Here is a 72089-nt window from a genome sequence, read left to right as displayed (position 1 = left end):
CTGGCCCAGGATTTGTTCTTAATGTGCAAGCATGTAGACCTGGGAAAACAACATGGTGCCATGGAGAGCAAAGGAAAGGAACACCTTGTCTGTCTCTTCACTTTCACCATTTGTGAACTGGGTGGTGTTTTTGATTTTATAAAGAAAAACAAAGTTAGTACAGCAAGGTCAAGCCAGGCTGGGGATGTAGTTCCGTTGGAAGAGTGCTTCCCTGGCATGCTTAAGGCTCTGGGCCGAGCTGAAGGCTGAGTCTCAATGCTGCATAAGTGACAACTGCATAGTGTACATAAAGTGATGATTGCATGGCGGTGACAACTGCAGCCCCAATACTCTGAGAATGGAGTAGGAAGATCACATTTTAGACTAGCATCCAGGTCCCGCCTTCAGTTCCTACCATGGCTTTCCTGATGACAGACTACAAGCTGTAAAATAGAATAACCCCCCTCTTCCCCATATTGCTTTTGTATTTTGGTATTTTATCACAGCAATAGAACCCAGAAGACAGATATTGGAACCAGAGGTGGAGTACTGTTGTGACAGACCCGACTGTGGGTTTTCAGGAGGATTATGGAAGAATTCTGGAACTTTGGCTAAAAAAGCCATTGAGTGTTCAGAGCTCGATGCGTTATAGATAATAAAAGATAATGCTGAGAGCTATGCAGATGATGGAGACCTGGCTCATGGACTTTCAGAGGGAAGTTTGAGAGCCACTTAAAGACTCTGTCAGGGCTGTTTGATATTTTGAGCTTTAAGAACCTGGGGTTCTGGGTCAGTATCACTGAGGCGAAATCTTCTGGGAAAGGTTTCCTCGGGTCAGCACACAGAAACCACGATCCAGAGGGGCCAAGACTGTGCCTTGTGCTGGCAGCCAAACTTATATATATATATATATATATTTTTTTTTCTCCCAAGTACTGACTTTGAGGCTGAGGCTTGGTACCATGAAAAGCCATTGGCAAGGGTTCTGGCACCACATGGCAAGGTCAGACTCACTTAAGAGAGCTCAAGAGAAGCTATTGGTGAAGGTACAGCCTAGTGGCAGAGACCCAGCATTTTGGAGATGCCAGGACCATAGGATGATCACCAAGGACATCATTACCTGTGGAGTGGAGCTGATCTGAGCCTAGGAGGCAAGCTGTATGTAGATGGTAGAGCCAGAGAAGTGCTATGCCGAGGCTCTTTGGAGCCCAGACTATCATGAATGGGTCCCAGATGCTAAGGGCTGGGCTCTTCCCACTGCTGGACTCTAGTTTTGCTTTAATTTGATTGTGATTGTGCCCTGGGTCTTCTCTCTTGAAATAAGAAAGTATTTAACTTTTTTTTTTTTTTTTTTTAATTCTACAGGATTCCACAGTTTGACTTGGGAATTTTATAGAGATTTTAGAATCTTACAGACTTTGGAGATTTTAGAGGAAGTTTTAGATTTGAAAGAGACTTTGAATTTTTTTTTAAGGCTGAACTTTTAAAGCATTTGAATGTTTAAAGACTGTGGAACTTTTAAGGTTATTTATGTTGTGATATTAATATTATATTAATTGTGATATTAATATTAACGTGAGATCTTGGAGATGAACAAGCAAAGAAAGGTTATGGCTTGACTGTGGCATGTTTGAGTTGTCCAGGGTTCCATTGTGCTGGCTCGTCGTATGCCAACTTGACATAAGCTAGAGTCATTTTAGAAAAGGGAATTTCATTTGATAAAATGCCTCCACCAGATTGGCCTGCCGAGAAGACGGCGATGCATTTTCTTGGTTGATGATTGATGTGGAAGGGACCAGCTCATTGTGGAGGTCGCCATCCCTCGAATGGTTGTCCTGGGAGCTATGAGAAAGCAGACTGAGCAAGCCATGAGGAGCAAGCTGGTTAGCAATGTTCCTCCATGTCTGCATCAGTTCCTGCCTCCAGATTCCTGCCCTGACTTCCTGGACGATAGACTACCATTGTAAGATTAAAACCCTTTCCTCCTTTTTTGGTCATGGTGTTTTATCGTAGCCATGGAAACCTAATTAGCATACAGCCTAAAGCGGAGTCTACTCATCTGACCTTTTCTATATCTAACCTCTGATCTTTTCAGACTGCCTCTTACTTCCTTATGTTCCCCACAAGTTCATAAGGTTTTTTTCTACTTCTCCACCCCACCCCCACTTGCCCATCAACAGGCCTGGGGAGCACTAAAGGGGAGGAGTCATTCACCCACACAGTTAGAAAGAGATGGATTCCCTGCAAATGTGCTCTGGGTTCGCTGTGAGTAGAAAGCATGCAAGAACGTGTGACCTCTCCCTGACTCTCCTTCCTGTGAGCTATAAAATGAACACAACCCGCTGGAGTGCACCAGTGGCAGCCACAGGGAGCCCCGGTACCAAGGCAGGTAGCCCTTCCTAGTTCTTACGCTTTCTCTTGTCAGGATGGCTTTCCTCACCCCACCATGGTCCACTGTTGGGTAATTCTTTTGTAATAGATACCATGGGTCACGTGTTGGAGAGTACAAAGCACATGCACGGTTGAGACCTGAAAGAGTGGAGAGAGATAAAGTTACTTCCAAAGGGATGCCCTCCATGAACAAAGGAAGTGTGGGGATTTTATTTATAGAGGTGGAGCCCATTCCTGAGCAGGCACCGTGATTTAGGAAGGAAAGATGGGTGAGGCACTGTGGTACACACCCCTAATCGCAGCCCTGTAAAAGGAAATGAAGATAGTCCTCTGCAACACAGTGAGGTCAAGGCCAGTTCAAACTGACCTCTCAGCCCCTACACACACCCTAAAGGAGGGGGTAGCAGATACATTTTTGGGCATGCTTAGCTTAAGTTTAGGGAGTATGCGGTGGGGGTGTTTGAACAGTTAATGGGGATGGAAGTGCTCTGATCACACATCATAAAAACACATCATTTGAAGATGTGTTTACTAAATGTTCATGCATCACTTATCTTCTAAAGTGTTCCCTGAAATGTATGGGGACCTTGGTCCTTCTCCCTTCCAGTCTCCTCTGCAAAGGCATGAGCTGGCCTCTTAGTGTGTCCATCTCCCCTGAGAGTGTGGGTGGCTATAAAGCACCCTCTGCACAGATAACCACTACCTGCAGATGCTGCCACATATAGAAAGGAGAGGCTCTTTGCACGTAGGGTTAGAGATCCTGAGATAGGAAGCCTACCCCAGATTATCTGAATGGGCCCTAGCTGTATTTGTAGGTCCTGTTACAAGAGGCCCTTTGACCTAAGCAGAAACTGTGGCTTGCAGCCAAGGGATATACAGCCACCAGAGGCTGGATAACAAGGGAGCACATGTTATCACTCTGATTATTCCACCTAGATATGCTGATTTCAGATGTCTGCTCTCCAGAACTCTGACAGAATAAATGTATGTGTTTTTACACCACCCAGTTTGTCCTAATGTGTTCCGGGAGCCACAAATCAGCAAGTAACCTCAGTAGATTCATTTCCACGTATTCATTTGACACACATTTACTAGGGGCCAGGCACTGTGATAGGTGCTGACACATAGCAACAAACAGGGCTGAAATTCAGTCCCATGGCCATCTGAAGGATGTGCTCTGTAGACCTACAGGGGAGGTGGAGAACAAAATGGTCAAACCTCATACACCAGAAGTTATTCCTGTACAAACCATGCACAGTCATACTCATTGTGGCAAGATCTACCTGAGGAAAGCAAAGCTATCCAGAGGCCAGTTACACCCAGGCAGCAATGGTCAGGCTGTGGTGTCTGGTAGGGAAAGCAGAGCTCAGAGCATTTCCCTGCAGGCTCCCACACACAGTTACAGGTATGCCCTGCAGAAAACAGTCTTGAGAAAACTCCAAGCAGGCTTCCCAATGGGATTCGTACTAAGAGAGGCTTTTTTTCACATTACCTCAAGAGACCAGTCATTCGTAATTCACAACCAGCTTCAGGGTGAAGTCATGACTCTGGCGACGCCTTGCTCAGATGAGTTAAAACATGTTGCAGCTGGAGGCACACACATCAGGCAAACACTGTGCCTCTCATATGCCAATTGGTCACCTCAGGCGGGCAGTGACCTCATGAAACCCCGAGTGATGTATTTCAGAACAGGTCATCCTGAAGCTTGGTAAGTTCCTAACATTAACCTGGCATTAGAAGACACTTGAGTCTGCAAAATATCTGTTGGTCCTGGGCACAGAACGCTTAGTGCCTGAATCACCCAAGACATTGGGTGGGGCACGTGGTGGGTGTGGGTACAGTGGACTCAAGCATTCTCCCCTCCCCCACTCATCCCATAACCCTGTATACCCCAGCTTCCAAGATATTAGCTTCTTAGAGGCTAAACCATGCTCCTCTTTTGAGGAATAATACACACACACACACACACACACACACACACACACACGAGGGATAAAGACATCCTGTTTGGGGCTCAGTGTTTCACGGACTCCCTCTCTGTATAATGTCTGGTTGGGGCCTCAAAATTTGGCACTATCTATGAAGCTTCTCTGATGAGGGCTTACTGTAGGATCTGGTCTCAGGTGACCTAAGCAGTGTCAGGTATGGGCCCATCTCATGGGGTGGGCCTTACGTCAAATCAGATATTAGTTGGTTACTTCTACAAGCTTTGTGCCACTACTGTTCTGGCACACCTTGCAGGCAAGACAGATGTCGTAGACCAAAGGGTTTGTTGTCAGGTTGGGGTTTACATTTCTATTTTGGTAGCATTTAGAGTACCTTCCTGTGTCAACATGTAAGTGTGAAGGCACCAACTCAACTTCTCCATGTTCAATGAGTTGTATAGGTGTTGTCTTCAGCATTGGGGTCTTGTGGTCAGTTTGTGAAGGCTTAGATTGTTTGAGGGTTCCTGTGGGACTCTTTTGGCCAGCAACTCAATTAGATGTAAACTGATCCCAGTACTGGAAGCTTGATTTGGTGACAAGAGATGTCCAGTAGGGACTCTGTCCCTCCCATCATTTTTTGCAGTTTCATTTAGATCACTTTCATATGTGTATATATTTTAGGAAGCTTCTACTGTATTAGGTTTGCATATCACCCCACAAATGACCCTTAGCTTTAACTGTCTCTTCCCATATTCCCTCCCTCATCCCCTTCTCCCTCTCCTCTTGATCCTCCCATTCTAGCTCCTATCCATCCATAATGTCCATTTCATTCCCCTTTCCTAACAAGCTCTATCTGCACTGTCCGTCCATAGCGCATTACTCTATACCTAACTTCTGAGGTTCTACAGCTTGTAGCTCTGTTATCACCGATGTAACAGCTAACATCCACATGTAAGCAGATGCATACCATATTTGTCTTTCTGAGCTGAAATATCCTACCCACTCAGGATAATTTTTTTTCTGCTTCCATCCATTTTCTAGTGAATTTTATGATTTTACTTTTCTTAATGACTAATACTACACTGTATGAATTTGTCACATTTTCTTTATTCATTCTTCTGTTGAGGGACATCAAAGTTGTTTCCAATTTCTGGCTATTGTGAATAGAGCAGCAATGGATATGGCCAAGCTAGTGTCTCTGATGATAAAGCATCCTTTGGGTATATGCCCAAGAGTGCTATTGCTGAATCTTGAGGTAGATCAATCCTCATGTCCTGAGGAACCAGCACACCGACTTCCATAGTGACTGTATAAGTTTGCACTCCTACCAGGAATGCATGAGTGCTCCTCTAACTCCACATCCTCACCAGCGTGAGCTGTCACTTGTTTTATTGATCTGAGCCATTCTGACAGGTGTAAAATTAAATCTCACAGGAGTCTTGACTTGCATTTCCCTGATGAAAAGGATATTGAGCATTTAAGTGTTTCTTGGCCATTTCGGTTTCCTCTTTTGAGAACTCTGTTTAGCTCTGTAACTTATTTTTTAATTGGATTATTTTCCTGATATCGGTTTCTTTAAAGTTCTTTATTTATTTTTAATATTAGCCCTGTAGCAGATTTGTAGTTGGTAAAAATCTTTTTTCCATTCTGTAGGTTTTCGTTTTGCCCAAATGAAGGTGTCCTTTGCCTTATAGAAGCTTTTTAGTTTCATGAGGTCCCATTTATTAATTGTTGATCTTAGTGTTTGTGCTAACAATGTTCTGTTCAGAAAGTTGTCTCCCATCCCAATGAGTTCAAGGATATCCCCCCTTTTTCTTCTGTCAGGATCAGTGTAACTGGTTTTCTATTGAGGACTTTAATCCATTTGAACTTGAATTTTGTGCAATATGGATCCATTTGGATTCTTCTACATGAAGCCATCTAGTTTGACAACCTCTGTTTGTTGAAGATGTTTTTCCAGTGTGTATTTCTGACTTCTTTTGTAGAAGGTAAGAAGTCCTTGTGCACACAGATAAACATTAGGGAAACCAGGAAAAGTTAAACACGCAGACTTATCTCTTCTAAGGAAGGAGATGTTTGTTTACCTGTCTTCTACTAGGAACACTGGGAAAGGATGTAGTTTGCAACCCAGTGATCTTTTGCTCTCTGTAGAGCCAGGCTTCACCAGAATGCCGCACAATATTTTGCTTGTTTATCCCAGACTTCCCCCAACCCCAAATCTTGAACACTTCTTCCCGGTGTGATTCGTTTTCATTACTGTAGCTCTGTAGCACTATTTGAAGTTGAGGACACCTCCTGCAGTTTTTTGTTTGTTATTCAGTACTGTTTTAGAAATCTTGGGGGTTTTCTATGTTTCCATATGAAGCTAAGAATTGTCCTTTCAAGATCTATAAAGAATTGTGCCTGGACTGCCAACCACACGGGCTCAGTACAGATGAGACTCTAATGCTTAAATTATCCAAAGGCTGATATATTTAGTAATGATCAATAACAAGATACCCTTACAATCAGAGGTGTAACCCAATACCCAACCTAGATATACCAACTACCTTTGACTGCTACAGACAAGCGAACATCAGCCTCCATGTCCCCTCTCTCATTCTCGGTCTCTCCCTTATCTCCTCCTCTTTCTTCCCCTCTTCCTCTCCTTTACTCCTCCTCTTCCTCTCTTTACTCCTCCCACCTTAGCTCCTCCTACAGCTTAGAGGTTCACTCCACTTAATTTTACGTTGGCTATGGGCTCCCTGTAAACTGCCTTTATCATGTTTAGATATGTACCTTTTATCTCTTATCTCAGGACTTTTATCATGAAGGGGTATTGGATTTTTGTCAAAGGCCTTTTCTGCATTTACTGAGGGGACAATGTCATTTTTGTCCTTTGGTTGTTTATGTGGTGGATGACATCTATGGATTTACATATGTTGAATCATCATCCCTGCATCCCTGGCATGAAGCCTATTTAATCATAACAGATAATTTTTTTGATGTGTTCTTGAATTCAGTTTTCAAGTAGTTTACTGAAACTTTTTACATCTATGTAATTAATTCCCTTTCTTTGTCAGGTCTTATGTGGGTTGTGTATCAAGGTAACTGTGGCCTTTTAAAATGAATTGGGCAATGTTCCTCCTAGTTCTATTTTGTAGAATAATTTAAGAAATAGTGCATTAACTCTTCTTTGAAAATCTGGTAGAATTCTGTGCTAAAACCTAGCCCTGAGTTGGGAGACTTTTAATGCCTGCTTCTATTTCACTAGAGGTTATAGTTTGTTTAAATTATTTTTCTGATCTTGATTTAACTTTGGCAAGTAGTATAAATTGAGAAAATTATCCATTTCATTTACGTTTTCTAATTTGGTGGAGTACAGGTTTTTTTAAGCTCTGTCCTTATGACTCTCTTGATTTATTTGCTATCTGTTGTTATGACCTACCCCCTTTCCATCACTAATTTCTCTATCTTTTAGTTAACTTGAATAAGGGTGTGCCAATCCTGCCGATTTTCTCAAAGAACCAACTTTTTGTTTAATTGATTTTTTGTATTGTTTTGTTTGTTTGTTTGAAAATATTTTCAGTCCTGAGTCTGATTATTTCTTGCCACCTATTCTTTTTTGTGTGTAATTGCTTCTTTATGTTTTAGAGATTTCCGTTATATTGTTAAATTCCTAGTATGAGATTACTCCCATTATTTTATGCAGTCACTTAGTGCCTTGAACTTGCCTCTTGGAACCATCTTCATTGTGTCCTGTAAGTTCGGATATGTTTTGTTTTCACTAAATTCTAGAAAGTCTTTAATTTCTTTCCTGGATTCTATCTTGGCCCACTTTTCATTCAGCAGTTCAGTTCATAAGTCTGTAAGTTTTCTCTTGTTTCTGTTAATATCCAGTTTTAATCCATGGTGGTCAGAGAGGATTCAGGGTGTTATTTCAATTTCCTTGTATCTGTTGAGACTTGATTTGTATCCTAGCATATGGTCAGTTTTGGAGAATGTTCCACGAGGGGCTGGGAAGATGGTATATTCTTTTGTGTTTGGGTGAAATGTACTCTAAATATCTATTAGATCCATTTGGTTCATAATGTCAGTTAGCTCGAGCATTGGAATATTTAGTTTTGTCTGGATGACCTGTCTATTGATGCAAGTGGGGTACTGAAGTCTCGGCTGTGTGAGTCAACATGTGATTTAAGCTGTAGTGGTGTATCTTTTATGAACTTGGATGCCCTTGTGTTTGGTGCATAGATGTTAAGAATTGCAATATCCTTCTGGTAGATTTTTTTTCCTTTGGTGAGTATGTAGTGTTCTTCCCTATCTTCTGAATATTGTTGGTTTGAAGTCATTTTGATAGACATAAAAAATGGCTATACCAGCTTGCTTCTTAGGTCCATTTGCTTGGGATATCTTTTTCCATTCTTGTACCCTGAGGTGATGCCTATCCTTGATGTTAAGATATATTTCTTGGATGTAGCAGAAGGGATAAATTCTGTTTTCACATCCATTCTGACGGTCTATATCTTTTTATTGGGAATTAAGCTCATTGACTTTGAGAAATATTGATGAACAGTGTTTATTGATTCCTGTTATTTTGTATTTTGTTGTGGTAGTGGTGGTGGTGGTGGGTGTGTCTGTGTGTGTATTTGTGTTTCACCTCTTAGTTTTCTGTCTGGGATTATTTATTTCCTATGTTTTCTTGTAGTTAATTTCTTTAGGCTGGAAATTTCCAGCACCTTCTGTAGGGTTGGATTTGTAGATAGATACTACTTAAGTGTGCTTTTATCATACAATGTCTTCTCCAGCTATTAATGACTGAAACTTTTGCAGGGTATCTGTGGTTTCTTAGAGTTATTAGAACATTTATCTAGGACATTCTGGCTTTTAGAGTCTTCATTGAGAAATCATGTGTTATTCTAATGTATCTTTTTCTCATACAGCTTTTAATAATCTTTCTTTTTTTCTGTATGTTTAGTGTTTTGATTATAATGTAAATGTTGCAAGGGACTTTCTTTTCTGTTCCAGTCTACCTGGTGTTCTTTATGCTTCTTATATCTTTATAGGCATCTCCTTCTTTAGGTTAGGAAATTTTTTTCTATGACTTCATTGAAACTATTTTCTGATAGAAGAAGATCTCAGAAGATGGAAAGATCTCCCATGCTCCTGGATTGGCAGGATTAATTTAGTAAAAATGGCCATCGTGCCAAAAGCAATCTATAGATTTAATGCAATCCCCATCAAAATTCCAAATCAATTCTTCATGGAGATAGAAAGAGCAATTTGCAAATTTATTTGGAACAACAAAAAACCCAAGATGGTGAGAACTATTCTCAACAACAAAAGAACTTCTGGGGGAATCACCATCCCTGACCTCAAACTATACTACAGGGCAATAGTAATAAAAACTGCATGGTATTGGTACAGAGACAGGCAGGAAGATCAATGGAATAGAATTGAAGATCCAGAAATGAGCCCACATACCTATGGTCACTCGATCTTTGACAAAGGAGCTAAAACCATCCAGTGGAAAAAGGACAGCATTTTCAGCAAATGGTGCTGGTTCAACTGGAGGTCAACATGTAGAAGGATGCAAATCAATCCATTCATATCTCCTTGTACAAAGCTCAAATCCAAGTGGATAAAAGATCTTCACTTAAAAGCAGATACACTGAAACTAATAGAAGAGAAGGTGGGAAAGACCCTCGAATACCTAGGCACAGGGGAAAAGTTCCTGAACAGAACACCAATGGCTTATGCTCTAAGATCAAGAATTGACAAATGGGACCTCATAAAATTGCAAAGCTTCTATAAGGCAAAGGATATTGTCAATAAGACAAAACAGCAACCAACAGATTGGGAAAAGATCTTAACCAATCCTACATCCGATAGAGGGTTAATATCCAAGATATACAAAGAACTCAAGAAATTATACTCCAGACAACCATATAACCCTATTGAAAAATGGGGTACAGAGCTAAACAAAGACTTCTCAACAGAGGAAACTCGAATGGCTGAGAAGCACCTTAAGAAATGCTCAACATCCTTAGTCATCAGGGAAATGCAAATCAAAACAACCCTGAGATACCACCTCACACCAGTCAGGATGGCTAAGATCAAAAACTCAGGTGATAGTAGATGCTGGCGAGGATGCAGAGAAAGAGGAACACTCCTCCATTGTTGGTGGGATTGCAAGTTGGTACAACCACTCTGGAAATCAGTTTGGCATTTCCTCAGAAAACTGGACATAGCATTACCTGAGGATCCAGCTATACCACTCCTGGGCATATACCCAGAAGATGCTCCAACACATAACAAGGATACGTGCTCCACAATGTTCATAGCAGCCTTATTTATCATAGCCAGAAGCTGGAGAGAACCAAGATGTCCCTCAACAGAGGAATGGATACAAAAAATGTGGTACATCTACACAATGGAGTATTACTCAGCTATTAAAAATAATGAATTTGAGAAATTTTTAGGTAAATGGATGGATCTAGAAATTATCATCCTGAGCGAGTTAACCCAATCACAAAAGAACACACATGGTATTTACTCACTGATAAGCGGATGTTAGCCCAAAAGCTTGGAATAGTGAAGATTCAACTCACAGAATATGATATAGCTGTCTACTTAGAGGTCTGCCAAAGACTAACACATTCAGAGGACGATGCTCACAGCTAACCACTGATATGATCAAGGGTTTCCCAATGGAGAACTTAGAGAGAAGACTGAAAGAGCAGAAAGGGTTTGTGACCCCAGGAGGAAAGCAACAATACCAAACAACCAGAGCCCCCCAGTGTCTAAACCACCAGCCTGGGAGCACATAAGGAAGGACCCATGACTCCAGCAGTATATGTAGGGGAGGATGACCTTGTCGGGCATAGGTGGGAGAGGAGTTTCTTGGTCCCATAAAAAATGAACACAGAGTGTGGGGAGGGGAATGTGAGGGTATGGAGGGAGTAGTGTGGGGGGATAGGTGCGGGCACTGCCTCATAGAAGCATGAGGAGTGGGGATGGGAAAGGAGGTTTCTGGGTGGTGGGAGGAAGTGGGGTAAGGGGATAAAATCTGAAAGGTAAGTATAATACCCAATTTTTTAAAAAAGAGATATGAAAAATGAGGGGAAAGGAGAAAAAAGAGGAAAAAAGAAAGAAAAAATAGCAGATTTAATAACATAAAGGGAAGGATTTAGAAATTTAGGAGGCAATTTATGTTAATGGAAACAGCATCATAGAAACTGGAAAAATCACACCCTCATAGAAGCACAAGGAGGGGGGATGGGATAAGGGGTTCCTGGGTAGTGGGGGGAATGGGATAAGGGGATAAAATTTGAAATGTACATATTACAACCAATTTTAAAAAGGGGGAAAAAAAAAAGAAAAGTTGCTAGAACCAACATCTTTAAAAAATGTCAACCCTCTCGGAAAAAAATTTTTTTTTTCTTGATACTAAAACTTGTTCTGACAATTGTATATTGCAGAATATACAGCCTTGGTGTATCTACTCATCAAGCATACTGAACAGACCTGCCCAAACCTCTGATGTCCTGGAATTGCATCTGGATGCAGTGAAGACACAGCTTATCAATTTACTCTCCCCCCACCCACCCCTCTTCTAATATCTCAACGCCCTTAATCAGCTTGAAGAAGTTAAAGAAGAATCAGTGCCCCTATTCCCTGGGCTTGGGGACTGAGGTGGTTAATATTGGTCTGTCTTTCTAGGGAAAAGTAGTGGTTTTGTTGGAACAGGGAGGATTAGCTAGGACTTATTGCATAGCCATAACCTATTGGTAGAAATTTGTATAATTAATATCAAGATGAAGTTATAATTTCTTAAATGGTACAAAATTTACTTTGATTTCAAATTTAAGGTTTTCATTGGTATGAGCTTCTTATTGATATAAAAGTGAGATGAATATTGATACTCTCATGGGCATTGTGCCTGTATAACACATTTAGGAATACAAGGCTTAGACCCAGTCTTTCTTTAACTTTTTTAACTGATTTGGGACAGTTAGCCTATGAGTTAAGGGACTATAGCAAATTCATGGCTTTGAGTTTATTGTTAGGGTGTTTTCCATATTTTACTTAGAAATAGCTGAGAGGAGTTAACAGATAACATTCCAGGTTACCTTACATGGATAGTTGGTTTTCAAAATGTCAGAAGTCCATAGAATTGACATTACAAATATTTCTATATTAATGTTCATTTTGATTAGAGACCTGTCTGCTCCTGACAGCTTCCTGTCATGGATTCTAAGAAGAAATTGAGCATCCTTGGAGTTACTCCAGTTGTGGGGAGACAGCCACTAGACAAGGATTGCCTCTTTCCATCTACAGACAAATTACTGTCCAGAAAAGGACACACTTGCAGAATAGTCGACTGATTATATCTGCCTAGACAGAGTAATCAGCCCTTAATAATCCTGCATCACTAAGGTCTGTCAGATGATTCTGGGCCAGAAGGCTGAAGATTTGATGCTCCAACGTTCGGTAGTATAGGGACTGTCCAGGTGTTCAGCGGTCTCTATAAAATGGCTAAGTTTTAGAAGCTATGCTTAGTGCTTCCCATAACTTCAGTTAACTCAGTCATTCTGGATTTCTGACGGGGTTGAAGACCTATAGTCTCATAGCCAATCCTGGCTATTTACTTTGAGAGAAAAGATTTGAGAGGATGGTTTTCAGCTGACATTCATTCTAAAGCCAAGGAAAAAAAAGCCAGGTTAAAAACTAAATGTTTTAGTTAGGAGAGATGACAGAGGTTCTGGTTAGTCAACAAAATGATGGACTGGGTATTAGGACTATCTTGTACCTCACTGGTACAATTAGGAATAAGTATGCTTTAATTGCATTTTGAGAGAAAAGTTTTATTTTAACAGGAAGTGTGATTGTAGGAGGAGCTAAGGGGGAAGGAGTACTGAGAGGAAGAGATAGAGTAAGGAGAGGAGGAGAAGGAGAGGAGAAGCTAGGTGATGAGAGAGAGAAAGAGGGAGAAAGAGAGAGAGGGAACATGAAGGCAGATGTTCACATGTCTCCACCAGTCAAAGATAGTTGATATATCTAGGTTGGGTATTGGGCTACACTTCTGATTGAGCATTACCAAACTTATAAAGCCTTTGATTAACATTTAAAAAAAAATGTATATGCCGGGCGGTGGTGGCACACGCCTTTAATCCCAGCACTTGGGAGGCAGAGGCAGGCGGATTTCTGAATTCGAGGCCAGCCTGGTCTACAGAGTGAGTTCCAGGATAGCCAGGACTACACAGAGAAACCCTGTCTCCAAACAAAACAAAACAAAAAAAAAAAAAGTATAAAAGCAAAAAGGAAAAGGGGTCATGGGATAGGGGTTTTCTAGGGAGGGGGAAATGGGGAAAGGGGATGGCATCTGAAATGTAAATAAAATATAAAAAAATAAATAAATAATTTTTTTTTAAAAAAAGAAACTATTTTCTGTGCCTTTGACCTGTGTTTCTTCTTCTCCCTCTATTCCTATTATTCTTAGATTTGCTCTTTTCATAGTGTCCCAGACTTCCTGGATGCTTTGTGGCAGGAGTTTTTGTTTTTTAGATTTAACATTTTCTTTGACCCATGTATCCATTTATTGTATTTTGTCTTTAGTACCTGGCATTCCTTTCTTCCATCCCTTACATTCTATTGGTGATGCTTGTCTCTGAGGTTCCTGTTTTGACTTCCTAAATGTTTCACTTCCAGATTTCCTTCGGTTTGGGTTTTCTCTATTGATTGATTCTACTTTCACTTTGATGGTTTGTTTGGTTTGGTTTATTTGTTTTCATTTCCTCCCACTGTTTGTGTTTTCATAGATTTCTTTAAGGGATTTATTCATTTCCTCTTTAAAGACCTCTATTATGTCCATAAATGGTATGTGAAGATCTTTTTCTTGTGTTTCAGCTGTGTTGCTATGCTCAGGGCCTGCTATGGTAGAGTTGCTAGGCTCCAGTAGAAACATACTGTCCTGACTGTTACTGATTGTGTTTTTATGCTGGTGTCTAGGCAGCTGGATTTGGGATGATTATAATTCTAGGTGCCGATTTCTGGTCTTGTCTTCATCTGACGGTTGTTTTGTTCCTTGGTTTCTGTTGTCCTCTCTGATTCTTAGGAGAGTGTGGTGGCTGTGTGTTTCTTTGTAGGAAATTCTTCAGGAAGTTTGACAGGTGTGACCACTGAGAATTCCCAATAAAATATGTTTCTAGGTATTGGCATCTGGCAAGTAGGAATAGGACGGGGCTAACAGAAGGCTGGGGAGGTCCACAAGAGGTAGGAAAGCAGGTTGTTCCACCAGGGTCTGCTTAGTCTCCTGGGGATGGGCTCGGAGAGTCAGGAGAGGCTGAAGCAGAAGGTCAGTCCCAAGAAATGCCTGCTGGGGTTAGGGGTCTGGGACAAAGTGTTGGAATGGAAGTTTGGAATCTCTGGAGAACAGAACCTGTCAGACAGAGCCTTGATACAAACTCTGGACACCAAGCTGCAGCTGAGATTCCCAAGGTAACAACACACACTACATGTTCATAAATATCACCAAAGCCGGTACTGCCCATGACTTTATTGGAACAGAACATTGGAGAACATCAGAAACTTAGTTCTTAGACTAGTCTGTTAAGGGGCTGGAGAGATGGCTCAGTGGTTAAGAGCACTGACTGCTCTTCCAGAGGTCCTGAGTTTAATTCCCAGCAACCACATGATGGTTCACAACCATCATCTGTAATAGAATCCAATGCCCCCTTCTGGTATGTCTAAAGTACTCATATGCATAAAATAAAATAAATATATCTTTTAAAAAAAGAGAAAGAAAGAATAGTCTATTCCATTCCATAACTACAAATATGACAGCATTTGGTAAATGCTTCAAGTCTTTCTAGAGACTTAAGAATTCTGAGTGGTCTAGGATCCTGCAACTTACAATTGACCTGAGAAAGAAGGGGTAGTTTCACCCTCTGCACTCTGTTACCCTTTTGGAGCCATGGACTCTGTTGGTGGCCTGGGGGTCTTTTTGATCGTGTTTAGAAGCAAGGTCTGGCCATGAAGCCCAGGTTGGCCTTGACCATGCAGTATCAGCCTCCCATGTCCTGGGATTACAAGTATGCACTATGAACATAATACTATCTAATAAAATATGCAGTACCCAGAGAAAACCAGTTATAATGACATGAATATGACAAAGCTGTTGCTTTCTTTATGTTTTTTTTTTATGTTTTATTTTAAAGATGGTTCTGAGACAAGGTCTCACCTGGTAAACTAGTGTGAATTCACCACATGGCTCAGTCTAGCCTCAAATTTCCATGATGTCAGTGTCTCCACCCTCTGAGTGTTGCTAGGATTCTAAGCCTGAGGTGCTGTGCTAAGATTGCTTCACGTTAAACAGCAACTTCCAGCAATACGTTTAATATTTAACACAATCTAGAGAAAGCAACAAGCATAGGCACTGTGCTGTAAAGAGATGTGGCTCTGTGGGTATTCCAGCCTTGGCTGTGTATTCCTTTGCCTCTGCCTGTAATAGATGATTGGAAATTTTAGTTTGACAAGTTGGGCATACAGCTACATACTTTTGATCCCCACAATCTTGAGGGAGAGGAAGGCAGATCTCTGTGAGTTGGAGGCCACCCTGGCCTACATATCAAGTTCCAGGACAACTAGGAAGAGACACATAGTGAGACCCTCTTCCATAACTATAAAAAATAAAATAAGATACATTTCAGTAGGGGATTAAGTGTTCCATTTTTTTATTAAATATTTTATTTACATTTCAGATGCCATCCCCTTTCCCCATTTCCCCTCCCTAGAAAACCCCTATCCCATACCCCCTTCTCCTTTTTGCTTTTATACAATTTTTTAATGTCAACCAAAGGCTTTATAAGTTTGGTAATGCTCAGGGTGTTCCATTTTTACAGATAAGTAAAATGTAGCTCAGAGAATCCAGGCAACTGACCAAAGCTAGAAATTCACATCCACCAACGTCTGGCTCAGAACAGAACAATAATAAATCTGGCAGTTTGCCAATCTGCAAACCCAAAATGACCTAGAAAGTACCCCGGGATGCCCTGGGCTCAGACTTCATCTGTGTTCACGTGCCCAAAAGTCTTACTGCAGCATGGAGACAGAACACAGTACACAGTCCTGAACCTTGTGCATTAACATGTCAGTGACCGCTGAGACTGCTGACAAACTCCTTCAACAATCACTGTCGGTCAGAGTCCAGGACCCTGGGGTTGTGGAAGATTAACTCACTCAAGGAAGAACTTCTTGGCTCCTCTGGAGACAACCTGGCTGTGCACACAGAGATACCTGCAAGGGGCCTTACCGAGATCCACACCACCCTCAATACCTGCTTTCTTAAAACTTAAAAGACAAAAGGATGCATGAGTACCCACACCCACCCACTTCCCACTCCCAGCCTCGTGCACATACACCAATTGTCTCATTGTGTTCCCTGCAACCTTTGGACATGAAGTGTCTTTATCTGCAGGGCTGTGGTGACTGGACACCTGAGTCCTAGGAGATGTGCTGAATGTCTGAGTCCTGGGAGACATGTTGAATGTCTGAGTCCTGAGAGACATGCTGAATACCTGGGTCCTGGAAGACTTGCATATTTCTTATGGCTTCTGGAACAAGTCACTTCAAACTCAGAGACTGACAACAACTCACACTGATTTTCTTGAAACCCCGGATATCAGAAGCCTCGAATATCGAATGGGTTAGCAGCCTTCTGAAAACTAAAGGAGAGAATCCCCTTTCTCACCTCTTAGCTTCCTTGGCACAGCCCCTGTGTATTCTCTTTCTTCAAAACCAGTGTCAGCTGACCTCTCCTCCTTGATTTCTGCCCATCCTCACACAGTCTGCTTACAGCTCTTGGCTTTTTGCTGGGCTCACCCGAACTATGCACACCAACTTGTGTGTTAGGATCCTAATCACATCTGCCAAGCTCCTTTCCTGGCTAAAAGAGTCCACAGGTTCCAGGCATTAGCACACAGCCTTCTTTGGGAGACTGTTAGCAAGAGTCTGTCAGAGGGAGGTTCCTTCCCTTTCACTAAAGAGCTGTGGGCCCTTTGCTGGCCATCCCCAGTGCCTGATCAGTGTTCGGATCCAGGCACCAGTTTCTACAGTTAACTTCCTTCAGTCCCTCGGCTCTGCTGAAACAGCAACCCACTAAGATTCTTTTCCCTAGAGGCTCCTCTCTTTCGCAGACAGAAATCTTGGGGGAGGGGCATCAGGACAGAGGAACTCGTTTTGGAACTCTTTTTGGAACTCGTTTTGGAACTCTTGAGGATGCAGCCGTAGCAGGAAACGCAGGAGGCAATGCTCACATTGTGTTTGCAGTCAGGAAGCAAAGAGAGTGCTGATCTTCAGCTCAGTTTTCCTTTTTTGACGCAGTCTAGGCTCCAAGCCCATAGAGTGGCACCACCCTCGGATATGGTGGGCTTTACCTCCTCAATTAATCCAATCTAGAAAATCCCCTCACCGGCAGCGGCTTGTCTTCTACTTGATTCTAGATGCTGTCAGGCTGACAGTTAGTGTCCACCAGAACAGGTGGGTTCGGTAAGACCCTTGAGTCTGGGCTGAGCCCAAGGTGTTGTATCACCTTGACTCCAAGGAAACATTTCAGCCCTGGTCCCAATTGTGGACATGTATCCTATTCCCTGAGAAACAGTTAAATTCTCAGATCCTAGAACTGGCTGGCACATGTTTTTCGATAAAGAAATTCTTAACTCTGAACAATCTTTCAGCCTCTCTTTAGATCTAGGCTGGAGGTGGGTGATATGCCAAGACCAGGAGTTGTAAGGCCAGTTTGAATACTTCTCAAATTCTGCATGAATGGTCTTGCACCTTTCTAAAATGTGTGTGTGTGTGTGTGTGTGTGTGTGTCTGTCTGTCTGTCTGTGTTTTCAAGTGTGATTGTCTATTGTACTAAGTTTGAGTTGAGTTTGGGTCAGTAGCTTCAAGCACCTGTCAAGTCAACCTATCCTTCTAGACCAGTGGTTCTCAATCTGTGGGTCTTAACCCTTTGAGGGTCAAACGCCCCTTTTACAGGAGTCACCTAAGACCATTAGAAAACACTGATACTTACATTATGATTCATAACAGTAGCAAGATTACAGTTATGAAGTAGCAATGCAAATAATTTTCTGGTTGGGGGTCACCACAACATGAGGAATTATATTAAAGGGTTGCAGCCTTTAATGTGGAGAGGGACAAGTTCCTGAAATTTGCCGGCCAGTCTAACTGAACTAGTGACTTTTCACATTCAGTGAAAGACCCTCTCCCAAAAAAATAAAGTGGGAGAGGGGAAAAGAAGCCTGAGGTTGACCTGGCCTGTACACACATGCATACACATTTGCACATGCACCCTCATACACAAAAGCATATAAACACCCACACACATACATACAAACAAAAGTGGAGGGATCCTGAGGAATGACAGCTGAGGTTGACCTCTGACCTCCTCATGCATGCACACTCAATGTGCACAAACCCCTACACACACACACACACACACACACACACACACACACACATCAATTACAAACCTTCACATCCTTGCTCCAGCCTTTGATGGCCCTCTCCTGGCCCTGGCCACCTGAGCTGGTACCAGCATTCTCCAGAGGAAGCATCACCCCGAGACATACCTGAGTTGACACAGGGGGACAACGATGCCATTTGGCCGTCAGCTTGAAGAGCACCAGGACGACTTAAGAGTTTGGCCTAAGTGCCTGCTCTTCATTCAGCCTGCTACCTCTTTGGTTTTTTGAGACAAGGTCTCATGTAGCCCAGCCTGAACCCTAACTCTACCAAGGATGACTTTGAGCTTCTTTCTAATTCCCATCCCATCTTAAACATTCCAACTACATCTTATACAGATATAAGACGTAAGAAAGCCATGCTCTGCCTGGCTTTCTTGTGCAGCATTTTAGCTGAGTTTTCAGAGAGAAAGCTGGAGAATAAAGGGGCACCATCTGGGGTTACAGTAACTGTGTCAACACTCCACCAAGGTCTAGGGACCTCTGTTCCCCTCCAGAGTCCTTTTCGTGTATCCAACTGTAAGTCACGTGACCAGAGAGCTTTAAGAGTGGCCACTTCTCTGCCCCTGAAGGAGACTTACAGATCGACTAGATGTCTTGGTGACCCCTGAGCCACTAAGGGGGAGTCTAGTGCTCTGTTTATCTGCTACTGACCTCAGCTCTGGGAGGTGGCTCATTCCTTCACCCTTGAGACAGGGACCAAAGCCAGGGTGCCACCTTCTTTGGCTTCAGCAGCTGTCAAGACAATGGAGGTATTAGGTGAATTCCTCAGGTTGGAATTTTCTTGCCTGGAACACACATCAGATGCCTGTATACACCCTGGATCCGTGAAGGTACAAACCAAAGCTGCTGCCTGCCCTCCCCTTTTATATCACTGAGGGCCCCAGAGGTACTCTGGAGCCTCCTGTCTCAGAGGAACCATAATAAAGTGTTCCCTTGTGTACAGGAGTGCACTGAGCTGAGAGGGATGGGAGCCCAAGGCCATAGATAACCCTGCCTTCTTCTCTGCCCAGGCTGTGACCCAGCTCTTGCCCCATACCACCTGGCCTGCCTAGAGACCCAGGGGAAGGTGACAGACATGACAGTAAGTTTCTGAGAAAGTTCAAATGCTGTCCCTCTGGCTTTTCCATTCTGAAGGGAACCTGGAAACTGAATAGCATCCTTAACAAACACCTGCAGGTTCTCGTTGAGCAGCCTGGCCTTCATCCAGGCATTTCAGAATAAAAGCCCTTGCTTCAGGGAAGCTTCTGTAACTGTATGGTTCATGGGAATTTGTGGTGTATTGGTTACTTTTCTCACTGCTATGGCAGAATCCCCTATCAAATCAACTCAAGAGAGGCTTCTGGTCATGGCACAGAAGGTACAGCAGCTGGGATGGTTTCATCCATGGTGGCAGGAATGTGTGGGCAGCCTGTTCCTGTCTTGGAGGATCAGGAAGCAGGGCTGGGAAACCACTCTCAAGGCTTAAAATGTCACCAGCTCTGGACACCAAGTGGCTAAACACATGAGCCCCAGGGACTTTTCACACCCAGACCAAGACAAATGGGATTTTCCCAATACTTGGAAGCTGGTCAAGGCTACAAAGTCATACTTACAGGCTTCAAGGGGGGAAAGAAATGGACCTTTGATGAGAGGTCAGGGTTAGCAAATGCAAGCGTATTTCCAGCAAGCAATGCATTCATCATAAGAATAGCCTGGAGCTGGGGAGATGGCTCACTTGGTAAAGGGCTTGCCACACATATGAGCTTGTAAAGCCCAAAGGAAAAGGACCTCATGATCCGTGGAGAACTGCAGACGCACCCAAATCCCTCACGAGAAACACAATTTGATGCAATCGCAAGAGGTTTACTCAAAACTAGCTAGCTAGGGCCTCCTTCCTTCTAGCCCACACAGGGGTAGAGGAATTCAGCAGCCAGCAACGGATTTTTACAACTTTTTAAGGAGAATCTACAAACCAGGTGGGGATGGAGTTAGGGAAGGGGGAAGGAGAGAGAACAGGTCACTAGGTCGTGGATACATTTGATCTCAAATTCTTAAGATGGATGGTGAGTCACTTTATAATTGGCTATTTCGGACTAGCTTCAAACTATTTATCATGAGTTCTGGTTCAAAGGGGTCAGGCTCATCTCAAACTTTCAGCATCCTGGCACCAATTGTCTCAGGGCTGTTAGTTCGAAGCACGGCCAGTCTTATCTTGGGCCCATTGCATCCTGACACCATTAATCTCAGGGCTTGTTTAGTTAGGGCCATCTGTTCGAATGGTCAGCTAATTTCCTGGGACTGAGGCACCACAGGTTTGACTTACAGGTTTTTATGTCTTTGCTTTTAAGAGTAGGGTTCAGGGGGTCAACTTAGATTTTTCTATCTTTCAAGGTCAGTCACCATAGTGGAACATCTGTAATCCCACTACAGGGGAAGCAGAGACAGCATGATCCTTGTGGCTTGTCGAGATCATATGTCAGTCTAGCAGAGCTTCAAGGTCAGTGAGAGACTCTGCCTTAAAAAAGTGGGGCATGGGTGGGCATCAAACCAGGAAGACACCCAACTTTGACCACTGTCCCTCTCATGCTCGCTCTCTCAAGTGAGAGAAAAGGAGTGAGGAGAAAAGAAGTACCCACCTAAAGGGTAGCCTGCTTGCTTAGTTTAGTTTTCATAGTTCAGCACAGCTGAAAGGGAACAAGAATCTAGAACTGCCTGATTTCATCATCGGGAATATGGCAGGGCCTACGATGTTGAGCAGACAGGGAGGCTGTGCCTGCACTGTGTGGTGTCCCACATGGTTAAGGCGAGGAAAGCTGATCCTGTGAGGAAGCTGAGTTCTTTTAACAGAGCACAGCACAAGGCTCAGGGAACAGCACTAGGCAAGCAGGTAAGACTCGGCCCAAGCACCCAAGCATAGCTCATGACTGATGCCCTTGTACCAGGTGCATGAGGAGTGCCAGGCTGCTCTACCAATAACAACCTGGATAATAAGCACAATAGGCAGCCACGCATGGGCCACAGGTGCCCAGCATTGTGACAACTCTTTATTTTTATTGCTTTGTAGAATCCCCATTGAACCCCCCCACACACAAAACAATTTTGTTATTATTACCAACGGTCACCGTTTGATAAGCATGACTGTGTAACAAGCTCATTGGTTATTATCTCAGTTAACACAACCAGCAATCCTATCAGGTTGAGTACCATTGTCCACATTTCAGATAATGAGAAGGGTGACATAATATGTCCAAGATCGCCCAACTGTCAGAAACCAAAGCTTTATTCCAGGGCTTCTGGCCTTTCTTCTGCTCCTTAAAACCCCTCGGGGACCCGGGACACTCAGAGCTCTCCTACCAAGGTAGTTTCTTGCTATCAAAAGGAAAGCAGAAGGTACTGGCACACAAAAGGGAAACAGACCGGTAAGCGCACAAGCCCAGACAGCTCTCCTACACGTGCCCTTCACCCACAAAGGGATCTGTGTCCTAACAAACCTTACATCACCTGAGGCTAATCCAGCCAGAAACAAAACTTCAAAATAAGGCTGTGCCCCATAGTGTCCTAGTTTAGCATCCCCACAGGGAGTATCCTTGTCAAACCCACAGCTCATGACCTCTTCCCTCATCAAGCCAGGCTGAGCCAATGCCTGTCAGCAGTCTGCACCTACTTTCCTTCTTACTGAGGCCACTTTCCAGCCCCATGATGGGGCCAGGAGATGAGATGCACCAACTCCCTGCAAATGACAAACCAATGAATCACTGCCCTCCAACCCACTGAGGGCTTAGTTAATTTCACTCTAATTGAAGGCTGGAAACGTAGCTCAGCTGGTAGATGGTTTGTCTAGCATGTGTGAAGTTCTGGGTTCAATCCCCAGAACTCCATAAACAAAGCACTCAGAAGGCTGAGGCATGAGGATTACTAGCCAGTCACATGTATCATCAGTCTTTTGCTTTATAGCCGGTAGAGTTCACAGAGGCCAGCCTGAGCAACATGGACTCTCAAACACTGAATAAAAGAAAGAGAGAGAGGAAATGACAGCCTGAGCAACATGGACTCTCAAACACTGAATAAAAGAAAGAGAGAGAGGAAATGAGGGAGAGTGGGGAGAACGGGAAGGATCCACAAGTCTCTGTTTAAAAACATTTTTTGAAGACATGAACTTTCTATGTAGACCAGGCTAGCCTGGAACTCACAGAAATATCCACCTACCTCGGCCTTTAGAGTGCTGGGATTAAGGCATGCACCACCACACCCGGCTACAAATGCGTCTTATAAAAGCATTGACACGTGATAAAAGTATTCACCCTGAACTAAAATTGAAGTAAGTGGTGGATTATTTAAATTTGTAAGAACATGGAAACCTAGAACGATAGGAGTTTAGAATGGTGTGTCACCTCACAGCTAAAAATCCATCCTGTAATTGTAAAAGTGTAACCAAAATGCCAAAAAACATATACAAATGAGTTTTGTATTATTTTTGGATAGAGAAAGATCGCATAAGCATAAAAGTTTCAGGGTGACTACAAAGGATATAACTGCATAGCTGATCGATATAACCTAAAAATTAAAAAAAAAAAAACTGTATGCGTGTGCGATTTGCCTTTTTAGTATAGTCAGGACACTGGAAAGAGGCTCCAAGCACACTCAGATATGAAGAATATCCCTCCATAGTCTCAGCTCCACCTGGCTAAGGAGTTAGGGTTTGACATAAGGAACTCTACTTTAGTTCTGAAACCTTCCACAGTTGCCTTTTCTCTTTTTCTTTTTTCTTTTCTTTTCTTTTCTTTCTTTCTTTTTTTTTTTTTTTGGTCACCTTTTAATTTTAAAATACATCTTTATTAATTTCTATATTTCCTTCATGTATTTATTAGAGCTATTCTCCATCCACAGACGGTGTTGGCAATTTTTTTAGTTTCTCACTTGTATTTTAACTCTCGGCTCATTACTTTTGATATGTAAAGGAACTTGTAAGTTCTGTACTGAATCAGTAAAACTCCTTGATAGTCCCTATCGCGATCATGCCTTCTGTACTATAACACTACAAATATTCACCTGCACTTCTGTATTTCTTCACATTTGAATTTTTATAATTGTCCACTTGTTTTTACGGGTTTTGGTTTTTTTTCTTTTGTTTTGTTTTTAAGGAAGATTAAGATACAGAACTTGTATACTCCTGTGCTATCTCTTCCCTCACATGACAGTTTGTGCTGTGTGACTTGTTCCAGGAAAATGGTGATGTTGTAATGCATCTAGTCCCCTTTATCTCTAGCCTTCCTTTCCAGGGTTTCAGTGGCAACAAAAGAAGGTGATTCCAATACAGTAAAATACTTTGAGAAAGGCCATCATTCATATAACTGTTATTACATACAGTATACTATTATATTGTTCAATTTTACTGTTACCATTGTCTGTCCCTTATGCCTAGTTAATAATCTCTGCCATAGAAACTTGTGCATAGGAAATCACATTCACAGAGTCAGTACTCTGAGGCTTCAGGTATCCACTGGAGAATTTGAAATGTATCCCTGTGGGTAAGAGGGGAGTAGGGTATTCAGGTGTTGCCTTTATACACATTGAATGGGAAACACAAAAACAAAAACCACAAAGTACTTCATAGTAGGAACACTAGTGAGCTAAGTAAAGGAACCGCTAGCTGTTTTTCTTTTTGTATATTATGTTATTTTCATAACAAAACATTTCAAATACAGGCCATTAAAAGAGACTTCTGGAGACGGTTGTGACCACTAGGAAGGGGAAATGAGATACAAGCTTCCTGTTCTTTGTCCTCTCGTAAATCTCCTCAGCAATCAGCACTTCCCCCTCTGTCTATACTCCACCCTTGCTGCTAAAAATAAAAATATGCATGTTTACATAAAATATAATTACCTCCTTCACTGCCTCAAACTCAAGACTTCTTGGATTGTAAGCCAAGGCAAACAGATCCAAACTGTTCTCAGGCTGCAGTGAAAGGGAAATCTCGTGTATAATGGGGAGACATGCTGAAGACTGGTGGGTCTGGCTCTGAGCACTGGGGTGTAGAAACTCAAGTCAGAGCAAGCCATGGAATCCCAGACAAGTGTCGAAATCTCTTCGAAACTACAAGATCCTTTTTTTTTTTTTTTTTTTTTGACAAGGTCTTGCTTTATCACTCAAGCTAGACTTGAACTCATGATTCTCCATCCTCAACTTCCTGACAGACATGTGTTACCATAAGGGACTGAGGAAGTCTCACTTCTATAGAAAGATGCCATTTGGGATTGAGAGGGACCAGAAGGACTCAACGGTCTGTAGCAACAGGGGACCCAGCTGTGATGTTCAGGTTGCAGAGACACACGAAGACACACCAGGGCAGGCAGACTCGGTCACGACTGGCCTTTGCTGCCTTTCCTTGACTCTACAACACTATGTACTGTGAAATCACTACATCCCCCCAGACCCCAGTCCTGGTCCTGTTTAACTCATGTATGTTGGAGGGGAGAGGGTCTCTGTCACCACCATGGCCAGCAGAATAATGAGACAATGAAAAAAAAATTTTCATTTTTGTGAAAATATTGCTGGTGATAATTAACTCAATCCTGTGTGCACAATAAAACCACATGACTATATATCAAAACTCCTTGTAAAGTACATATGACATCTTCCACAAAGATAGGCTCTATAGATTGTAAAGTATATACGACATCTTCCACAAAGATGGGTTCTATAGATTGACTACATGTGACAGCTTCTATAAAGATAGTTTCTATAGATTGACAAGCTCACAATAAGGGTCTGGGGGAGGACCCAGTACTGCCTTGGCCACACAGTGCAGAAGGCCACTAACTGATTAACTACTCTTCTCTTAGGCTCCTGGACAGGTAACAAGTCCTGTAGTTCCTTCCTTTGAAGGGACAACACTGTGTGTTTACATTCCTGACGTTCCTATGCTTATCTGTGAGCACGAGGATCCTATGTCACCTACAATATCCTTCCAGGAATGGGGGGGGGGGAGATGTTAATGATTGCAATCCCAGCACTTGGGAAACTGAGGCAGAAGAATTACTGTGATTTCAAGGCCAGCCTAGACTACACAAGTGAGTTCCAAACCAATCTGAGCTACAGAGGGAAACCCTCTATCCCCAAAACAGAAACTTTAAATTTTATGTTTCTTTTTCAAGATTACAAACAATAAGAATCAAGATCGGCTCTTTTTACTTAGTTCTTAATTATTGTTTTATTATTTTATATGTATTATTGTATGTGTATTTTATATTTATTATTTTATTTTATTATTTTATGTTTTCCACTCATGCCTGTCTGGACACCACATGCATGCCTGATGTTCACTCGTGTCAGCTCCCCTGGAACTGGAGTTACAGATGGTTGTGAGCCACCATGTGCATGCTAGGAATCAAACCAGGTCTTCTGAGAGAGCAGCCAGCACTCTTAACGACTGAGGCATCTCTCCAACCCAAGACTATAATTTTAAAGCAAGTTTATGTCGATAGTAAATTTAGGGGGACAGGGAAGGATACTGGAATTTCCCATATGTCCCTTGCCTCCACCCATGGGTAGCCTCCGATATCAGCAACCTCATCAGATTTATTGAAGTGTTTATAAAAAGATAAAGAGAGTATGTTCTATGGGTGTGTGGAGAGGTATGGGGTTGGGGATGTCTCAGCAGGCCCATGTAGAGACATCTCTTCCCCCTGAGGGACCAGTCACACACTGGTATAATATAGAATAGAGTTTATTGAGGGCATGTGGAGGGGAGCCGGGAGGGTAGTAGAGCCAGAGAGAGAGAGTAGAGAAGTAGAGGCCGGCCATGACCACGTGGAGAGAGGGGGAAGGGAAGGGGGAGGGCGAGGGGACAGAGAGGAGCTAGAGGCAAGAGATCAAAAGAGTAAGAGATTAAGAGAGAGAGGAGGGGGCAAGCAGCCCCTTTTATAGTGGGCCAGGCCTACCTGGCTGTTGCCAGGTAACTGTGGAGGTGGAGTTAGGCAGAATACTAACACTTGCATATTTGTTACTGATGAACTCATACCAACACATCACTGTCACTCGCTGTCCTTCATGTACATTAGACTGTGTTCGTGGTGTTCTATACTCTACATATCTGGACAAATTTGTGATGGCCTATAGCGTCATTACAGTCTCACAGAGTCCTCTATCCTCTTAGTTCACTCGCCCACATGCTAATTGTTATCTGGAAACACCCTCACAGTCACACTCAGAAGAAGGCTGTATCATCTTTCTATGGGTCTCTTAATCCAGTCCTACCCAACCTTCATGGCTTGGGTCCAATCACCCTGGCTAGGAGTGGCACAGTAATGAAGAAAGGACAGACACACAGACACTCACATAGTAAAGCTGGGACCAGGTGGGGTTCTGCTACCACTGCAAGCTGCAACCACAATGTGTTACTTAGGTAGAGCACAGAGGACAAAAGTTAACTAGACTCTAGGAGGTCTCTGTAGCCCGCAGTCTCAGGCTGTCAACATCAGAAGGGAGCCACAGTCCCCAGTCTTTGCATACCTCGATCAACATAAACACTCAGACTCAGACTCCTAAGAAAAGTTTTGCCATTTCTCTTGAGCCAGAGCCATATGAGGAACGGCTTTGCCTGTTGCCCATGTCAAAATACTCTCCACTCCCTCAGATCTTCCTCTGCTCCCTACACCAGTCAAAGGTGACAAGAAGACTATCCATCACAGCCCAGAAGAGGCTGAGGTCCAAAGGGTGCAGGAGTCGGGGAGCTTGCTAGTCCTAGCTAGAGCTCTGTTAACACACAACACTATCTGCCTATTAATGTTTCCAGTAGAGACCTTTCAGGGAGACTTCAAATTTTTCCAAGGAAACTTTTCTCTTAGAAAAGTCAGTGGTATTGACTATTCTTCCACACTTGAACTGGGCGATGCTATGGAAATAGGCTGAAATGGGTTTTGAAAGGGTGTCTTTTTTTCTTGACAGTCTTGGGGAATAGGAATCCAGGACCTCAAACATGCTAGGCTGGTACTATTCCTCTGAGCTTTGTCCCCAGCACTTGTGTTTTTGTAACTTGTTTGGCCCTTGTTATATAGCTCACGGTGGCCTCAGACTCTTGGATCTGCCTGCTTGTACCTCTCAAGTGTTGGGATTCTACATGTGCACCATCAAACTAGGCTCTGAGAACTTAACACCGACTGCTGTCCCTCTCCTATAATAAAAGAAAAACAGATAAGATGAGACTTAGTTGCTTCCTCCGGGTTAAGAGATATATTTAAGACCACTCCCCAGAGACCAATTAAATCAAAAGGAAAGAGCAATGCTTCTGGGACAGACCAGGCTCACCCACTGCAGCGACGTGGGCACTCGCTGTGACCGGTGAACTCTAGAGTGTGACACCAGAGTAAGGGGAGCTGCACCCTCCCTTCTCCCCAGGGAGTGATGGCTTACTTCCTGTCTGGTGGCAGATGGCTGCCTGTCACAAGGAGGGCCAAGTCGTCTCGGGTTACTACTTCCTCCTCCCACAACAGAGGCCCGCTGCCAAGTGGTTGTGTCTGGAAAAGTGTCCACCCACAATTTGCAGGTAAGTCTGAGTGGTGTCTCTGGACTGGCTGGCAGATGCTGGAGGTGACACAGTTGCACTTACACGGAAACACGCTGAGTTGGGGTGAAAGAGAAGGATGCAATGGTGATAACTGCAGCTCCAAATTTAAACAAGTCCCCTCTCTCACACCTCTAGCTAAGGCTGTGACTGAGCCTCTGAGGGAAGTTGGCTCAAGTCACACACCCCTGCAAGTAAGAGCCACAGGTAGGCAGCACCAGTGCTCCCAGTATCTCTTCTTCCTGTGATTCAACTGTCCCTTTGTCCCTAAATAGGAACTAAGATTAAGTGAGACTTTAGAGGGGTCCCCAGAGTAGCATAGTAGGAAGAAACAGAAACAACTCCTTTGGTTGTTTTGTGGGGTTGCCATTTGTGGGGGACTCCTGTAGCCTCAGCTAGCCCCAGACTTAGTATATAGCTGAGCGTAACCTTGTACTCCTGATGGCCCAGCTTCTACATCCGAAGTACTAGGATCACAGCAGGCACTGCTGTGACCCCTGACAATAGAACCTCGAATGCAACGTGGTTTTGTTGCCCTGATTGCTCATGACACCAAGCCTCTGTTTTCATATACCTGTGGCCGCGTGCGTGCTTTCTTTTGAGAAATGTCTACAATTGAAGTCTTTCTTTGAGTAGTAATTAGACAGAAAACCCCAGATTACACTAAGACAGTTGTCACTGACTGCTACACATTTAAAAAAAAAATGTTTCTAGGGCTAAGAATGTAACTCAGTGGTTATGTGCAAAGCTCTGGGTTCGGTCCTCATCTCTGCAGCACAAACCGAGCAAGGGCAGTGGTGTCCTGCACTCAGAGATGAGAAGTAGGGGGATCAGAAGTTCAAGGTCATCCTAGGCTACACAGTAAGTTCGAGGAAACTTAGACTTCATTGGAGTCATATATATATATATATACACACATATATACACATAATACATACATATGTATGTATTACTGTAGCTGTCTTCAGACACACCAGAAGAGGGCATCAGATCCCATTACAGACAGTTGTGAGTCACCATGTGGTTGCTGGGAATTGAACTCAGGACCTCTGGAAGAGCAGTCAGTGCTCTTAACTACTGAGCCATCTCTCCAGCTCCCCCACCCCCCCCACCCCCGTTGGAGTCTATTTTTAGAGGAAAAAAACAAAGGCCTGCCTGCAGACCCACAGCACATCCACCTGCTCAAGCTGACCCCTCTGAACTAAAGACTAAGGCTACAAACACTGTGCTTTTCACTTGACTGGGCTGTCTGTCCCTGAGGAGATCTAATCAACTGACTGTTCCACTAAAGAAGAGCTCCCAGCTCGATGTCTAGAGGAGATAGTAAGGGTGAATTCTTCTTCTTCTTCTTCTTCTTCTTCTTCTTCTTCTTCTTCTTCTTCTTCTTCTTCTTCTTCTTCTTCTTCTTCTTCTCCTTCTCCTTCTCCTTCTCCTTCTCCTTCTCCTTCTCCTCCTCCTCCTCCTCCTCCTCCTCCTCCTCCTCCTCCTCCTCCTTCTTTTCTTCCTCCTCCTCCTTCTTCTTCTCCTCCCCTTTCCCCTTTTTCCCCTTCTCCTTCCCTTTCTTCCTCTTCCTTCTCCTCCTTCTCCTCCTCTCCTCCTTCTCCTCCTCCTCCTCCTCCTTCTCCTCCTCCTCCTCTCCTTCTTCTTCTTGGAACCAGAAGATAGAGTCTGAGACGGGACCTCACTGTGTAGAGCTGGCTGGCCTAGAATGTACTATGTAAACCAAGCTATTCTTGAACTCCCAAAGATCCAACTGCCACTGCCTCTCAAGTGCTGAGATTATAAGCAGGTGCCACTACATCTGGTTTCCAAGGTAAATTCTATGAATCAACAACCAAGAATCCTCATCAGACCTTCCCCTATAGTATTCAGTGGGTCCAGTAGCAAGGACCAGCCTAAAATGACATAGGGCTAAATAAAGAGGCACCAAGGCATTGCAGAAGATATAGCCTAAGCTTGTGAGAAAGGAATAAAGCAAAGCTAAGTGGTGGCTCATACCTGTAACCCCAAACTCAGGAGGCTGAGGCAAGAGCATTGACTAGAGTTGGAGACCAACACAGCGAGAGTCTGTCTCCAAACAAAACAAAACACAAAAAGCAACTTTTGCTTTTCAAGTAAGAAAACCTCCTGGATAGGGTCTCCACTTGCTCTCCTAGTGACCAAGTACCAAATTAAGAACCGAAGGAGATGCACTTGACCCTCTCTGTACACTTGCTTAGCTGGGGTAGTTGCTCATACACCCAGCAAACCATGACTCTGCCCAGCTACTGGATACAAGCCCACAGCTGGGCATCTGGCGATAGTGCACGTGGTCTTTAGCTATAGTGGGATAATTCAAATATATCGAAGAATTAACTATATTAAAGTAAGTTTTTGTTGGTCAGTTTGGAAACCTGATGACCATCCAAGATAGTATTCCCATCAGAAAACAGGCAGCAGGTTCCCACCTATTGGCTTTCTTAGCAAGTTAGGGACTTGTGTACTCTAGACTTGATTTTAGAAGCACAGCCCCAGGATTTCACAGGCTGAATTGAACTATTCAACCATAGCCATGAGAACCAGAGCCAGATACATTCCCAGGGCCCAGGGGTGGGATTTCTTGTTGAAAGAGCAGGACAAAACAGATCCATTAAAGGCTGAGGATGGTGTGTATCGATAAGTATCAGCCTAATAGGTTTTGTTTGGTTGGTTTGTTTTGTTGACACAGGGTCTCACCAAATTGCAAGAGCCTTGAAATAGCCTGGTCTGACACTGAGTTTACTGAAGTTCTGCTCCTGGTTCCTGAGTGCTGAGTGTTTCTTCTTATTTAATACATGGTTCTAACAGGAAAAAAGTAAATATATATATAATTTTAATTATGTATTTATATGTAAATATATTTTATATAAAAACATATATGTGTATATTTGGTGTAATTAGCTAGAACATCCATTTTACATTGCATAAGGCCAGCCTCGTAAACACAAGAGCTGCATGGCAGCTTACACATCAGGCTCGCTCTCAACAGAACAGTGAAAAGACTACCTGAAGCTAACTCAATGCCTTATACTCCATGATTTCTTTTCTTTTTAAAACAGGGTCTCTTGATTGGCCAACCCTTTTCTCAAAGATGGCGCCGAAAGCAAAGAAGAAAGCTCCTTCTCCTCCCAAAGCCAAAGCCGAAGCCAAAACAAAGGCCTGAAAGCTAAGAAGGCAGCGCTGAAAGGAGTCCACAGCCACAAAAAGAAGAAGATCCAAACGTCACCCACCTTCCGGCGGCCCAAGACACTGCGGCTCCGAAGTCAGCCAAAATATTCTTGAAAGAGTGCACCCAGGAGAAACAAGCTTGCCCACTGTGTTATCATCAGATTCCCACTGACCCCTGAGTCAGCCATGAAGAAAATAGAGAACAACACCACCCTTGTGTTCATTGTAGATGTCAAGACCAACAAGCACCAGATCAAACAGGCCGTGAAGAAACTCTATGACATTGATGTGGCCAAGTCAATATCCTGCTAAGACCTGATGGAGAGAAGAAGGTGTGTGTTCGCTTGGCTTCTGATTATGGTGCTCTAGATGGTGCCAACAAGATCGGGATCATCTGAACTGAGTCCAAATGGCTAATTCTAAATATACACCTTTTTTCACCATAAAAACAAAAAAACAAGCAACAACAACAACAACAAAACAGGGTCTCATGTAACCCAGGCTGGCCTCGAACTCATAACTTACAAGAAGTATGTAATCAGACTTTTGCTCCAGACCCTATTGCCTTCACCTCCCAAGTGCCCCTAGGCATGTGCGACCATAAATAATTTACCACAAGTCAAGGTGAGAATCAAGATGAGGATGCTACCATGGCCCCTGGTTTGGTTGTTTGTTTAACTTTTGGGGGCTGGAGAGATGGCTCTGTGGTTAAGAGAACTTGCTGCTCTCACAGAGGAACAGTTCAATTTCCAGCAGTCACTTAGTGGCTCACACCCTTCTGTAACTCCGGCCCATGGGATCTCATGCTCTTCTGGCAACTGAGGGTACCAGGCATAGATGCAGTGTAGACTTACATGCAGGCAGAACAATACCCATATACACAAAATGATAAAATAAAAATTCTTTAAGAGAGAACAGGACATGTTTCTTAGTCATTCCTGCTTCTGTCCTTCTGTGTTCAGAGCAAGCTTTGACTTGAATACAGAACCCAGCTTGTGGTCCGACTTCCTCAGGAGTAAACCCAGCCTGCTTACTGTGTACCTGCTGTGAGTCTCGTTGACCTCCACACATCGATGGCTGACTGAAAACCTATTCCTGTGCACCATGGATAGCTAGCTCACTCGGTAGAACTTTTGCCTGTTTTGCCTAGCATGCACGAGGCCCAGAGTATGATTCCCAGTGCCACTAAACTGGATGTGGTGGCTCATGCTGTCATCCCAGCACTCAGATGGTGAAAGTAAGAGAACTAGATGTTCAAGAAAAAGAAAAATATGTATGAAGCCCTCTGAGATGACAGCAGAGCATGAAACAGGCACCAAACACGTACCAGGCTCTCTGCAAGCAGAGAGCATCCCTCTACGATGATGCTAGTTATGTCCCATCACCCTTTGCCCACCACAAAGCCAATCATCCCATAGTGAGCATCTCAGAATAAAACTGAAGGCATGAAGTGGGCGTGAGCTATAGTGTCTGCCATCGTCCATTCATTGCCTATGAGGCACCTACTGTGCACCAGATACAGTATGAAAAAAAAAAAAAAAAAAAGAGCCAGACTTCATGACATTAATTAATCAGCATGTTAGATTGCCAACTGTCAAGGTGTCAAAAATAAACCAGGGAAGGAATAAAAATTGGAGTGACACAGAGGGTTCAGCTTGAGACACTAACATATTAATTTTTTTTCTATGGCCCAAAGGAGAAAGCTGAGGACAATGGAGAAATAAACAGTTGCTAGCGGCTGGATAATAGAGCTGTGGAGTTCCTGTGTCTTCTGGCCAGACTGCTCTGTCTGTATGATGTGAGGCAAGGCTCATTAAAAGGTGGTCTCACCTTCTAGCATAGTAGCCTGATCTACATTGTGTGTTCCAGGACAGCCAGAGTTACACGAAAGATAGATAGATAGATAAATAGATAGATAGATAGATAGATAGATAGATAGATAGATAGATAGATAGATGCATAGATAAATAATAAAGATTTATTTTAAAAGGTTGTTTCACTGTAAGAGCTAGACAAATTCTTAGTTCAGTAGCCCACATAAAAAATTAGCTTTTCAACCAAACCTTTCACATTTTCATGTACAAATATGTCAGTTGACCACACACCTTAACGTAAGCCAGAAGAAGTGTCGGTTGGAAGGGGGAGGCATCCCACCATCCTGTGCCTGGATGTCCACATCTCCTCAGTGAGAGTGGATGAGTGAGGTATCTTCCACCAAGACTGTTTCATTCTGCCTGGCTCAGCCCAGATTAACAGCAGCTGGGAGGGCACTGCTCTGGCTTAAACCAGGCTACAGCCATTTTAGAAGAGGTAACTTTAATTAAGAAAATGCCCTCACTGGATCAGCCTGTTGGCAAGCCTGTGGCACATTTTCTTGGTTGATTATTGATGTGATAGTGCCGTCCTTGGGCTGGTGGTCCTGGATACCATAAGAAAGCAGGCTGAGCCAGCCATGAGGATGGGATTAATAAGCAGGCCTCCTCCGTGGCCTCTGCATCAGCTCCTGCCTGGAGTTCCTGCCCCGACTTCTGGTAAGATGGACTACAAGCAGGAAGAAGAAATAAACCCTTTCCTCTCAAGTTGATTTCAGTCATGGTTCTGTCCCAGCAGTAGAACCCCTAATTAAGACGCACATTCAGGTGAGTCTTCTGAATGGTTTTCCTAGATACCAAGTCTTTCTCCAAGGAGTATCTAGTAATTTCTGTTTACTTCACAAAATCATTATTCTCCCTTTGCCTGTCTCTGCCTCTCTGCCTCCTTCTGTCTGATCTCTGTCTGTCTCTCTGTCTCTCTGTCTCTGTCTTTCTGTGTCTCTCTGTCTCTGTCTGTGTGTGTGTGTCTGTCTGTCTGTCTGTCTCCCCCCACATCTTGCTAAACACAGATTGACCTGCAAACTTTACATATAGTCCAGACTGCCTCTTGAACCCTCCATCCTCCTGCCTCAGCCTCCTAAGTGCTGGACTTACAGAACTCTGTACACAACCACACCCAACTTATAATACATTTCTTGATAAATATAATAATGTACAATAGACATGAAGATGGAAGTGTCTAGGAAAAAAGTAAGATTTCCCACTTAGCCCTTGCTTTTGTGTCTTCCTCCCCCTGCTAAGTGAATCAGTAGACAAAAACTACAAGAGGCTTCTGGGACTTTGTTCTTGAGTCATTTTTTACACGAGTTCAAGTTCCACTAGTTAAGTTTTAATATGTCTGGCTGTCAGAGGAGAAGAAAGTGCATTACCCCTGCGAAACTAAAACTTTGGTGACTTTGCAAAGACCACACATGCTAAGTATCTAGCCCAGGCCATGGCTGCATGTTCCTGCTTTCTATTAAATTTCCAAGGGTCTAAATTTGAAAGTCCAGCCTCCACCTACTCTTTCTTCCTGGCCCTCCGTGTAGCAGGAGACAGAAGATGGGTGCTGGTCTGGTGGAGGATACTGCTTCACTCAGTCAGAACAAAGAGAGTGGCTGGGCTTCCTTGTCGCTCATTCCTAGCTTGGCTCAGACCTGGGGCTGAATGGACGTTGGCCTGATTAATTGCTGGTGGATTCTGTCCACGTTCCCATCCATGGTGAGGGCCAGCATCACTGAAGCTGGCTTTGTCTTGAACCTCATTGTCCAGTCCCGGATGCTTTCCTGCATTTCAAGGCTCTTAAAGACTTCATGAAGTAGAAGAGACAAGAAAAGGGGCAGTCAGGCAGGACACACTGGTTGTACTATTCCTACCAGTCCACCCGGTTCCAATGAGCTCCTGCATCTTGAATGAGGACTGAAGTTGGCTGCATCCCTCTGACTGCCACATCCTCACACTAGAGCTTACCATGCAAATGCAGGTTCTTCAGCTTGCTCCAAGGTCCTCATCTGGCACAAGGATTTGATGCACAGGGCTCTGCCATTCACACCATGTTCCTGAGGATGTTAAAAACAAAACACAAAACGAAACAGGCTTGGTGGTACTAACCTGCAATGCCAGGACTCAGGAGGTAGAGGCTGGGACATCGAAATCAGGCCATCCTGACCTACAGCATGACAAAATGAAACCAGTTTCAAAAATAAAAGACAGGGTGCTGGCTGGTGAGATGGTCCTGGATGGTATAAGAATCTAGGCTGATCAAGCTGCTAGGAGTCAGTGATCTTCCATGGCCTCTGCTTCAGTTCCTGCCTGCAGGTTCCAGGCCCAGTGTCTTTTGATGTTGAACAGCAGTGTGAAAGTGGAAGTGATAGCAATAGGTTGCCTTTGGTCATGAGTTTGGTCACATCAATAGAAACCCTAACTGAGGTGCTCACTAAATAAAGCAAATCTCCTTGGCACACTGTTGCTTCCCTAATATGGAAGCCTCTATACTACTCTAGTTAGAGGAAGCACTTCTGAGTTGGTTTTTTTTTTTTTTTTTTTTATTCTTAAATTTCAGGGTCTCCGGGCTGGCAAGATGGTTCAGTGGCTAAGAGCACTTGCTGCCAAGCTTGAGTTCAATCCATAAGAATCCACATAGTGATGAATGAACTCTGACAGGTTGTCATGATGTGACTCCCACACACAGGCCATGGCAGGTCTGCACAAACGCACATACAAACAAGTATGTAAATAAAAAAATGTGTGGTGGCGCACACCTTTAATCCCAGCACTCGGGAGGCAGAGGCAGGCGGATTTCTGAGTTCGAGGCCAGCCTGGTCTACAGAGTGAGTTCCAGGACAGCCAGGACTATACAGAGAAACCCTGTCTCGAAAAACCAAAAAACAAACAAAAAAAAAAAAGTGAAGGAAAAGCAATCAATGTCAAAGTCACACCTTGGCTTCAAGATCCTGGCCCAAGTGGTGCCCCCACCTTAGTCTCTGAGTGGCCAGGACCACAGACATAGGCACTGTACCCATTGCTTTATATTTATTTTTATCTTTCTCTTGCTCTATTTCTGGAGTTACTAATGCTCAATCAGGCCTTTGCTGGCCTAAAATTTCATTAGAGGCTGCTTTGGGCATCTCATTCCACAGCAAACACAATCGAGTTTCTATTTGTGATCATCCCTGAGCAAGGCTGAAAAAAAGCAAGCAGAAAGTCTCTCTTCCAAGGGGTGGTACAGATCCCACCCTCTCCCCCAGGCAAAGTGACAGTGATGTGGGGAATGATGCTCACATTTGCTAGACCAAACTCAAAGAGTACCCTGAAGAGGAAGCCTGCTAGACGCCCTTTTATAATAATGTGAAAATCAAGAAAACATCCTGTGCAAATGAGAGGCTGGGGGCTCTGCCAAGGCACAGCATCACCCAGGGAAGTGGCACAGATGTCTTTTCAAAAGGAAACCCTGCACCCGCTGGCACCTGGAACACAAGACTAAGCAAGCCACCCCTCCTGTCACACCACAGAGTGTCTGTGAAGCAGGAACAGGCACCTGGTTTCCTTGGCTCTCCACTGAGTGAAATGAACTGTCAGCACAAAGCAGTGTCTGGTTTGGTTTGGGTTTTGAGACAGGAGTCCCATTGATCCCAGGCATCATTGATCCTTGAACATAAATGTAGCCGAGGATGACCTCGAACTTCTAATCTGTGTCCCCCTCACCTCCCGGGTGCTGGGATTACAAGCCTGTGCCATTACATTATTTGGTACTAGAGACAAAATATAGGGCTTCCTGCATGCTAGGTGAACACTCTACCACTGAGCCACACCACACCCCCACAAAAACAGATGCCTCTTTGGATTAAGGAGGACAGTATGTCTGCAACTAATGAAGACATCTTCCCCCAAGAATCAGTAAAGCTAGTCGGGTGTTGCTACCAAATTCAGTTCAGCAAGCAAGTTCCCAGGCTAGTCCTGTGTCAGCCTGTGAGCTAAAGGACAGCAAATAAACTCCTCTCCTTTTTTTTTTTTTTTTTTTTTTTTTTTTTTTTGAGACAGTCTCTTCAAGTGACCCATATGCTGACTTTGAACTCACTTTATAGCTAAGGATGACTTTGAACTTCAGGTCCACCTGCTCATCCTCCCAAATGCCAGGACTACGAGCATCTATCACCCCACCCAAGTGAGAAGGACCTTTCTTAAGGGGTCCCAAACTAGCCTGAGTAAGACACAGACTCAGGTAAAGCAATAGAAGCAATATAATTCAGGGCTGGTGCTGGCCTAGCCCATCATAGAGAAGACTGCAGTGGGGGCTGGGAAAGCTCTCCCTGCCTGTCACATTTGAGCTGGGTTCTGTCGCACTCCAGTGCCAGGAAGCAAGTCCCAATCCTTCCTTTCAAAGTTCTTTGTTTTAAGAGCTGGCAAAGGCTTGGAAAGAGCTACATTCTTCAGATACATAACGTCCTAATTAGTGGTTGCTCTTGGACCAAACAAAGCTTCCAAGCAGTAGGCTTCAAAGCCACCCTTCTGATGACAGACTGGGACACAGGGGGACTGTAAATCAGAATAAGTCCTGGCTGAGCTACATTTTGGCTGGCTTCCCAATTATCGCCATTGATGGCACGCCTAATTTACTCAGAAATGTCTTTACTCTTTGTCACCCCAGAGCAAGATCAATCTCTCTTTAGCAGTCTGCAAGGGAAAATATTAACAAATTCACTAATTAAAAGATGTATGTAAACTTAACCTTGAAAACTATCATTCCTGGTGAATGCAGTAAGCAAGCAAGTTCTTGAATCAAAAAAAAAAAAGAAAGAAAGAAAGAAAAGAAAAGAAAGAAAGAAAGAAAGAAAGAAAAGAAAGAAAGAAAGAAAGAAAGAAAGAAAGAAAGAAAAGAAAAACAATGTCTAGGAGGTTCAAGTTTGTCTGGGACTGGAGACTGGCTTTCTTTCAAGCATGAGTTACTTAAGTAATTCACCCTTCAGGATGGAATTATAATAGCTAATTTTCATTTAGGATAGCAAGCCAAATTTCTGTTATTTTTTTATTACATCTACTGGGGGGGGAGGTACCACTGTGTGTGGAGCTAGTCTTCTGTTACCTTGACACAAGCTAGAGTAATATGAGAAGAGGGACCCACAGTTTAGAAAATGCCTTCCTAAGATTGCCTGTAGGCAAGTCTCTGGGGCATTTCCTTAATTAGTGATTGATGTGGGAGGGGTTAGGGCCCAACCCATTGTGGGCTGGTGGTTTCAAGGTGCTATGAGAAAGCAGGCTGTGCAGGCTATGTGATGCACTCCTCCAGGGTCTCTGCCTCCGGGTTTCCACCTTGAGCTCCTGCCATGACTTCTCTGGATGATGGACTGTTACATTGAAGTGTAAGATGAAATAAACAGCCGGGCAGTGGTGGCGCACGCCTTTAATCCCAGCATTTCAGAGACAGAGGCAGGCAGATTTCTGAGTTGAGGCCAGCCTGATCTACAGAGTAAGCTCCAGGACAGCCAGGACTACACAGAGAAACCCTGTCTCAAAAACAAAACAAAACAAAAAAAGATGAAATAAACAATTTCTTGTCCATCTGGCTTTTCTTCAGTGTCTTAGCATAGCAGTAGGAACCCTAACTAAGACCGTCTGCATATGGAACTCAGAAACCGACTTAAGTATTCTGTCTCCTTCCACAGCACCAGTCCCAGGAGTGGAACTCGGGTTGTCATGCTTGCCGGCAATTGCCTTTACCCACTGAGCCATCTCAGTGACTCATGGGTTCAATCTCTCTCTCTCTCTCTCTCTCTCTCTCTCTCTCTCTCTCTCTCTCTCTCTTAATGAGACAGGATCCCGTTATGCAACCCAAGCTGGCCTCAAACTTCCAATTCTTCTGTCTCAGCCTACTGAATGTTCAGATTATAGACATGTGCTACCACACCTGCCAATCTTGGGCTTTAATATGCCCTAGTATTCATGAGCACTTGCTATGTACACACTAGAGCCTCCAAACTGACTTCCCTCCATCTGTTTCCATTCCTGGTACTTTACCTCACTTGTCAGCACAGAGAGCAGACTACATGACATTAAATTTTATGATCCCATAGCATTCATGCTTCATGAGGCTGTTTTGATCACCACTGTGACGCCAGAGCCTGGCAAAACAAAGTTCTTGTTCATTGACAGCAGGTGCTCTGTCATTTAGAGGAGTGGGTGAGCTGGAAGGTACAATGCACAATGTGACGTCATGATGTTGTGACATCCTTTCCATGTAAAAGAAATTGACTGGTCCCAGTCTAGTCCCGGAAGGAAAAGGCTTGCCTCAAAATAGGTTCTTCGTAGCAAGCATATTGTTTCTGCTTAGATCGTTTTCGGTGCGCTTCTGTGATCATGGCAGTGCTAAGGAGACTGTTTGGTTTGCAGTATAGAATCCTTTTCTCCCAAGGAAGATTTAGCCAACAAAAACAGGTTTGTATGATGGTAAATATGATGGACAAAATGCACAGACAACACATGGGAAGCCCCAGAAAACCAGCCACAAGGGGAAGAAGGCCAAGCTCCTCCAGCAGGAATGGGGCAAGACTGACTCTACCAATATGGCCCAGAGCACAAACCATTAGGAGTTCCTCAAAACACAAAAAGATCTGTACAACTGAATAAATAGCCTCTTAGCTTGGGTGCAGGGATGTGACCCCTGGAGCCACACCTTGGGTCTGCCACTTACTAGACATGAGGTCTACCCTTCTATGTTACAGACATATTAGACATCCTCAAGGGCTGACATAAGTGCGAAGCTGACTTAATAAGCACACTTAGAGCAGAGTGACCACAGTGACACACTTCCTCCAGCAAGGCCACACCTCCTAATAGTGCCAATCCTAGGTGATCAAACATTCAAATCTATGAGCCTATGGGGGCCATTCCAATTCAAGTCACCTCACCATCTATGACTTAAAGGCAGCCTCTACTTGTACCACGCACAGGGAGGCAAAGTGGGCTTCCAAATGAGGAAAGCCACTTTTCATTTATTATTTTATTTTTCGTGTATTTATATATGTCATCTGTACTTCAGACTAGGAGTTAATATCTAGCATGTATAAAGAACTGAAAAAATTAACACCACAAACATGAAATGCCAGTCAATGGGCTAATAAACAGAAAACAGAAATGGAAATAGATGCAGAGAGACAAGTATTATATGTTGTTTCTCATACATAGATCCAAGCTTCTAATTTTATACATGTGTGTACGTGGGAGTCACCAACTGGATATAAATGAAAAAACTAGAAAAGGGGTAGGGCATGAGGCACACGCCTGGAATCCCAGCACTCAGGAGGCAGAAGCAGGCAGATAGATCTCTATGAGTTGGAGGCCAACTCCATCTAGGTATAGAGTTCCAGACTAGCCCTGGCTACATAGTGATACCCTCCCTCAAACCAGAGAGAGAGAGAGAGAGAGAGAGAGAGAGAGAGAGAGAGAGAGAGAGAGAAACAGAGAAACAGAGAAACAGAGAAACAGAGAAACAGAGAAACAGAGAAACAGAGAAACAGAGAAACAGAGAAACAGAGAAACAGAGAAACACAGAGAGAGAGAACCATCAGAGACCATTAGAAGGAGAAAGAGGTTTTAAAGGGCCGTGGAGAGGGTCATAGCACATGTGTGATGTGAAAGCAGAAAGAGTATACTCAGACAGAAGGCACAGGCAGGGAAGGATAGCAAGGAGAAGGGAAAGGAGCAGAGGAACCAACCAAAACAGTCTACGAAAGGGCAAATGAAGTCTAACAGTGACTTTCAGCACAGCCAGGGCTATATAATAAAACTGCTCAGCACACACACACAGAGAGAGAGAGAGAGAGAGAGAGAGAGAGAGAGAGAGAGAGAGAGAGGGAGACTACTTAAACTTTATCCAATTATTTTGTGCGTAAGCTGTGGGCTTCTAAGAAAGGCATTTAAAAATACAAGGAGACACAGCTACAGCTGCAGTGTAATTATAAGGTAAGGCAGAAGGCAGTGCCATGGGCTTGCTGCAGCTCTGGAGGAGGCAGGAGGCTTTGAAGAGGTGGTCTCCCAAGGAGAGTGAAACACACATCCAAGGGCTGAGTAAACAGATGGTAGCAGGCACAGTGGGAACAGGGGCTCAGGGTGGGAAGGCTTCAAAGTCCTCTCAGGGAGCAGCAGCCATTCCAGCTGCCTGAGACCTAGAGAAAGGACTGTGGAACCGTTGGAGACATCACAGAACCCGCGTGGGTTTAACACACAGTTCAAGCATGACTTGAGAAGCGTCTGCCCTCACAAGCTTTTGTAAACACATACTACCTCTCATCCTGGTAAAAATGGTTTGTGGCACAGATAAACAGTGTACTAAAACCTAAAATCACATCTCTACAATGATTGTTATAACTAAAATAAACGTCTACAGACAGAAAACAGGATCTGTACATTGATAGTTTCACCAGCTTTTTTTTTTTGGCTCATAAAATATAAATGTTTTTCCTTGTCACACAATAGAAAAAAAAAATCCACATTAATCCATTAAACATATGCTTGAACTCTCTATTTGTGTTAAATGTTAAAAGGAATGGAGGTAGTTCACATTTTAAACCCTAATAATCAGGAGGCAGGAGAGTGAGTCTGAGGCTGGCTTGGGCTAGGGAATGGGTTAGGAATGTCTGCCTACAGTACGCGGGAGCATGTGTCATGAACACACAGACAAACCATGCCCGGGATAGTGATGAATGCCTCTAGCACTCAGGAAGCAGAGGCAGGTGGATCTCTGTGAGTCTGACACCAGCCTGGTCTGCATAGAGAGTTGTAGACCAGCCAAGACTACACAGTGAGACCTAGTATCAAAAAATAAACTTAAATTAAAATAAAAATTTAAAGGATATGTTTTAAGGAAATGTTTTCATTTCTTTTTCTAATTTAGGAGCAAACTAGATATGATATCCCTCATGTCTTCATGCTGTGTGAACCTATCTGATTCAACAAAATTCTAGTCATTCTGACGAGATGAAATTAAAGATTCCAAAACACGGCTAAGAAGACCTAGCAGGCAAAGGTGTCTTTTTCCAAGCCGGACAACCTAAGTTCTGACTCTGGAGCCCACATGGTTGAAGGACAGAAGAGAAGAGACCCCTCCAAGTTGTCCTCTGACCTCACACTTGTGCCATGGTACTTGAGCACACACACACACACACACACACACACACACACACACACTGCTACATCATGAGCTTAGAAATAGTTGCATGTTACATAACAGGGAAGCTGAAAATCAGCCAGTACCACATCAATCTGCATGGCTCAGCCAGCGTCTCTCACTGGCTTGGTTGAAGGTCCTTTGGCACTTAAGCAACTGCCCTAAGGAAAGCTCTCTGTCATCATTCTTTCTGCTCTTAAAACCTTAAAGTAGCTACCAGCAAAATACTGTAACCAGGCACAATAGTTCACACTTGTAAGTAAGCACTTGGGAGGCTGAGACAGGAAGATTCCATGAGGTGAATTCCAGGCTAACCTGGACTAGGAAGTGACTGATACCCTGTCTATAAATAAACAAACAAACAAACAAACTGGGCATGGTGGCATATGCCAGTAATTCTGGCCCTCGGAAGGTGGAAGCAGAGGATCAGATAAAAGGTCAAGGCCAAACTTGGCTGTGTAAGTGAATTCCAGGCTAGCCTGAGCTACATGAGACTCCACTATTAAATTAACAAAAAGTCTAAATCATAGAAACATATGCTACTAGGTGTAAAATGGCAGATTCTTCCACAAATAAGGATATCATCACCACTACATCTTCATGGCAGAATATAAATTTGAGAAAACAGTAACATTTTATGAATTATACATGTTTCCATGTGAAACACATGTCTCATGATTTCATTCATGCAAAGGAACAAGTAAGCACCTAAGATTACAACTTCTATACTGAGATATTTAGATGATAAAATATCTTCTCAGGGGATGAAGAAATGACTCAGCACTGACTACTCTTCCAGAGGACCCGGGTTCAATTCCCAGCACCCACACGGTGACCCACAACCATCTGTGACTCCAGTTCCAACATCTTCTGACCATCATGAGCACTGCACGCACATGGCACACAGATATTCATGCAGGCGAAAAGCCTAAACATATAAAAATAAATAAGTATTAAAGAAATAAAAACAGATACATCAAGCATCCCCTCCAAGTCAGGCATGGTGGCACAGGCTTGTGAGCACTTGAGGCTGATCCAGAAGAATCATGAGTTCAAGACTAAAGTAGACTGCGCAGTGCGACTACCTCAAAAATAACCAAAGAACACACACTTTAAGGTATGAAAGAATGCCTGAAAAGCCTATGAAATTGAATGTAATTAAGCCTCAAAATAAATAGTATTATATCTAGTTAAAAGTAATCTGGTTTTCGAAATAAGCAAGAATTCAAATATGTATATGTGCATGCAGACATATTTAAATGTTTTCCCCTTTCCTAGTAGTTTGCTTTGCTGTTTCTATTTCCAATGGCACCCTATTCTGTATAGCTATTGCCATTTAATCAGCAATATTTCCTGTGTATTCTAATGTGCATACCAGTTTCTATTTACAGTTTTTTTTTTTTTTCTGAACTACATAATTTGTTATGTTGGCCCAAACACAAACACGATTGTATATAATCGTGGTCACTTATTTTCTGTATCAATACAAATTTTCACATGTTTTTTCTGGAAACTCGGGTACTTCAAAGCCATCACCATTGGCTCCTTTCACCAAAACTCTGTTAAAAGTCTAGTCAATTCCATTCAGGAATTCCTCATCCAAACTGAAAGTCCTAAGTCTCCTCCAGAGACTGCTCCAGGTCAGGGTCACCACAGTGACACTGACTTCGGCACTACTTAGATGCCAAGCTGGAGCTCTGAGGATAACCAGTTTGGGGTCGCTGGAAAGCACTTGGGTTACTGTAAGAAGGCAGGCACTTGGGTGCTGTGACAAACTGGGTCAAGGGACTTAGTATGAAGCAATGACTTTCAAATCCTCCTCTGCACGGGGCATTCGGATGGTCGAGAGGCAGGCCTCGGTTTGTCTGTCTGATGCTGTCTTTAGCCCGGGCAGTGCCAGAGCTACAGTCACATCTGTCTTGTTTATACATGCTGCTTCTCTTGAAAACATATTTTGCCTTCCTCCCTTCCTCTTTCCCGTTTTTTTCTTTCCCTCCTTCCCTCTCTCCTTTCTTTCTCAGACTGAATATAGTTTGTATACAGTATGTTAAGCATTCCTCTTCCGTTTTCCTACTGAACAATTCATTCCTAAGGTCCAGCAAGTGGGCCAACGCAAGGAAAGAACATGCTGACTAGGGACGTGCGCAGGGGCACAGAGCCTGCGCAGGGTGAGGAATGTTCGAGCAGGGCAGCCTGGGGCCAGAGGCAGAACCCAGAGAGGGGACAGGCGCACCTGGGGAGCAGCCTGCCTTGAGTTGTGAGAGCTAAGAACATGCCAGAGAGCCTCCTGAAGTGAGCAGTGTGGCAGTTATAAAACCAAGATGGGGTCAGGAGATCTTCTACACAAGGGGGAGACCCAGGATCTGGTGTCAAAGGTCAGAATGAGAATGCTCAAAAATCGAGTGTAGGGTGGTATGCGGCATAGCCCAGGAGAGGAATCTGAGATCAAGCCTGCCTTCTAAATAGTAAGAGCTGGCAGCCAAGGAAGGTGGTCTTGTGTTGAAACCTGACGCTCACGCTCACACGACAGAGTCATGAAGAATGGATGAGAGCAGTGTCCTGGGCCAGAGTCCCAAGAACGCCCAGAAAGCAGAGGATGAACCCCAAGAGAGATTAAGGGATGAGGGGAGATGACTGGTAGGCGAAGCTTGGCGGATGAGTAAAGTGAGTGGGCCAACCCTGTGAGAGGCTGAGCAGAGTGTGGAAGGGTGCTGAGCTGTTTGAGGAAGGGTTCAGGAGGCACCAAGGGAAACTCCTGGGTAAGGCCAGAGTTGAGAGAGGACAGACGTGGTGATGAAAGATCAGTTTACATACAGGGCGAGTGACTGTCTTACTTAGGGTTACTATTGCTGTAATGAAGCACCATGACCAAAATCAACTGGGGGGGGGGGAGTTTATTTCACGCACAATTCATCGTCAAAAACAGTGAGAGCAGAAACTCAAGCAGGGTAGGAACCTGGAGGCAGGAACCAGGGCAGAGGCCATGGAGGGTGCTGCTTAATGGCTTGCTCATAAAGGGCTGTTTAGCTTGCTTCTACGGGGTGGCTCCACCCACAAGGGGCTTAACGGGTTGGGCCCGCCCCCATCAATCACTAAATAAGAAAACGCCCTCCAGGCTGCCTGCTGTTCAATCTTACAGAGGCAGTTTCTCAATTGAGACTTCCTCTACTAATAACTCGTGTCAACTTGACATAAAACTAACCAGCACAATAATCAAATAGTTAAATATCTTCTAACAAGGATTTATGTCTGTGTCAGTGTGAGTGTAAGCTAGGTGTGTTTGGCTGCCCTAGGGGGCAGGCAGAGAGGAATAGATCCCCCCAGGCTGGGTAGCTTGATCTGAGTGCTGGGAACCTAGCAAGTTCAGGAGTAGCTTAGACTATCTTTTACCTACTTTAAGATTAAGTATGTTGCAATCCCAGCACTTAGGAGGCAGAGGCAAGCGGATTTCTGAGTTCAAGGCCAGCCTGGTCTACAGAGTGAGTTCCAGGACAGCCGGGGCTACACAGAGAAACCCTGTCTCGAAAAACCAAAAAAAAAAAAAAAAGATTAGGTATTTTGGTGTTTATTTTTGGGACAGAATCTTGGCTGGTTTCCCACTCACCATCCTGTGAGGACTACATCCAGGGTCCTGAGTTCTGGACCCACATGAGGGCAGGCAGCACCAGTGTTAGTGATATATATATATATATATATATATATATATATATATATATATATATATATATATATAATCTTTTCCCTATGTATCCTATAATTCAACACATAATTTGCAAATGTTTTTTCACATTTCCCTTTATTTTTCTGAGGCAAGTCTTGCTAACAACATGGCTGAGCTAAACTGCAATGTCTGATGGATCCTCATGCCTCAGCTAGGATTACAGGCATGTGTCACCATGGCCAGCTCTTTCCAGTATTTTTGATAGAATTGTTTGAAGCACAAATTTAATTCTGATAACGCTTAATCCATCTTTTTTTCCTGTCATTATTTTAGAAACAACCACTTAATCCTGCCCTGGTTACCAAGATTTCCTCCTGTGTTTGCTATTGACTCCAGTTACTGATCCACAAAACACACCCCCGGAGTGCCTCCAGAAAGGGTTAGGGACTGTCTTCTAGTGGAATAGAAAACTCATTATACTTCATTAGGAATTTCCAGGCAAATAAATTTCCAGTCAGTGGGTAAATTACACTTTTGAATGTGCAGTGGGTAGGCTCAGAAGACAGAAACCATCCATCTTCTAGAACATGGCAAAGACAAAGTCAGTGTTAGTAAGAACTGCATTAATATAATTTACTTTTTCTGCCCAGTTACTACTAGAAAGAACTCAACTGCAGAGATTTCTTAAGACATACAAAACATTAACACCTATATTTTAAAAAAAAATGTTATGACAGTAATCATCAGGCAGCAAACCCAGGATGAGCTCACATGGCTATATCAGGATGAAAAGTAGCCTGTGTTGGTGAAGGTGTGGGGAAGGGAACTCTGGCATGCTGGGTAGGAATGTCAATTAGTATAGCCATTATAAAAGGACCATGAAAATAAGTAAAGTAAGGGCTGAGGTCATGGCTGAGCAGCTAAGAGTGCATGTTTGGGTTCCAGAAAATCAGGGTCAACTCCCAGCACCTTAAATCCAGCAACTTAAAATTGCCAGGAACTCCAGCTCCAGAGGTGTCAATGCCCTCCCTCTTTAGGTCTTACACTTACTTACATACAAATGGCTCACAAGCTCACACACACACACACACACACACACACACACACACACACACACACACACACACAAATAAATGTAACTGAAAAAGTTATTTGGTAATGAGTATTTGTGAATGCTATACAAATGAACCATGAGAACATGCTAGTGAACTACATGGGTTTCCAGAGGATACAGTGAATGATTTCACTGTAAAACAACCCCTGTCCCATCCCCCACCCCCAAAAAGGGGCAAAAATAACAGAGACAGAAAGTGGCTGCCTGAGACCAGGAGATCAAGCAGTAATCAAGGGTAGGGCATGATATTCAAAACTCAGATAGTGACAGCTTTAATGAGTATGAATCACTGAACTGAACATCTCAAACAGGTGAACTGCAGGCAGGTAAATAAAGTTGCTAAAATTGATGTTAACAAAGGCACACAATTATATTTTCTCCAAACAAACTCACCGGCACATGCACAAACAATGCCTGGTTAAAGTGGCAAATTCTACGCCCCCCCCCCATAAAACTTTTATCACCAAAGCTTTTCAACTATCATTTTAATGTGGATTACTTAATAGAACAATTAACTGGTACAGCAAAGGGGTTAATACCAGCCAGTCTCCAAGCCTATCACAGAGGCCACCTAAGCATACACCTTGCTTTGGGTGGCAGCATCAACTGGCATTTTTACCACACTGTGGTTGCTCACAAGTGTCCCAGAAATGGTCACTTCATGGAGCAATTGGCCAACAGTTACGGAGAAAACCCTGTTGCCCTCAACCTGGACCAGATCCATTGGCTGTGGGGTTCACCTCTCCAAGGCTATGGAGAAACAGGTTTTTCTGGCTCCCTTTCCCCCCACCCCCATCTCCCCACCATATGCGAGATGATCACTAATTCAGAGTCTGCGGAGGTAAAAAGCAGGAGAAATACTCTTACCGTCTCAGAAAGCAGAATCAGAACCCAGAGAGACAAGTAAGCTGACTTCGGCTAACACAGCTATGGCCTGTAAAATTTGTGCATTGAGTTTTGTATTGGGTTTGAGGATCAATAAGTGGAGTTTGCCAAGGCAGGAGATCAGTTCAAGCAAGTCTCAGCTTCACACTTGTAGCTATTACTTGCTACATAGTGAGTTTAAGGCCATTTGGTCTAAATGAGACCTTATCTTAAAAAATCTTCAAGTTACAGTATAAAAAAACACAGGAAATAGGCTGCAAAATATTTTTATTGTATAAACAGTCAACAGAGGTCAACAATGCAAATGTTATCTTAGGATATTTCCCCTTGGTTCCTGAACTTCCAAGTTTCCATCAGCATTTCTCTGATTTTTATGGTCCTTTCAAACATGCTTACTGACTACGTGTATATGTTGCTTTGAGACAACACAAACCCATCTGATAGTAAGACCAACCAAAACAAAATGCAGGAACAAAGCCCTCAAGCCATGTTCTACTGTGCTTTTTGTCACATTTCCTACTAAGAGACCTATATAGTTCATACTCTTTCAAAACTGAAAGGTAAAATTAGTACTGTAACCACATAGTGAGATACCAGTGACTCTTCCATTCACAAGTTACAGAATCAAACCCCACTATGTCTGCAGAACTATGCAGATCTTAACACTTGAGAAGAAAGGTGGGGTTTGAAAAGAACTCTGGGGAAGAAAATAACAAAACTAAACAACTTTCAGCCTGCTGGTTTCCCACATTTGAAAACCCAGTTCCGGTAGCATGCCACCGGCCAGAATGTGCACAGCCCGTCCGGTGCTGGTCAGTGAGCGGGCCTACTGCCTAACGGCTGCCTCCAAACAGAAGGAGACTGACTACCAGTTCTCAGAGCAATCCTGACCGATGGTCACAATTTAGAAACATCAACTGCTACTCTATTTCATATTTGCAAAATGATTTCAGAGACAGATTAAACATACCATTGTTTTATAAAAATAAAAACTGGGGCTTCATAAGCTCTGCAAAATACAACACCACGTTGTAAATCAAGATAATTTCACACACAAAAAAATGTGACAATGCTTGCAGATGGGGAATCTAGTCAAACTCTGATCTCTCCCAGATCTGTAAGACTACATGCTCTACTGTGAGAATTTTCTTAAACTTTTCATCTTTGCCAGGCGGTAGGTGGATTTCTGAGAATTCAAGGCCAGCCTGGACAACAAATCGAGTTCCAGGACAAGCAAAGCTACACAGAGAAACCCTGTGTGGAAAATATAAGGGTTTCCTCAGATTTTTCCTTTTAGAAGTAATGTAAAGCAAATAAAGTTATATGTAAAACTATCTTAGGACAGAAGAAGCTAGTGGAATACGCCACTTCTATACTAGTGGTGAATTTCAAATCGAATTCCAAACAGTGGCAACTGGCTAATTTTAAACATATATGTGACCATTATAATTTGGTGACTAAAAGATGTAAAAATATAATCACAACTACTTTATGAAAAATATGTATTCATTTAAGAGTGGAGATACCTCTAAATTAAGTTCCTCATAGCTGTCAAATAAATATTCTTAACTGCATCCGTCAAACACGCTTTCTCTGCCTGTGAGAGCACCAGTGTGTTTCAATCACAGAAGAAAGAAGGTAGGGCTTGCGTTTATTTCAGTGGCAATGCTGCCACAGTAAGGCACCACTTGGTACTGAGGAGAGAGAATAAGAATTTCCAAACCATGTTCTGTCACTGTAATGGTGTCTTAACCATTACATAGAATGCTAGGGGAAAAGCCATGGATATCAATCACATCACACCCTTGTTCCCATCATTCTGTGCTTTTAGATTTTCCATATCAGGGAGAAAAATGTAATACAAGATCTGTTAAATAAACATCTTTTCCAACTTACAAGAAAATAATCTAGAAATACAGAGAGTAGAAAGGCAAGACCCTATCGGATATAGGTCAGCAGTTTGTCCCTGTGAGAGTCAGAGAGGGGCAGAAAGCACAGGGCTGCTTTCTATAGGATACAGAGAGGCACAGAGGGTAAGACCTTCTCAGGCAGTCATGGCTAGAGCAAAACTGAGAGAGCCAGGAATTTTACATTCCCCCAAAGCTGATTCTCAGGCAGTCAATTAAATATCTCACAGCATGTCCTTAGTCACTGCTATCATCATCATCGTCGTCATCAGATGCATCATTTAAAGGAGACTTCAACGACTGACTGTAAGAGTCTGATCTAGTCGGCTGACACGTGGCCATGTCCCCAGTGGAAAGCAGGTCATAGCAGAAGTCACAAATCCGCACAGGCTTAGAAGACTGGCTGGGAAGAAGAAATCTCTTTTCCGAGCAGGGACCACAAACAACAAAGCCACATTTGCGGCAATGGTGCCGCCGATTCACTGGTGTAAATTTTGCTTTCTGACAGCGCATGCACACAGTGGCCTCAGAGTCAGGAACCCAGACAGCAGCATGCTCATTGCTAGGCGTCTTCCCACTTTTGGAGAGTAAATCAGTGACACACTTATTTATGTGATTCATCCACTCGGACTTCTCCGTGGCAGTGGCAGCATAAACTGCAAACGACTTAGTCGGTGTCTTAATAAGCCATCCATTCCGTAATTCCCCTTCATCTTTGATGGAATCAATGGTGACATTTTCCAAGGGAATAATATGTTGCTTGTTGTATTTTTTCTTCTGGATAACAATATTGCCATATACAAGAATATCATTAAATAAGAAAAACTGCCTTGCTTTTGGCTTCTTTCTGCACAGCTTAGTCAATACTCCTTCTCCAATGAGCACCCGTCCAGGGATGGTCAAGGGCTGACCGGCTGCTCCAAAGCAGTTCTCCACAATGCTTATGCGTCTAGTATTTGCTTCACTGTTTGCCAGGCGATCCACCATCTTTTGCTAATTACCTTTAGGGGAAAAAAGAAAAGAAATGAGCATACAGAAAGTACAAACTCCTATCATAAGGGATAACAAAATGTGATCTACCAAGATACTGATTGTTCCAAAGGCAAGTAATTCAGTTGTCTTTTCCTCTAAAATAATCGCTAAGCACACTGAGGTGAAAGCATCGGTGCTTACAGTAACCAAAACTACCACATCCACAAACACAACCCTAGTCATAGTCTCGCAGCCCTGCTGGCCTACAACACAGTCCTCCTGCCTCTACTGCCAGTGAGGGGTGACAGTGTGGGCCATTATACCCAGCACAAGTAAAACAATAGGGCAAGTAAAAACAAGTTACTTCCGGAAAAGAATAAACCCAGTTCCATGAAACTGAATCTCAATGGGACTCTGGAGATCAGAATCCCTACTGAACACTTTAAAAACCATGACTCCAGTTTTCCCAACAAGCTACACATAACCCCTGAGCCTGGGCCTAATGTTCTCACCTGGATTATCCCCAAAGGCTTCCCAACTGCTTCCAGCCTTCCCTTCTCATCAGCCCACAGGCAGTGATCTCTAAAATGCTAAACTGTTCCTGCTGTTACTTGAAATTATTCCCCCTAATCTTTAAAATCTATAGCTTTTAGCATAGTGTATATGACCTTAACTACTTGGTAGGTTTTTGGTTTTAACTGTTTTATTTTTGAGATTGGTTCTTACAGTACTTAGCCCAAGCTGGTCCTGAACTTGCCACGCCCCTACCCCAGACTCCTAAGTACCGACGACAGGCATTTGTCATCATACCCAGCTATTACTGGACTTTGTTCTCTCCACCTCAACATAAGTCAGTCCTTGCCTAAAACATGGTATTTGAAGAAAACACTACTGTGTGTAAGTAGATTTCACTGTGTCTTCTTTACTACCTACAACTCCAGCCACCTCTCAATCACCAATCTTAACACCCCCTCTAGTACACCTAACAGCAGGAAAAAATCCATCCATGTTCATCATACTCTATGTATTTCTTAGCTTCTTTTTAACCAAAGTACTGAAATCCACGCCCACCATGGCTGCAGTGAAACCTAAAAGGCAGGCAGGCAGAAACCATCTAACTGACATCTTTGACATGATCTGAAGCACCAAATATACTCAAGATAAACAGGACCATTTTAACAATGTTTAAAAAAAAAAAACTATTAATCCAATGATCATAGATCTAATCTCTAGATCCAATATTGACTTCTCTTAAGTCCCTGAATGGTGGCTTATTTCAACCACTAACCTAGTATTACTACAGTAACAAACAAACACACTGAAAAACACCAAAATTTGAAAAGGGAAAGAAGTGTGACTGTCACATACTCAGCTCACCAACTGATGACACTGTAACTTGTCTTGGCTTCCATTAATAGCGTATTATAAGTCTGGTTATTCCTGAATCACAAGGAGTGGCACTGGTGTGCTTGAGGATACTCCCAACAGTGAACAAGACACTGATGGCTTCAAACCTTGAAGGTCTTTCCTCTCTGTCTTCGTCCCATTCTCTTTTGACTCCCTCTTTGACACTGGGTACCACAGTTCAGTGATAGAGTGCTCTCACCTAGGATGCACAGGCATGGGTTCCACCTCCAGCTATATAAGGAAAGCAAAAAGTCTATCTATCATCTTATAAAAAAGGTATCACAGAGCCGGGCACACGCCTTCACACCTTTAATCCCAGCACTTCGGAGGCAGAAGCAGGTGGATTTCTGAGTTAGAGGCCAGCCTGGACAAGTCAGAGAAACCCTGTCTCGAAAAAACAAACAAACAAACAAACAAACAAAGATATCACAGAAGGCCAGTCAGGTGAGTAAAGACGCTTGCCGCTAAATCTAATGACCCGAATTTAATCCCAAGGACCTACAGGATAGGACTGAATCCCAAAGATCTCTGACCTCCACAAGCACACTTTGGTAAGCAAGGTGTCTACATGTGTGTGTCCCACACACACAATGAATGTAAAAAGTAAATTACAGAATTAAAATAATGTGAAAAGTCTAACCTCATTTATAATTAAAATACCAAAATGTTTTTTTTATCAGATTGACAAAAAAGAATAAAAAGGAAATTTCCTAAGATGTAGTACTTATGACAATATAGGGCAGGTGCTTTTTTTTGTACTGTACAGAAAAATAGGTGTAATCACCAATTTGATATCCAATCAAATTTTTGACCAGTAAGAGGGCACAATGGGTAAAGGCCTTTGCCACCAAGCTGAACAACCTGAGTTTCACATCAGGGCCCATTATGAGCGGATTTCTGACTTTCATGGACAGGCCCATCCACACACACAAATAAACAAATAAATGTAATAATAATAAATTTGACTCAGTACATAAATAGTATAGCAGTATTTACGACAAGTAAGCTACAATGCATCTTAATCAAGCCCTGAGCATGAGACTAACCTAAACAAAGCAACTGAACTACACTCAAGACAACCAAGTGGGGAGAAGTGAATACCCCATCATCACTGCATCTCTCTCAAGAGACCCAAGTACTGCAGGTTTTAAGATACTGGGGTTTTAGGTGCCACTGGTAAAAGGCTCCAATTAACCATAGCATATCCTCAATAACACATTCCAACTTAGAGACATAAAACACAACTTAAAAGTTTACCTTAAGATTAAGTACACTATAAAAGCATAATCGTAGCCACTTATTAAGTTTGGAAGAACATAGAAACTAAAATTTAAAATCTAACAGTATCTACAGTAGAAACGGTATCTATGAAAAGTATTGGGTAAGTTTTTAGACTTCATATTCAAAACATGTTTCTCAGACATGACATATGTGCCTGAAAAAACATGATACAAGCAAGTTCCCTGTTCTTCAAGAATAAAGAGAAAACAAAACCCAGAACCAAGCAGTTACTAAAACTCCCATTGACTCCCCACCCCAATCCCCAACTCTCCTTCCTGGTCTCAGACTTGTTCTGTACCCAGAGACAGATTTCAGCTGTTCCTGCCTTTATCCAGGCAGTGGTGCATGCCTGTAACCCTAGCACTGGGACCATCAGGAGGACAAGGCCAGTCTGAGCCACACGAGACCCTGTTCCTAAACACCAAAGGAAAAAGAAAGAGCTAAAGTCACCAACTCTATGGCCAAGAAAGTGGTAAGGGAACACCAGGCTACTCTAGGCAAAAAGGACAGTTTCACAGAGGACTGAAGGAAATAATTTTTTAATGAGGAAGAAGTTTCTGAACAAATTGTTGTTGTTAATGTGTGGATGTGTGTGGACGTCAAAGGACCACCTTCATGTGGGTTCCAGGCTAGCACAGAAAACACCTTTACCCACTGAGCCAGCTTGTGAGCTCTCCCCCACTTAAGAATGATGCAACCTAGAGAAGTTTGAACATTACTAACCAGTACTTGGCTACAGCAAATCATTTTCAAAATCTGGCAATTACACATAAATATACTACATACTACAAGGATACAAAAACATACTCTCTTTTTTTTTTTTTTTTTTTTGAGACAGGGAAAAACATACTCTCATAGTTCTTCCAATGATAAATGATGAATCTTATTATCTCCATTTATTTTAATAAGTATGGCAGCAACCTTCAGATTTCACTGCCAGGCTGTGACCTATGCTGAAAAGCAAATGAGCATGTAGAACCTAAGGCCCCTAGCTTCAAACAGGCTCTTTCATTATCCTTTTCAGTCCTGAAATAATTTCCACGTGTCTGACATGAAAAGCAACAGACTACAGAAAATATACAAAAGGTCTTACACACATACATGCAGACTGGAAGCACACACTAGCTATGCTGGGGTTGGGGTAGAGTGAGTGGGGGCAGTAGTGAAGACAGTCATCAAAAAGGGCGTAAGTGTCACCACGACCCGAGTTACTACTAGACAGCCCAAACCAACATTCTTTGGTAAAACAGATCCTTTCGCTCAATGCCCAGATTTACCACCAGCTCAAGCAGGCACTAAGAACTCCAGACAACCAGTACGCAAGAGCACTGGGCTTCCCCAAGGATAGCATCTACTACATCCTAAAGGCCTTAATGAGAAAAGAGGGTCACAGTGTGGTCCAATCTGAATGCTGTCTGTTTTTCTTGGGAAAGAATACAGACTATAAAGGACTAGGAAGAAAAGACTTCCTATTCTCTGGCAGACAAACACCTCATTTACACTGTTCATGGATGCCTTTCACACACTCAGTGGGATACGGTTACCACCTGTTAAAATGTACTACTGGGGGGGGGGGGGGGAGCAAGGCAAACCTAGAAGACAAAGGATATTACCTCTTTACAACTGAGAACAGACCCACCTGTCTAGACTATTGTGCTATTTCTTCTGCTGCCTATCAGTGCTTCTCATCTCATCCTTACTGAAACACCTCATTTCTGTCCTTCCTTCTGAGACTGAGCTCTCTCAACTGTGTAGACCGGGCTGGCTGGGAACTCACAGAGATCTACCTGCCTCTGCCTGAAGTTAAAGGCATGTGGGACTATGCCTGGATGAATTTATTTTCTTACTCATACTTATGACTTCTGATATTAATAAAGCCCAGTATTTAAATTCAATGGGTTACAGTAGGAAAAAAAAAAAAAAAAAAAAAAAAAAAAACCTATGAGCCAAAAGGTCTGTTTTAAAAAAGAAACAGCAGCAGTAGACACTTTCAATCAAACAGTCAATGAGGTACTTTCTGTCTTTAAAATACTGACCTTACATAATAAGTGGGCTGGCTGGATTTCCTATTTACAGCAAGCCTTAACTTGCCTGAATTCACCAACACCCTTCCACTGCCCAGAGCTGGGGACTGGATTCAGGCAAACATGCTACCACCAAGTCATAGCCAGCAAACTGCTTTAACCCACATGACTTCTGTTTATACGGATCAATACTGTAAAGTGAGTGCTCCTGTGAACTGAGACTTTAGAGAGAACAGGAGGGAGGCTAAGAGCCCTGAGAATGACCATGGGAAACAAAGCACTCCAGTATTCACAGAGCTCAGCAGCAGAGGCCTGCTTCAGCCTCCAGCGACTGCTGGGAGAAAACAAAACAGCAGAAAACTGCCCAGAATATATATATCAGGCACACAAGCGCAAACTACTCCCTCAATCCATGTAAATCTCCCCTCCCCCCCCAATATATATATTCATATTCTAAGTGCCTATCTACTTTTCACAGTCACACAATCTAATAACCAGCATAAAAATTACTGAGTGAAAGTGTAAACAAAATACTGGGAAAATAAAGAAGAAATAGCTGACATCTGAGCAAACTAAATCTGAGTGATTTTATCTTTTCGATCAACAGGAAGAGTCTGCTTCTCTGGCCTGTCCACTAAGACTTCATTCCCAATGCAAATGGATAGGTGGACTGTAGAAAAGAAAAAGGGAACAAACTTCTGTATTTTATGTTCAAATTTATCAATGCTATATTTTACTAAGCTGAGAGAAAATGAAACTTCAAGATTTAAATCATATTATAGAGAAACTCAATTAACTTAAAAAATCTCTCCTAGGCTCCACATCTGCCTATTACTAAAAAGGGGAGTTATTTCATAATCTCAATCATGAAAGGAGAAAAAAAATCCCACACACAACTAATACCTACTAGATATATTTACTTTACCCCTTCATGTAATTAATAATGTTGGGTGAAGATGGGCGGTGGTGGCTCATGCCTTTCTTTAATCCCAGAACTCGGGAGGCAAAGGCAGATGGATCTCTGAATTGGAGGCCAACCTGGTCTACAGAGTGAGTTCCAGGACAGCCAGGGCTACACGGAGAAACCCTGTCTAAAAAAACTAATAATAATGATGATGATGGTGTTAAGTGAAAATAATTCATTCTACCAAATCAATAAGTAAACAAATATAAACCAGGTCATAAAATGGCTTAAAAATAAAAAGCCATGTAGAGTAGCATATACATACTATCCCACCACCCAGGAAGCTGAGTCAGGAGGACTGAAGGTTCCAGTCAAATAGGCTGCAGAGTTGGCCCAACAGTTAAAAGCATGTGTTCTTGTTGAGGACTGGGGTCCAATTCCCAGCACCTAGTCATCAGCTTGTAACTATCTGTAACTCCGGGTATCTGACACCTTCTTTGGCCTCAACAGATACCAGGCATGCTTGTGGTACACATAAATCCATGCAGGTAAGACATTCATACATTTAAAATGTTTTAAGTTAAATAAATAACTTTTCTATGACTTCACAGCTTGATATATTTGTTATGGGGTGATGGGGATACATGGTCTTTTCTGTATTCCCTGCTACCTTAAGAAATAGATTATGTATCTATGAAAGGTCACTGACAAAAAAAAGGGGGAAGGGGGAGAAAAAGAAAAATTACCATTTCCAAGAGGGCTTTATTTCACCCATAGGCCAAATTTGGATACATGTGTATTCCAAACAGATTGGCAGGTTCCTAAAAACAAACTTCTTTCCTGTAACCTGGTATTATCAAATATACCTAGAATAATGAATGCTTCATGGCATGCTTGCTTTGGCAGCTCATATACTAAAGAAAAATATTTAAAAGCTTCCCATTCATGCTACTAACACAACTGAACACGAGCGAGAGTCACAAATGACAGAGAGAGGTTTGCTCCAATGTAAGATATGCAGAAGGATTCCTTGAAGTACTAAAAAGCAAAGTTCTGTCTGACTAATTCAGTGTCAGTAAAAGTGGTCTCAAATGGGTTAAGTCTGATAAAGAAATACATCATGCTATACAGGAACAGAGTCACACATAAAGATTTTAGGAAAAAAAACCATGAAAACACAGAACAAGCACACTGAGCTGTTGGGTTGGTTGGTGTTTGTTTTTAAAAGTCCATTTAAGAGAACAGAATATAGACCTCAAGTTTCTTAAGAATCTTCTAAGTCTCAAAACAATTAAGTCAGTCATCCTAAATAAAGCAAGATTAACATTCTCCTACTACAGCTATATCCAGGGTTTAAAAAAACCAGACACCGGGGCCAAGAGAAGAAGGAAGTCCACTGAATCCTTAACTGGTGTTCAAAGCTTTTCACACCAAACCCTGGCCTCTTGCAGTCTTTCTTTCCCATCATTCCATGTTCTCTCTGTTGAACATCAAACCAGACCGTCAGCAGCAACGTGCTCCGGGTTTTCCTTCCTCGTCTTTAAACTCAAGAGAACACATCCTTCTCTAGTCTTTCTCTATTTGCTGAAATCTCACCAGTCCCTGAAGAGGTACTCAGGCCAAAGCCTAGCAGCCAGACAGGGCTTCACTTTTACTCTCCACACCACTTAAAACACAGTTTATTACAGGTTTCAGTAACATTTGGATACATGTTTATTTCAAATAGATTTGGGGATTTCTGAAAACAAAAACAGTATTTCCTACAATTATGTATTCCCAACAGCACCTGCAAACTTGCTGCATTATTCATGCCAGAATATACAGAGCTGAATATGATTAGCAGTTACAAGTACCAGCAGCTTCTCAATCTGGAGTTTGCTAAAAACCAACTACATCTTTAAAGCCTGCTACTCTTCAAAGAAAACAGGAACTGCTTCACTGAATCCACAGACTTCAGACTGACAAACAAATGTAGTCTGACCCCATCTAATTATGAATTCTAAACATCGAGTATGAACACTCCTATTTAATAGGAAATATGTCATGATAACCTATGAGTTCTTCTTTCCAAAAAGCCTAGCTGTTTTGTCAATACAAAATAACAATACAAGCATATTTTTACCATCGACAAAATTCAGATCAAAGTGCCCAGAACAGCAGCACAGTGCTGGCGACCCAGACTGTGCTGAGCAACCCTGCAGAGCCAGGGAAGCCATCCCAGCCTCCTCAGCACACCCAACACTTTCCCCAAGTATCATTCACAACACTTGTGATTTGATCACTGTATTTATATTTGATAGGAAAAAAGAATGAACAAGACACAGGCAAAGAAGGATTTACATTCAACTTTAATATAAAGCATAACTGGTTAAGTATTAAACAGCCAACAAAGCAGGAAGCAGGAAATGAGAGAGAATGTGTGTGAGGCACACAGAATTTATCATTCTATTAGAAAAAAACAAGTGAAATTTCAATAGGAAATAGAAACACAAACAAAATGAAAACAAAACCCACTTATAGAGACATAAAACTCTAAAGTAAAAAGTAGTTCTTTTTGTTTTGCTGAGCTCCACGCATACACTTGCGGTTGAAGACTGGGGGAGTTGCTCAAGCTGGAAGAAAGAGAAGAAGACAAGATGTCTGACCACACACCACCTTAGTTCCTGGGACTTCCTTCTTCAACTTCACAAGGGCTAGCCTGATTTCATCTAGTCCTCCCTAAGATAACCTTGCAAACAATGAAAGATTGCTTTTGAAGGGAGACTGAAAGCAAGACCTAAGGGACTCAGACCTACAGCCCACCATTCAGAAGGCTGACGGAAGCAGGAAGACAGTTTTTAAGTCCCAGGTCAGTCTGGGCCACAAGAGTCTGAGGGCCTGAGCTAGAGGAAGAACTGGGAGTTGGAGATGGTGTCCGCACTGAACAATGAGCACTGAGCATGGGGGGGGGGGGGGGGAGGAGTATAAAATGATCCCTGTTTAAGTAATGTGGAAGCAAATAAAACCAGAAACAACTGACAATGGGTTCCAAGTATTGAAACAGGCACTAGCCACTTGGCAAAACTGTAGTAAACAAGACACTCAAAACTAAAAATCTTTGTGGTAAATAAGATAGTTACAATCTCAAGTATATATAATTCAGGTGTGTTTCTATAGGAAAGAGAACGTTGGAAATAATTTACAAAGGAAAAAAAAAAATGGCCAACATGGTGGCACACACCTTTAATCCAAGCATTGAAGAGTCAGATACGGGTAGATTGTGAGTTCCAAGCCAGCCTGGTCTACAAGTCAATTTCTAACCCAGCCAGGACTACATACTGTCTCAAAAACAAACACTTTCCCACAAAAACACCAGTCTGGTACTCCTGCAGTGTACTCAAACATGAGGAATAAAATCTCTGCACTTAAAAGTCTAAACAGCAGAAAAGCAAAGAACCAGCAAGCACACAGAGACACCAGAGAACACACAAAGACGTCTAGGGCTAAGAGTTGAGCTGTGATCATTCTGACCACGTAGATATCTAGGCCCAAACCTTAAAACGAAAGAAGTAGGTTCCCCTCCAAGATCCATTACTTCACTGGCCTGGGGCTACATTTCCATTACCAGGTCTATCTTCCCTCCCACTGAGGGGGCCTTAAGTCCCACTGCAGAGCTGCTGGCTACCATGAAGGCAAGCAAGCCACTACTGCACCTTGGGTTACTGTGCCCTGCTGGTGGTTATGTTCAGAGGCATAATTGCTGGGTAGGACTGCTGGCTGCCTCCTTCTCTCGGAAGCTTGCATAGTGTCTTCTGGTATCAACCTAGTCCTCAGGGAGGAGGCCATCAGGTCAGATCCAGCTCAGGTCCCTCTGGGCTCTGTGTCAAAGTGCATGGTGTCAGGGAGGCAACCAAGGGCAGTGGAGCCTGTAATGTTTTAGGAGTCTCTTCAACCCTGACCAACAATTCACAACATGGCTGGTGTTGGAATTTTTGTTACTGACACTTTACTGAACCAGCTCGACTCCTGAATACATTTTAAATCTTTATTCCTATACCCACTGGCAAGTGTACTTCTCAACCCTCATTAAAGAAACTGGTCTTTGCAACAGACTGAGACCATTACAGAAACCCACATCCAATCAAAATGCAGGGAACAAGACATCACAGTCCAGTGCCCAGTCCCAAAGGACACATCTGTAAGACAATTCCCATGTCTAAGACTTATTTATGGATGATTGCAGAACAAAGGACAGAAAGACTGTAAGAGCCAGAGAAACAGGTTTCCTGTGTGACTGTGTCTACTAGAAATGTCAGAGATGATACACCCTGAAATCTCATCAGCACGGGTTCATGAACAAGACCTGAACAATGGTGACAGCAATGGACATGCTAAGACAGAAGGGGAAGACTCTCAGGCGTCAATTCTATTCAAAGAGCAACAAGAATGCTGGGAGCTGGGAAATGGTCCTCCCTCCCCAGCTCTCCAATACCAACAAGTCAGTCCGGGAGCATACACACACAAGGAAGGTTCAACAGGCTAAGCAGCCTTTCTCATGTTTTCAGAAGCATACAAATAGATGGATGGATGGATTTAACAAAGAAAAAGGGGTCACACATTTGAGAACAGGGTGGTATGAAGGAGGAAAGGGAGGAAATAATGTAATTATGATTTCACAATATTAAAATTATGATTTCAAACAATAGGTTAACTGTCTGGGAGGGCAGACAATGGCAACTACATCTACCTGGAAAAGAGATACTTAAGCCCAGGCTTCGAGAAGGAAAGCAAGCAAGCAGGAAGTGCAGTAGTGGAATACTAATTTAAAATAATATTTTGTAGGTGTCTGTGTGTGTGTGTGTGTGTTCGCACCAGGGAACACAACAAGTGCAGATTAGAGAACAATTTGCAAAAACTGTTTCTCTATTCCCACCAGGTTCTAGAAATTGAACAAGTATCAATCAATAGGGGCCTAACGGTAATAGCACTCACCTCTTAATCATCTTGCTATTGCAAGAATATTAATTTTGGTAAAATAAGTAAGTGATAAGCTGCAAAAGAAAGCATCAGATTGAAGCTGGGTGTGATGGTACCTGCCTAAAATCCCACTAAAATCCCAGCATTTGGGAAAATGGAGGCAGAAGGGCCATTGAGTCAAAGGTTATCCACACTACATAATGATAGGCCTGGGCTACAAGAACCCTGCTCCTGGAGAGGGCCTGAGTTCAGTTCTAAGCATGGATATGAGGTGGTTGTCAATAACTGTAACTCCGGCTCCAGGAAACCCAGCCCCTCTTGTGGCCTCCACAGGCACCTGCTCTCATGTGCACATATCCACACACAGACAAACACAAACACATATAATTAAAAAGGAGGTTTAAAAACATCTTTAAAAATAGACAAAACCAGAGAATTTAAGATTGGACAATTTAGAATTTGAATGCACAGGCAATGGGAGCAAAAGGTTTTTGTTTGTTTGTTTGTTTTTTTTAATAGGAAACAGTACACAGAATGAACTGAAGAGAGTATGAAGACACAGACTGAAAGTAAAGAAAGCAAAAGAGTATTACAGCAGTCTCCAAATGAACATAATCAAAGTCCACTATACACATGTATGAACACATCACAGTTAAACACCGTGTTCTCTGTGATTAAGACATGATAATAAAACTGTTTTCAAATGGGTAACAAAAGCATAAAGAACCACGGAGAACAGAAATGAACAGAGGAGGGGGGCTGAAAAGCAGTAGATACAACTAGTCAGGAACCGACTGAACACACGGATGAAAAGTAAAGCATCTCAGTGAAGCAAGATGCCAGTGAAAGTCTAAGTAAAGACCTGACGCGGTGTTAGGTGTTGCAGGAAGGAGTTGGTTTGGCTCATACAGTCCTTCAGAGGATCCACAAGAGTAGAAATGCCAGCGTGCCAGTGTGAGCAGGATCCCAGAACAGAGGGAGATTCAGTTGTCATTCATGAGATGTTGGCTGCTCAGTGGAAAATTTAGTAAGATGACACTACTGTGTGCCAAGCACTTTCACAAACATCTTAGTGAATCTTCATAACTTTCTGAAGCAAACTTCTGTGTCTCTTTCAAACAACTCCAGTGGAGCTTAGAGAATGAGTAGTCTTGTTCAAGACTGTAGCTAATGAGCAGCAGAGGCCAGGGCTCAGACAACTTGTTCCAGCCTTCCTTACATTACATCCAAGGTGCTTTCTTTCTAGTGCGCTCATAGCAATTATTCAAATGCCTTTTAGTCTCTTTTCAGGTACTCCTCACACTGCACACACCACTTTGCGCTTCATAGATTGACTACAGGACCTAGAATGCTGGCACATGCCAGTGACTCCACCACTGAGCAAGCAGAAGCCTAAGATGAAGAATTTGAGGTCATCTCGGGCTTCCCAAAAAGGAAGATTACAGTGGGGAAGGTCTATTAGAGACAGCAAGATTGGGAGCCTATGGTTATCCTTAACTACAAATGGTATGGGAGGCCAGCCTAAGCTACATGAAACCCTGCCTCAAAAAACAGACTAAGACTTAAGTGAGGACATGAAATGAACCCAAAATTTACAGTCCTTACAAAATTACAAAACACCTTAACCTACAAAAGTTTTGCAAGTTAAGTCAGCACTGCAAAAGCACAGCCAGGCATGGTGACACAGGCCTTTAATCCCAGCACTCAGGAGACAGACAGGGACAGGCAGATCTGAGTTAGAGGATAGGTTGGTCCACAAAAGCAAGTTCCAGGACAGCCAGGGCTACACAGAGAAACCCTGTTGGAAAAACAAAAGAAAGATAGAGGGAGGGAGAGAGGGAGGGAGAAAGGGGGGGAGAGTGAGAGAGAGAGAGAGAGAAAAAGAGGAAGGGGAGGGGAGGGGAGGGGAGGGGAGGGGAGGGGAGGGGAGGGGAGGGGAGGAAGTATTCTTGGGCTGCAGCATGCTCAGCAGTTAAGAGCACTGACTGCTCTTCCAGAGGTTCTGAGTTCAATTCCCAGCAACCACATGATGGCTCACAACCATCTGTAATGGGGTCCATATGCCTCTTCTGGTGTTTGAGGACAGCTACAGTGTACTCATATACATAAAATAAAATCTTTTTACAAAGAAAGGTATTATTTCTTCACTGGCCTGAGGACTGCTATATAAGCAAAAAGCTTCCATGTAAAGCTGAGTCTCAAAGATCAGCAACGACAGAAAATACGGTTTTCGATTCTCATTGAGCTCTTAAAGGAAATTCTAAGATAATTATGACAAAACCACAACAAAAACTGTTTAAATTAAATGCCTATAGACACAAACATAACCTCATTTTCCAGGCATTAATAGTCCATCAAGAGGAAAAAATTCAATACATGTTAAACTGATTTTTTCATCCTTTTGTCCATCCACAGCTTCTCTCCATCACAATTTCCCATCAGTCCACTGTCTGCTTGGAATTTCATAAATACTCATGTCTGTATGCCCATGCCAAAATTCAGTCACCAAAGTTAATTATGTCTAAAAAGAAAACACTAAAAAAGAGTTCAAACACCATATCTGCCGACTGAATGGAGTGTGTGGTTCGTAGGACAGACGACAGAGAAGCTTCACAACTACCCCACAGATACTACAGTTCAGGAAGTTCATGAAGACTATTCACAAGGAATGCATTCAAACCTCTCCTGAGCATCTAGCTTGCTGGAGATGGACAAGCAAACGGAACGTCACATGCTGCCTGCTGTCAAGGGCGTGCCATTACAGACCTATGTGGTACTTCTAGGACGCCATGGGGGAAGAGAAAGCAGAAGCAGGACTGCCCAGTGGGCAGAAAAGAAAGAGGACAGGTCCAAGGGTTGTTTTGGTTTTGGCTGGTTCTGAGACACAGTCTCACCATGAATCCCAGAACTCGGCAATTCAGACTCCGAGTGCTAGGATCACAGACATGCTCCAATACACTCCTAGCTTCCACGGAAAGTTTTTAAAAAGAAAAAATTCAGTATCATACCCTTGCATTATCAGTTCTTTAGCAGATGGCTATACTGAAACCTGAGTTAGAAGGATAAGTGATAAAAAGATGGGCAGAGAAAGTCCCAACAGGGATGGGTTATGCTGTGTTCTCCAAATGAGAGGTTTCAGCAGAGTCATCAGCCTGACTGCTAACATTTGTGATATCAGGCTAGTAACTGCTTTCTGATAAATAATTTTTGGTACCCCCCCCCCCACACACACACCCTGACCTGACAAGGAAGCAAAATTAAAAAAAAAATACATATATATATATATATAAAAGCTGACACATCCAAGAAAGTACTTTTACCTAGTAAAGACTAAAAAGGCCAGGGAGATGGCTCCAGGGGTTAAGGCTCTGAGGCCAGGCCTGACAGCCTCAGCTCCATCCTTGGAAGCAGAAGGTGGAAGGAAAAGCAACTCCCAAAAGCTATCCCTTTGACCTCCACACTTGTGCCATGTGCCCACACAAATGTACACGCACACACAAGAAACAGATATAACTAAAAATAGAGGGGTCAGAAAGGTGGCTTACAAAGTAATGATAGCAGCTGGCCCCCAAGCCTGACAACCTACGGCCCATCCCCACAACTCACATGGTGGAGAGAAAAAACTCAGGAAATTTGTCTTCTGACCTCTCCATGTGAGGTCTGGGGCTGTGTGCCTCCCCCTTCCCCACGCAGGAGTGATTTTTAAAAATTAAAGAGTAAAAAAAGAAATCCCCTATAGCATATTTACAGCTTTTGCACTGTTAAGAGCCTTTTCAGCCCATTTAACATAATTTTAAAGCCCTCTTTATATTTGACGGTATTTATTTACTAGGCTACTTCATGCCAATACTTCATGTCAATTTCGTTTGGGGGGGGGAACACGATTATAAGAGCTTTCCAAATAAGCAACTTAATACCATTCACCTCTCAATGCTATCATGACCCGAGGTGATTAAAAATAGCCTTTGTTAATTCTGAATTAACCTGAGCCCTCCTGCCCCTTAAGCTATAAGGATACAAAGATAAGGGTTCAAAACTCATGTATCTTTAAGGAACCAAAAGAAAAAAGAAGAAAAACTGAAAGAACACTTCACCCTATTCTGTTTGTTGTGGATGGCTGTTTTGGAGGGCTTGTTTCTGACAGGCTCACACAGTAGCCATGGCTGGCCTTGAACTCGCAGCGATGCTTCTGCCCCAGCCTGCGGGAGTGCTCAGAATACAGGCATGAGCCAACACACTGGACTATTTCACTTTAGTCTTAAAGGCAACACTTGCCTTAACGTTTCAACTGAACGTTTTAACTCTAAATGTTTCTTTAACGAGTCTCTTAGGCAACGTATTAAAACATAACAAAGAAAGCATTTACCAGTTTAATGTACTTGGGAGCCTGAATTACTGCTTAGGTGCATGTAACCTGAATTCTATTCATTTCCACGGCGCAGTCACAGAACTTACTGCTTTAATATTCTAGGCTACTCGAGCAACTTGGGGAACCAGCTCTCGGCCTTTAATAACATTAAAAAAAACTCGGCAAAAGATTATAAAACTTTAAAAAAAAGAAAACCTCCAAATAGCGTGTAAACCACTGCTCCTATCTGAGTCAATTTGTGCGATGCCATTTTCATATAAAGTCATATAAAATACGCTGCTGGAGTCACAGCATGCCCCTGGCGCCCAGACCGTGCAAAGTTTTCAGACCGCACGATCTGGGGACCCGAGTCCTGGCGCCCCACAACTTCGGGGTCGACGCCAGGTCCAGTCCCCAGTCGCCGTCCCCGGTCCCGGCCCTCGGGGCGGCGTCCCGCGGACGGGCGCGGCGGGACCGAGGCGGTTCCAGCCCGAGCGCCGGCCCGGAGGGGAGCCGCCCGAGCGCCCCGTTTCCCACAGACCCCAACATGGCGTCGGCCGCCGCCGCCCGCGCCAACACCTCCCCGCGCCACGGCCAGCCCGGGCCCGCGGGAGCAGGCGCCCGCGAAGTTTCGCTTCTCCCTCCCCAGCCCGCCGCCGCCCGGTGCGTCCCGACCCCCACGGCACCTACCCGGCCGGGCGCGGGCGGCGGCGCCGAGGGTGCGACTCCTCCTCTTCGTCGCCGACTCCCGGCACGGACTCTGCCTGCTCCCCCGCCCCAGCCTCGCAGGGTGCGTGGGGCCCCGCGAGGCCGGCGCGATCCGGACGCGGCGGGCGCAGCCGCTCGCAGGTGACTTCACCGCTCCTCCAGTCGAACCCGACAACGGCCGCCCGGGCTGGCTTCACTCCTGCGCGCGCACCGGCGCGCCCCCGCCCAAGCGCCAAACACGAGCACGAGCACACCCGCCCTGCCCTTTCTTCCCGGTTCCCTCGCCCCGCCCATCGCCTTGCCCTTCCCCTCCATCCCCACGCGACCGCACGAGGGGCGGGGCCTTCCGCGGAGGCCACACCCACTGGGGGCCCCTCTCCGGGCCGAGTTGTGGGACGCTTCTCTGCACAGAGGTGGTGCGCCCAGAAGGCGGCAATCCTGGGTCGCCGGACCTGACTTTCCTGACTCGGGTGGGCTAGCCTTCGGAAAGGGCTCTTAAGCAGTCCGCGAAGTTCTCTGGAAAAATGGGCGGAAGCCGCCACGCCTCCCTAAGGAACAGGAAAGGCTTTGCATCTCGCCACCCAAACGCGTCTGCCAGCCCCGCCTGGCTCGGCCATGCTGCGGAGCACCTGCTACCGCTTTCCCCCAAGCCAGGGCTCTGCGCTTCCCACACTCCTTCCCCGAACGCTTCTGTGTAACCTTGTACCTAAGAACTCCGCTCTTCTTAAAACTTCCCCGGCGCCCGGACCTCAGCCAACTGCTTCGTGTACCTAGAACTCCGTGCCGAGATAACGTTGCGGAGAGAGAGCAGAGGCATCTAGGCCGGCGGGATGGGCAAAGCACACCATTTAAACAGGGAAGGGGTTGAAATTGGGTTAGAGTACATTTTACTACTTCAGGGATTTCTTTTAACCTCTTGTTCAGCCGTTTTCAACCTGTGGATCACAGAAGTCTCCTAAGACCATAGGAGAACACAAATATTTACATTATGGTTTATAACAGCAAAATTACAGTTATGAAGTAATAACAAATAATTCTATCGTGGGGATCACTGCAATACGAGGAGCTGCATTAAAGCATTAAGAAGATTGAGAGCCAGTTGTTGAATTAGTGGGTCCACCAACCAACCCACCGTTCTACCCACAAACAAGCCTGTTTGGGTTTTTTTTTTTGGGGGGGGGGGGGGGTTCTGTTGGTTTTCCTCTTGCTCTTGTGACTGGAATTCTTTAAGTCCCCCCATCCTTCCCTATTTTAATATTTGTGCAACAAACACAGTTGTTTAGTATCCAGAACAAAATTTGGCAAAGGAGATCAATTGTGATACTAGGTATATTTACAGGATTTCAATCATATACACACACAATCTTTATATATGCTAGACTATGCACACTCTAAGATCCCTTTAAAATTTGAGATTAGGAACTGCTTTGTTTCTAGTGACCAAAACTGTTTTGGTCATCAATAAAAATGTTGCCCTCCCTACCAATACACTTGTTAACTTTCAATACAAAGATGGAAGCTAGACTGTCTACACTCAAAGTCTCAGCTTTGCCACCAAGCTGTGTCCTGGGACATACTTAGTTACCCTTAGTTCCTTTCTGTGTAAAACTGGGGTGACAAAAAGGTGCCTCAAAGAGTCGTAGATGAAGCAGCATTTGTAATATGCCAAGCACAAGCTTAGTGCTGTGTAAGAATGATGGAAATTACTAAACATACATGTATTATGTGTGCACACATATGTCTATTACAGTTTACCTCGTTATTAAATATTAAATAAGACATGCCAAATAGTGATGTAAAGATATGGAGTAATACGTTTTCTTCCTGCAGTCTGTGTGTTCTCTCCCCTTCCTGGGACGTGTGCTCCCTAGTTTAGACTCACACTAGCAAAATCCACTAAGCAGGTGTATTGATTAAAATTTAAATTTAAGATCTGGTTCCTTACTGATGCTGATCACATGGCTATGATGCCCTGAAGCTATAAAGCATCTCACCATCATAGAAAGTTCTGTAACATAGCAACCCAAACAAAATGAGAAACCAAAATCACCTAAAGACAGTTGGGCAGTCCTGACACAGCCTGTCACTCCAGTACCTGTTTAGATGGTAAGATCCATCCCTCACCCTCATGCCTCAGCTATAACATGAAAATAAAATAAATAGACTTGGCAAAGATCTAACACATAGAAACGCTTAAAAAAAAACAGAAGTAAAATTTGAGTTTTAATCAACTGAATTTGAATGTGCTCGGCCCACAGATTGGCACTATTAGGAGGTGTGGCATTGTTGGAGAAAGTGTGTCACTGTGGGGGTGGGCTTTGAGGCCCATTTTCTAGCTGAGTGGAAGCCAGTCTTCTCCTGACCGCCTTTGGGTCAAGGTGCAGAGCTTTCAGCTCCTCCTGCAACCCTGTGTCAGGCTGGATGCTGCCATGCTTCCCGCCATAGTGATAATGGACTGAACCTCTGAGCCAGATCCAATTAAATGTTGTCCCTTATAAGAGTTGCGTAGTCATGGTGTCTCTTCACAGCAGTGGAACCCGAACTAAGACAGTTTGGCTAACTGAAAATAGCATTCAAAGGGAGATAGCAAACTCCTACATTTTTATTACTTACTGGTTTTATTATTCCTTTACTCCATGAGCTTTGTTTCCCCCTTCCCCAGACTTGATCGGCACAGTGAAATGGCACTGCCACATCCACAAAGTCTTTATCCCTTTTTTTGTCCCCTGAAATCCAAAGTCCACTTCCAAAACATAGAAAGACCTGTGTTCAAAAAAAAATTTTATCTTTTACTGTGCGGTGGTGCCTGCCCATAACCAAAGCACCTGGGAAAGAGGAGAACTGGAAGCTTGAGGACACATCAGGTTGGATGTCAGCTTGGAATACATGAGACCCTCGCTCAGAAAACAGCAGCAATAAAGGCTGTGCCGATGGCTCGGTCAGTAAAGAGCTTGCTTTGCAAGCATGAAGACTTGAGTTCAAACCCCAGCACCAACATGAATAAGCTGGGTATGATGGCACACTCCTGTAATCCCACTGTTGGGAAGGTAGAGACAGATCCCTGGGGCTCACTGGCCAACCTCGTCTATATCTGGGTCCCAATGACAGATACTATGTTGGGTGGTCCCTGAGAAAGGATCCCAGAAATTGGCCTCTGTGTTTCAGCACTGCATAAAGCTGAGTGCGGTGGTACGTACCTGTAATCCCAGCACCTGGAAAATAGGAACAAGAGGGTCAGAGGTTCAAGGTCGTCTACAAGCAGCTACATAGAGCATTAGAAACCAGCTGGAAATACACGAGAGTCTTTGACAAATAATAATGTCACAAGACAATTAAAAACATTGGTGGTTGTCAGATTATTAGTGGGGAGGAAGAGATTAATGAAATCTGTATGATACTATTGTAACAATGGATACATGTTCTTTATATGCCCAGAATGCAGAATATCACAAGTGAACCTTCTGGGGCTATTTGCCCAGCATGCACAAGGTCCTGGGCTAGATCCTCCAGTCAGTATAGGCCAATCTAACAGACATACAACCATATCTCAGGACAGTTATGGTTGAGGAGCTGGGGAGGGTATTTATAGGAACTGTGTACATTTCCTCAAAGTTGCTATGAACCAAAAACTGCCCCCAAAATAAACAAATAAATAAAATCTATTCAAAAAGGAAAACGGCAAAAAAAAAATATTGACTGTGTCTTGGAGAAGATGCGATTTAAGCTGAGACATGATCTGGGATGCTTCTTGGCAGGCATTTGGGTGCATTTTGTGGAGAGTTACTGTAAACTGCATCTCTTAGGCAACTGCTCTTTTTACCATCTGTCAAAACCTCACCTTAGAATCGTTTAAATAATGTTTGGATTTGAAGAGATCCTTAGTCCTATTTTTAAATTACACTTTCTTTTCGTTTTGAAATAAGCTGACTTGTTTCATGTAACTAGGGATGTTACTAACTAACCACGTAACTAAAAATGGCCTTGAACAAAACAAAATAACAGAGAAAGCACCTAAGGAAGACAACTTAACATCAATTCCCAGCCTACACACACACACACATTCACACACACACATTCACACACACAAACACATATACACACATATACACACATTCAAACACACACACATAGACACAATTGTGGTCAAGTTTTATTACGGTGTATAACTCTTACTCAAATACTCTCAACACACACAAAAAATATAATGTCACCTTTCTTCTGTAGCAAATTCCTAACCTCTATACACACTACCTTCTTTAAATTTTCCTTTATGTTGGGCATGGCGATGCACATCTTTGATCCCTGGGCTGGGAAGAGAGGGCAAGCACATCTCATTGAGTTTGAAGCCAACCTGATCTACGTAGTGAGTTCCAGGTTAGCAATGGCTATACCCTGAGACCTTATCTTCAAAACAGATAAACAAAAACAAAATTTCATTTATTACTAGTATGTGTGGCAGGCAATTAGTGAATAACCTTACTTCCTGTGACTACTTCAAAATATGTATACATCCATCAAAGAATAGTTTTTAAAACTTGGCTCCAGCCAGGCAGTGGTGGCACATGCATGCCTTTAATCCCAGTGCTGGGGAGACAGGAGCAAGTGGATCTCAGGGTTCAAGGCCAGCCTGGTCTACAGAGTGATTTCAAGGGCTGCCAAGACTACACAGAGAAAGCCTGTCTTGAAGGAGAGGGGATGACTTGGCTCCCGATTAAATAAAAATCAACAGAATACTTAGATCCGAATATCGCCAAGAGAATCTATTTCAAAAAACAGCATTTGGTAGGGTGCTGGCTTCATCCATGTGTTCCTTTGTAAAGAGAAATTTAAGTATGATTTCATTTTGAAATTTCTTCCTAAGTAGAAACAAATCTTCTGGAAGACAAAACAAAACAAGACACTTCTCTCCGCTGGCGTCAAACACAGCTGGGTTGCAGTTGGTGTTGTGTAACTTATCAGCCACACAACCATGTGAAAGGGGAGAGTAACTGTGCTGCGGCAAGGTCTCCAAATGTTGGAGATTTACAAAAATCTCAACTCCTAGGAGTACAAAAATCAGAAGGAATGCAGGTCACATGGCACCTGGCAGGTAAAAGATGCTCTCAGTAAAACAGCAGTGGTAGTAATCACTGTAAATGGTGCTGATGCTGACGTTATTAGCAGGATATAAATTTTTTACCAAACCTTTGAAAGCATGTGAAATTGCCTGTTAAATCTTGACACATGTAATTCATAGAACCTTGACTCTTGCTCTTTCTTCTTTTCTTTCTTTTCTTCTTCCTCCTCTTCTTCTTCTTCCCCTCTTCCTCCTCTTCCTCCTCCTTCTTCATCTTCTCTCTCTCTCTCTCTCTCTCTCTCTCTCTCTCTCCCTCTCCCTCTC

At 43.3% G+C, this 72089-nt stretch overlaps 1 protein-coding gene across 1 annotated transcript; it reads right to left on the bottom strand.

Moving 5' to 3' along the window:
• Positions 1-48452: 48452 nt before the first annotated feature.
• On the bottom strand, positions 48453-66918 carry Plekhf2 (pleckstrin homology and FYVE domain containing 2). Its single transcript, XM_076924205.1, has 2 exons — positions 66692-66918; positions 48453-51110 (listed from the first exon to the last, which is right to left on the bottom strand). Exon 2 carries the CDS (start codon positions 51094-51096, stop codon positions 50347-50349), a length of 750 nt encoding a protein of 249 aa, XP_076780320.1. The 5' UTR covers positions 51097-51110; positions 66692-66918; the 3' UTR covers positions 48453-50346.
• Between the last annotated feature and the right edge of the window lie 5171 nt (positions 66919-72089).

The sequence above is a fragment of the Arvicanthis niloticus genome, chromosome 25 (assembly GCF_011762505.2).
Source record: "Arvicanthis niloticus isolate mArvNil1 chromosome 25, mArvNil1.pat.X, whole genome shotgun sequence".
Taxonomy (NCBI): domain Eukaryota; kingdom Metazoa; phylum Chordata; class Mammalia; order Rodentia; family Muridae; genus Arvicanthis; species Arvicanthis niloticus.
The sequence above is the reverse complement of the archived record's forward strand: the minus strand, read 5'-3'. Positions and strand labels throughout refer to the sequence as shown.

Excerpts from the sequence above, each read along its gene's own strand:
- Plekhf2 (XM_076924205.1), bottom strand. The coding sequence starts at position 51,096 with ATGGTGGATCGCCTGGCAAACAGTGAAGCAAATACTAGACGCATAAGC.